This window comes from Aquila chrysaetos, chromosome 14 (assembly GCF_900496995.4).
Source record: "Aquila chrysaetos chrysaetos chromosome 14, bAquChr1.4, whole genome shotgun sequence".
Lineage (NCBI taxonomy): Eukaryota > Metazoa > Chordata > Aves > Accipitriformes > Accipitridae > Aquila > Aquila chrysaetos.
Window position 1 is genome coordinate 19,397,038 of NC_044017.1, and position 72,089 is coordinate 19,469,126.

Sequence of the window (72,089 nt, forward strand, 5' to 3'; positions counted from 1 at the left end):
TTTTTCTTTCTTTCTTTTTTTTTTTTTCCTCTCCCCTCAAAAAGCCCATTGTTACCTTATGTGTACTTTGCTGGTCCCCAAACCAGAACATATACGATTTTCTCTTTCCAGAGTCACTGGAGGGGAGAGATCCTGCCAAAACATTGTATAAGAAAAAGGTTTTTTTTTTGATTAAGGGTAGAATTCAGGTTTCCTGCATGTAGAGGTAGCCTTTAAGGTCAAGTTTAATACCTAAATACAGGATTCTCTGTCATGTAGGCCTTTTCTTTAGAAGCCTATAAAGCTTTTAGGCAATCAAGAGGATTTGGGACTTCTGTTACAGTCAATGGAAATCTAATCAGTATGGTCAACAGGACATGAATCAGTTGCTCATACACAGATGTTTAGTGCCTTTTGAGATAGCCTGGGATATTCTGGACTTCAGCTGCCATTTCAGATGGACACAGATCTCCCATAGGTACTGCATCATATCTGCCAGCCTAGGATATATGTCTCATTGTCCTGGTTTTGGCTGGGATAGAGCTAATTTTCTTTCTAGTACCTGGTATAGTGTTATGTTTTGGGTTCAGTATGAGAAGAATGTTGATAACACACTGATGTTTTCAGTTGTTGCTAAGCAGTGTTTCTACCAAGTCAAGGATTTTTCAGCTTCTCAAGCCCAGCCAGCAAGAAGGCTGGGGGGCACAAGAAGTTGGGAGGGGACACAGCCAGGGCAGCTGACCCCAACTGGCCAAAGGGGTATTCCATAACATGTGACATCATGCCCAGTATATAAACTGGGGGGAGTTGGCCTGGGGGGGGATCGCTGCTCAGGAACTAACTGGGCATTGGTTGGCGAGTGGTGAGCAATTGCATTGCACATCATTTGTTTTGTATATTCCAATCCTTTTATTATTATTGTCATTTTGTTATTGTTATTATTATTTTTAGTTTCTTCCTTTCTGTCCTATTAAACTGTTCTTATCTCAATCCACGAGTTTTACCTTTTTTCTTCCTGATTCTCTCCCCCATCCCACTGGGTGAGGGTGAAGTGAGTGAGCGGCTGCGTGGTGCTTAGTTGCTGGCTGGGGTTAAACCACGACACTCATATACCACAGAGTGTCTTAAATGTTATTAGAAGTTAATAGCAGGCAAGATTCTGGCCCTCAGAATATATTGAAAATAATTTCTGAACACACGGACGGTAAAGCACAAAACCCATAGCTGTTCTAACACTGCTCTAGAAAGCAAAGTCCACTTGTTGAGAAAGTCACATCACATTCCAGAATGACCAAAGACTTCTGTATTGCTGGTGAATTTTAATGGAGACTGTGGGTGTTGTGAGGCTGGTGTCTATAAAATCCCCCAAATAATGAAGTGGGTCATGTGCTTTTAAAATTATTATTCCTTGTGCCTCTCAAACTTTGCCTTAACCAAAACTTAATCCATTTTAAAATTACAAATGTGATTTACCTTCTTTTTAGGCTTTTTAGGCTTTTTTACATATCAAGACAGCACCTGTTGATTGATATACAGCAGTTTCTTTGGGAAGGAGAACACGACAAACAATTTAAACTAAAAGCCAGGTGCTGTAGTTCGGCTATCTATGCTCCTCACCTATGGCTTTGTCCATATTTTTGGGTTCCAGAATCCCACAAGGGACTGCTGATGATAGAGTATTTCCAAAAGATGTAAAGATTATTGGTTAAGCCTGGCTGATGACCCAAAACTGCTATTGCACAATACTGTCTTTGAAAAGTGGTAACTCTGAAAAAAGGTTAAAAAGAAGCCATCTTTGTTCATACCAGCTAGCAACTGGACCAGCCAGTGAGTTCAGTCTCTGGCCATTTTTAATAGTCCATTGTTAAAGCAATGAAAGTATGTATGAAGTTACATAACTTTGGTGAAATTTTAATGTGGACATTTTGCATTAATGTCTTTTCCTTTAACAATAACAAAAATGAGAAGAGAAAAAAGAAAGAAAAGAAAAGAGAAAAGGTGGCCCCCAAATAAATGAAACTCAATTTCACGGCACATTATCTCTCTCAATTCTTTCCTCTCAGCTTTCATTTTCATTAAAATCACAGACAACCATAAATTAATAATTACTTCAGGTTGACTAAATGCAGGCCACACTATTTAGCTCTCGTTTTCCTACAGTGGCCCTTCTTGTTCATGCTGGAAAAATGTTAATTTAGATAATGTGGCTTGCCCCTTGTCATATAATTCTGTTTTGCAGTTTCACTGATCTATAATGGTCTGTTCTTATTAGGTAGTATTAACTTTATCTTTTGTTCAATCAAGCTTCACAGTTTCCTCCGACAAGATAACTATTGTGAAATATCAGATGAAATGTTCTATTATCCGAATTTCTGTTATATTTTGATTCATCTCTATGTTGTAACAGTGTTCAGCAACATTCGTAATTTCTTCCAGTAATAAATTTATTGTCCATTAGCCCAAGCCATATGTGAGACTTTTTTTGGCAGGAACTACAGAATATATACCTCAATCTTACTACTTTACAGTTTATGCACATTTCAAATTAGAAGTTTTATCAACCGACTTTTCAATTAAGAATGGGTGAATAGGTTCAAATAAAATAAAACCTGAACTTTCACCCGGAGCTTGAACCCAATTGGTTTCTGAGGTTTGAAACAATTTAGTGTAGTTCAGTTATCTATAATTTTTTTTTTTTTTGGCAGAGTATTCTAATAGTGAATGAAGGAAACTGAGACATACAACAGCATTTATTTCTAATTCATCATTGACTTGTTGCTACTGTCATTTTGATTAAACCATTTAACTTCTCCATGCCCCAGTTTACCCATTCTTAGAACATATTCAGTTGAACTCAGATGGCTATGTAGAAGTCTTCAGGGGAAAACTATGGATATGTCCTCCTCTAAAACTCCTTATTTCAATATACGTGTATATTTTGAAAAGTATTTATAAAAACTAACACATGAAACAAAATTAAACTTTTAAATTCCACTGACAAGATGACATAACCTACATTTTTTTATTCGGAAGCGGGGGACACCTGAAAGCTTCTAAGCACTTACATAATTTGTATTTTCACGACCGGTTACAACAGCTGTCAGCTCTTTGCTCTTTTCAGGAACCCTTTAGCAATAAGAATCTGTTTCTTCTAGAGTAAAGATGATTTTTTTTTCATGCAATAACTTGTGCAACATAATTAGATGAGTATCAGTAGTGTTCCCATATGTGCCGGGATTTCCTAGATGTGTAGTACCTTTTGCACCCACACCTATCTAAACTAAGTAAATCATTGTATTAATTATACCTGCAAATATGAGTGGGCAAATATGATTGTGAATTTCTTATGGATTATAGGCCCCACTTTTAATGAATGGTCACAGAATGTAATATAATCAGTAAAATTTATTTAGGTAAGTTCTCATTTATTTAACACCCAAATAATTCTTCTTAAAACAAGACATAGGAATTTACCTAATATGATGTCAAACACCATTGGTAACCATTTGAAAGTGATATGTAGCTTTTTTCCAAGTGTCAGGGTTCTAATTCCCATGGCATATGTTTTATAATAAGATATAGGTCCTCACAGTTTGAAATAAATGCATTTTTGCGAGTGAATGGCATATTTTCTTCCACCCTTGAAAATTGCTTATATAAACATTCTGGTAACAGGCTACTGACATATGGCCTAAGCTAATTCCTTGGCTTTTTTGTTTGTTTGTTTTTAGGGAAATAATCGAAAGTCATTGGTGGAAGTTAGAAGATGAAGAATTGGCCTGCAGAATTGTTTTTGTGATATAAAAATTGTTTTATATCTCTCTGGACAGTACTGATATATCTGAATCTGTTATGATCTGCAGTAGATTATCAGCCAATTTAAGAAAATATTTCAAAGTTTAAAGTAGATTCTGTTTGGCCAATCACATAATAAATGAATGTTTCTTTCCCAAACTAATAAACATTTATCAGCTACCACAGCAATATACTTAAATGGACCAAAGCAGCTTCTATCATCCAAGTGATGTAACTCAACAATGATACACCTGTTTCATAGGCTTCATTTTTGGCAATCTCTAGGGATGCACCCCGAAGAGAAGAGATGTAATCTAGTTTACAGGGTAATACATGAGAAAACAAGATCTGTCTCTCTATGTCTGTTGTATTAGTAATCATAGTATTGGTGTCACTGGCAAGTCAGTTCCCCTCTGAAGTCCTTTATAGTTATGTCTTCTTTGAAAAAGAAAGATGAACTGACTTGCCCAATGACAAGTAGGTCCCCTTTCTGCAGCCTGCGATACAGCATATCAACATCTAAGGTAGGATTATTCTTCAGAAAATACAGATGTCTAGAGCATAAATGTCTTCATTTCAGCTTGTCATTTAGATTCCCCATATAGTCAATGGAGAGGAACAAGAACTTCATATCATTCATCTTACCCTAATGCAGCTATTAAATATAGGTCAGAGGAACAGTACTTTAGTAGTGCCTGTTTCTGAACACTGCCTCTTAACAAAATTTAGACAAGTACCTCATATATAGATGTCTACATCACAGACAGCTGAAGTTGGGTGAACATGTCCCTAAAATCCTTGCTTCGCATACCCTCAAGCCACAGTGATTACCAGATGCTAATAAAAATGCCTTTATGCATTTCGCTGATAGCAACAAGACTTTCCTTAGGAGAGGGAAAGGTAGGCAGGTAGTGTATTTGAGAAGCCTCCTGCCCATGCAGTATACAAAATATAATAACCGGTATTTCTTGAAAAATTTTCTTTTGAACAAGGAAGGCATAGCACCAAAACAAAAGTTGTCTGAGTGATATCGCACAGTAATTTTAGGGAAGAAAAGACAAATTAAATTGTCACAGAATTAAAGTTTTCTAAAATACTTCCAGGGAAATTATTTTAATTAGTGTTTCTTTAAATAAAAACCAGGATAGCATTTTCTTTTTCAATAATAATTCTTTTGTTCAGCCCCAATCCAAACATTGCAGCGCTGTATTAATGCAAGACAATTTGAAAAATGGAACTGACTAGTTTCCATTTGACTGAAATGAGAACAAGATCTAGCCTTAGGCAACAGGAGCATAACTAGCCAAAAACAAATGCCATTTTTAAATTTCATGAAGTGATTATTTGCTGTTAAAAAGTCAGTATTTCCCAACACATATAAGACAGTAATAGAATCTGAGCTCTCAAATGACCTTATGCTTACAAAGGAAATAGCTGTAATATATCAGCCATTCCTGAGATCACTGGAAAGAAGGCTCTATCAGATCTTGTGTGAATTAAAATAGTATAAATTAGTATAGCACTACTTCAAATTGGAGTAGTACCATAAACTTCAACAAGCCTATACTGATTCAGATCAACAGATATATGATTTACTAATTGTACAGTGATGGATCTGACTCATCAGATTTTCAATTTGACTGATGAGTCTCTTTATAACTATTCCTTTTCACATCACTCTAGTGTAATAGACCCATATAAAACTGCAAGGGAAGGGAAGGGAAGGGAAGGGAAGGAAAGGGAAGGGAAGGGAAGGGAAGGGAAGGGAAGGGAAGGGAAGGGAAGGGAAGGGAAGGGAAGGGAAGGGAAGGGAAGGGAAGGGAAGGGAAGGGAAGGGAAGGGAAGGGAAGGGAAGGGAAGGGAAGGAGAAAATGCAGATTTTAGGTGCCAGCAAACACTAGCCACTGAATGTCAAATAATAAAAAATGGTTCTATCATACAATGGTGTTCTTTCCTATAATAGCTGTGAGAGTCTGTAGAGAAAACCTGACTGTTACAGCTACTGAGCAGCTTGTTGTTCAGTTAGAGAGAGAGAGAAAAAATGTTTCCTTTTCAGACTTACCTAGTGACAGCTGTTACTAAAGTTCCAGTGTAACAACTGGAGACAATGAAGATTCATGTAAAAAGCTAGAACCCAATGAGGATGAATTATCTATAGAAAATAACCAACCCATGAAGGTGTGTTTGTTCTTGCGCCGGGTGACCCAGCAAATGTGCTTTCAATTAAAACATAGTTAAAGAGAGCACAGTGTAAATCTTCAGAATCCCTTATTTTCACACTAGGAAATACAACTGTTTTTATGAACTATGACTCTGTTGTGACACTCACATGAACTCCTGGCCTACAGTTAAACCACTGAATTACAGGAGCCATACTAAAATTTCCTCCAGTGTGGGGAAACGAGTGCCTGCCTTAGAGCAAGTATAACCAGCCACATCCCAGAATTTTCTCTGCTTTCTTTTGTATATCCCTCTGTGGCAATGTCATGTCTTTGTAATGACTCCTCAGGACTGATTCTACATGGACTTGAGGCTAAACTGTGCACCAGCATTTTTTTTTGGTGATTTCCCAAATTTGCTTTCCAATTGTTTGTTCAGCATGACCCAATAAAAGGACTGGTCCACTCACAGATGTTTCTTGGACATTGTCATAGTCACAGCATCTGTGGGCATATAGGACTGCATTCATCCTGTATAGCTTTATAGTATTTAAGACCATCAGTTTCAAATCGACTACCTTAGATTTATTCTATAACTGGCAGCAAAGGACAGTCACTTCAGAGTACATTCAGGTGGCCTAGGATCTGATCAGTTAAGGACCTGAAAGACTATCACCCAGATAATAATCCAAGTCACAATCATGTGTATGCTATTATTATACATAGAAACACATATATTTATTTAAAAAGGAGGTATTGATTACATGTTTTCCACATGCAGAAGGATGGCAAAGCAAGCCATTTTTTGAAGGTAATTTTTAAAAATCCTTGAATCGTGTGGTAAAAGATGTGCATTAAATATTTTTTGTTCTAATCCTTTCCATGTACATATATTAATGCCTTCCTATAGCTGTATACGTAGGTATATAGTCAGTTAAGTAGAAAAAATAGTTAACTATAGTCATATAGTTGTCCAGTTAGTTAACTATATACTACAGGTTTTAATACATTTTTCAGATAGAAAAGAAATAAAAAGATATCAATATATAAGTAAAACAGACTAATCATATCTAGACTTTAAGCAAGAACAAAATGCTGAGTATGCTTTTTTATGTTAGGATCATGGTTTTGAAAAAAAAAAAAAAAACACCCCACCAAACCAAACCAAAACCAAAACCCAAATATTTCTTTTTACATGTTTCTAGCTGTTGCGTTACGCTGTGACATGATAGTGTCCTGCTGAGTTTCCTGGTTCATACTGAGTATATCCACAGTGCAATGTTACCTGCAGGGAAGTATTGCTGGGATTGAGATAGAGTATCAAAGAATTCACAATTGTGCAGAGTGTATGTCATTTATGTACTTCATGCCATACTCTTGTCACACTGAAAGACTTGGTTCTGAAAAAAACCAAATAGCAAGAGCTCTAACATTTTATCATGTACAGTTAAATACTGCAATTATGTACTTCAATTCTTTACATCTCAATGGATCTATATGAACTAACATTCATTCTTTGAAGGCTTCGGCTGCTTGGGAACACTGCCATGGATTGTGATGCATTATTTTCTGTAAAGACATACCTTGCAATGAAATGTTTCAATTACCTGAAAATTTACAGGACTAATATTGTTAATATGACTAGGGATGTAGTCAGTATTTTTCAGAATCCCTGCATCAGCTTGCTGGGCAATCATGCTATCTAGCTTTGAGGAATAATTTACTAGGACTTGACTTTGTATTTTGTTATCTCTGAAAAGAATGAATGTCATTGTGTAACCCACTTTTTACTGCATGTTTCGGGTCTCCTCAGCCCAATCCAATTGTGAAGGCCTGAGAGAAAATGTTTAGCCTTTCAACACAACAATGATGAGATTGTACCTCAGAAGTGCTGGCCAAGAAAATCCCCTTTGATTTCAGCTCTTGAGGGGAATACTGACACATTATTTTTTCTAATAACCTCTGCTTTAAAGTAATGGAAGGTGAAGACTAAACGTTTCTTCTATCAAAATGTCAAATCCCCACCTATACAGTAAAAGGTCTGATTTTCTGGTCACAGAAATGTTTAAATCAGGTACACGTGTGAAAATAAAAGTAAGGCACTTATCTAGTTAACTGCATGAGACAGAATGTACTTACACAGAATTAACTGTGACCAGGACAGTGGACAGCATCCTTTCAATATTCCTAACACTGAACAGTTAAAACAATTTGAAATAAAAGTTACATAACTTAGTTGTACTTCAGGAAGATGGATACACTTTGATATACACCTATACACTTAGATATACAGCTATACACTTTGCAAGGAAATGATGTTATGTTTTTCACCCACTTCTCTGGTTTTAGTTTTCTAATAGAGAAGGAAAAAATAGTACGCAAGGAAGAAAAAAAAAAAAAAGCTGAATTCTCACAGAATGGATCTTTGACTATTCTCACCTTCTACCAGTCTCACAGGCAGGAACAAGCATTTTCAAAGCATTTAGACCCACAAATATACATTGCACTCCAGCTATGCTTCTGAGTTGTTCATACATGCACTATTTTTACATCAATGCCCATTTTTTGCATAGATTAGAGACTTTGAGATGATCAGATCTAAGAGTCCCCTTTAACACTTCAAGTTTAAAGCAAAGAGTCTAGACTTTTCACTAGCTGGTAAAAAAAAAAAAAAAAGGAAAAAAAGAAAATCCTCTTATGTCTTCTATTGCATCAATCACTGCTCTTCTTTACTAGCTATTTCTTTCAGAATACTTTGAAATGAGACCTGTCTTTGGATTGTCCTACCTGCCACAGTTCAAACACCTTTCTAAAGAGTGGCAATAAAAAGCTCTAAGTGCAAACCTGGCAGAAAAAGGAGTCATTAGGCCCCTTAGATACTGTGAAGGTGGTGATTACATAAGAATCTATATAGATAGATGAAAGGTTTGGAAAACATTGTATGTTAGCAGAACTGTAGGAATTTATCCCCTGGATGCAAATAACTTTAAATTTAGAAATCTTGTGTACGCAAAGGATTCAAAGTGGGACTGCAGTCATATACAGTCAAAATTTGTCAGTGTACAAGAAATTGGGTTTTTATATGTAAATCTGACATACATCCGCATATGTTTTGCATATGTAGTTACTTAAAATGCATGTAGAACTGTTGATTTCTATCTATTCAGAGAGAGGCCTCCATGCATTTAGGTGATAAACCTTCATTCTACGATTATTCTAAATTTTAGGTAGTAGATGACATACTGTAATGACTTGGAATTAGTAGATAGCTATTTATAGCATTTTGTTTGTGAGGTGTATGAGTACTGAAGGCTTTTCAAAACTTTCTATGATTTTTAATTGGGCTTCACCTGAAGAACTTCTAGAGAATCAGACAAGTCCTGCTATTCTTAAACAGTGGAAGCAATTGCTTTTTTTCAAATATATTGACAGCATCAGACTATCTTCTCAGGTTCAGCCCCAATTTAGCAAAGATCTGCAAAGTGAATAGAGGCTTGTTATCTTGGCTTCTGTGGACTTCCAGTGGAGGGAGGAAAGTTCCCATGACTTAGCACGCTGCTTCGCCTTCTTGGCAATTTTTGTATTTCAGGGCACTTGACCAGTTCACTAGGGTGTTCCATGGATGGACTGCTGGCTGGTGATCATTTTGGAAGCATTGTCCCTTCGTTGCCCCACTGCTTTAGTTAAATTAATTTCTTAGCTTTATTTCACTGAACAGATCAGCACCTGTAATCTAGAAATACATTTTCAAGCCAATAGTTCAATACCCTACAAGCTGCTACTGGGAAATTTTGCCTGCAAAATCTTATTTGTGATACACATTTAATAACTTTTTCAGAAACATATATATATCCCCCTATAGATTACCTTCAGTTGCTGTTTTTTTCAACATCATCCTTCTTCTCACTTTTATACCCAAGTAATCTAAATTCCCACACTCAGTTCCCTGTCCCCAAGCTCCTTCTGCCTCTTGGGTTTAGAAATGTTCTGGGGTGAAACTAACACAGCAAAGCCTGCAAAATCTGTAAACACAGTATTAAATTCCTTACTCATTATACACCAAAGTGGGTTGTCCTTACAACTTCCTTTTATGTTTATATGTCAGCTGCTGTTGAGGCCTTTTATTACTCTAAATCCATCAACTTGAAGGTCACACTTTTATAGACCGTTGATGTCACTGCATTTTGCATTTGGTGTAATGTCTGCTTGAAGATATAGTGAAGGCAAAAGGGCTTTTGGTTTCCTTGGAAAGTCCCATGCTATTATGACCATAACCAGCCAAATGAAGATTCACATGACATTTTCTTATAAAGTAAGATCTTTATCTGTGAGATATAGATGTGGGCTGAGCTGCATTCTGATTTAACATGCTTCTTATTTTCAGGTATTTTCATTTGTTCTGACAAATAAAAAGCTGCTTAATTTAAAAGGAAGCTAGTGCATGTGGGTGGACCTCAGAGAGGAATATTTTCTTTACAATCTAAATTAGTTCCCAGCTTGTAAATATATTTATTTTTTCAGAACAATGTTGTGATGTGCTCTGCATTTTGATGTGTGTAAAATAGTGTATTACTTCTGTTCTTATGTGTTGCTTCAGTGTTTAATTCTGAAAAAAGGGATAATTCCAGACTATAAAAAGATAAAGAAAAATCTCCCAAATCCAAGTACATATTGTTCTCTGTTTGTTGCTGATCATAGCTGTCAAGGCAACAAGAGAAATCAGTACTTTCTACAAGACATTCATTTCTCTTTTTAGATGTACAAAGATGTAAAATAGAATACTGAAAAAGAAATATTTAAAATTGAAATAACTTTATCTCATGCTAGGATGTATCTGGAGAGAGACATGGATTTGAGGACAATATTCTAGGTATAGAAAAATATATGTAAAGAGGTGGTAAGATAAATGAGAAAAGAAAAGAAAAAAGCATTGCTATTGAGATTCGGTGGAGACACCTGATCTCTTTGGAAGATACGAATTTCTTAAAATTCTTAGGTAACTAGCAAGCAGAGACCAACCTTACCAGTCTTGGGATAAAAAAACCATCTTTTCCCTTGCAAAAATTTCAAAGCTTGCATGACTGAAAGTCACAGAAAACTATATCAGCAGTTTTCAGATCTTTGTAGGTTTAACCTCTGTTTCAGACTGATCATGTTGTTTACTGCTAAATATAAGCACAGCTATTGGATTAAACTATATTTCTGTGAGGCCTGTAATTTTATTCATAGTTGGTAGCAAGAACCATACCTCCTATATTTGAGAATTACTTCTGTACATATTTGTCCCATGGGGCAGAACTAAAACTCAGTGACTGGAAGTAAAGGACCACATAACATAAGCTGATAGGATGTATCCATGAGTGCTGAGGGAGCTGGCTGATGTCATCATGAGGCCACTCTTGATTATTTTTGAAACGTCAGGATGACTGGGAGAGGTTCCTGAGGACAGGAAGAAAGCAAATGTCATTCCTATCTTCAGGAAGGGCAAGAAGGAAGATACAGGGAACTACAGTCTGGTCAACCTCACCTCAATCCCTGGGAAGGCAATGGATGAACTAATACTGGAAACCACTTCCAGGCTGTTGTGGTTTAATCCCAGCCAGCAGCTAAGCACCAGCCAGCCACTCACTCACTTCACCCTCACCCAGTGGGATGGGAGAGACAATTGGGAAAGGAAAAAAAGTAACTCATAGTTTGAGATAAGAACAGTTTAACAGGACAGAAAGGAAGAAAATAATAATGATAATTATAACAATAACAAAATTACAATAATACTAATAAAAGGATTGGAGTATACAAAACAAGTGATGCACAATGCAATTTCTCACCACTTACCAACTGATGCCCAGTTAGTTCCCGAGTGGCGATCCCCCCCTCCAGGCCAACTCCTCCCAGTTTATACACTGGGCATGATGTCACATGGTATGGAATACCCCTTTGGCCAGTTGGGGTCAGCTGCCCTGGCTGTGTCCCCTCCCAACTTCTTGTGCCCCTCCAGCCTTCTTGCTGGCTGGGCATGAGAAGCTGAAAAATCCTTGACTTGGTCTAAACACTACTGAGCAACAACTGAAAACATCAGTGTGTTATCAACATTCTTCTCACACTGAATCCAAGACATAGCACTATATCAGCTACTAGAAAGAAAACTAAATCTATCCCAGCCAAAACCAGGACACAGGCACATGAAGTTCAAGAATGTGACTAGGAGGAGTCAACATGGATTTGTGAAGGGGAAATCAACCTGACAGTCTTCCACAATGAGGTGACTAGCTTAGTGAATGAGGGAAGAGGGCCGAGGGTTGTTGTTTACATTGACTTTAGTAAGGGTTAGGTATCCCATAACATTCTCATAAATAAGTTGACAAAGTATGGGTTAGATATGTGGACAGTGAGGTGGATTGAAAACTGGCTTAATGGCTGCGACCAGAGGGTTCTAACTGGTGGCATAAAGCCTGGCTAAAGACCAGTCACTAGCTGTGTACCCTGAGGGCTGATGTTGGGGCCAATATAGTTCAACCTCTTCATTAACGACCTGGATGACGGGGCAGAGTGCACCCTCAGCAAGTTCACAGATGAATCAAAACTGGAGGAGTGGCCGGTAGACCAGGTTGCTGTGCTGACATTCAGAGGCACCTGGACAGGCTGGAGAATGAGGTAGACAGGAATCTCATGAAGTTCGAGAAAGGGAAATGCAAAGCTTTGCACCTGTGAAGGAATAATCCATTGCACTAGCACGTGCTAGGGATCAACTAGCTGGAAAGCAGCTCTCTTTCTAGGAAAGGATCTAGAAATCCTGGTGGACCCCAAGCTGACCATGAACCATAAATGTTCAGTGATGTTGCAGCAAAGAAGACCAACAGCATCCTGGGTTGCATTAGGAAAAGCCTTCCCCATAGGTCAGGAGAGGTGATCCTTCCTCTCTACTCAGCCATGGTGAGACACGTCTGAAGTGCTGTGTCCAGTGCTGGGCTTTCCAGAGAGGTGTGGATGTATAGAATTGAGTCTAGTGAAGGGTCACAAAGGTGGTTAAGGGACTGGAGCATCTGTCGTGTGAGGAGAGGCTGAGAGAACTGGAACTGTTCAGCCTGCAGAAAAGAAGGCTTGCGGATTTTATCAATGTGTATAAATACCTCACAGGAGGGACTGAAGAAGTACCAGCCAGACTCTTCTCAGTAGTGCCCAGTGACAGGACAAGAGGCAATGGGCACAAATTAAAACACATAAAATTTCACCTGAACATAAGATTATTTTTTTTACTGTGACAGCTGTCAAACACTGGAATAGGTTGCCCAGAGATGGGGAGTCTCCATCCTTGGAGATATTCAAAACCCAACCAGACATCGTCCTCGGCAACTTGTTCTAGCTGACAGCTTGAGCAGGGGGCTTGGACTAAATGATCTCAGGAGGTCCCTTCCAACCTCAATCATTCTGTGATTCTTCTGCAGTATGGGAATTTTATTTGGCATTAATTATTCACTTTTTTTTTTTTAAATTTAAAAAATTTGCTTTAGCTTCCATAGGCAGGAAATTGTTTCTTATTTACCAGTAGGCAGATGTCTGCTCCTGTGTTCAATAAATATGATCACTGCTGTGTTTTCTAGGACAGTTAAAAAAAAATATTGCCAAGGGAGATGCTTTGCACTATAGCTACAATAGAACAATACAGCTATCCTTTAAAAAAATTCATTAAATAGAAAGTAAACTTAACACAGTGCTATAAATCTTTAAATTTAAATTGTTAAGCAATTGCTACACCTTACTCCATGATCTCCTCAAACTGTTATTTTCTTCCCTGAGCTGTTGGATCTGCAATGTGTTTATGTCACTTTGACCTTGGCTAATGATTGCAGCATTTTTTATTTTCTAGAAAATATGAAGTCATTATTCAATTCTCTAAGTAGTTTTGTTGTTGCTGTTGTTCTTTATTTTACATTATCATAATGAGTAATAACTTCACATCATAAACAAAGGTTTGGATCATCAGCCTGAGAATTGGCAAAGCTAGTGTTAAAAACTGGCTCTCACGCTCTACCACTAAGGCACAGAAAGCTTTCTCTCATAAACTATTCTCAACCATAAAATATGGTGTTACATTTGCACTTCCATGAAAAATCCCTGTGGTCCTTCCTGAATCAATTGTATCCTCCCCTGAACATGCAGTAGCAGACAAAAATGCTATTATAAGAGGATATACATCCCAAATGACAAATACATATAAATAGTACTCTGTTTAGCCATTTTATTGAGTGATTAATGAAGATTTAGTTAGATAGATAAAACCAATAATCTCTGATATTTTGTGTGGAAAACCATTTAAGATTATTAATGTTACAGTACTTTGCAATTCTTTTGTCAAATTTGAGTAAAATTTAAATTCCTATGAACAATATCGAACAGCAATGTTAGAAACAATGGCAGGTTTTGGTGAATATTGCATATGACACATAAAAGCTTTTGCCAGTCAGTAGAGAAGTTGATAACAAGATTTTAACTTAATTGAATTAACATCATGAAGGAAAACAAATATCTTTGGGCAAACTAAGTGGAATAATATCAACTCAAATTTTAACTGTGTACACATGAACGAAAGATATTGCCATACCATTTCAGATTAGCTTAATTTACAGTTCTGCATGAATCTTCTATAATGTCAGTCACTGCTACTTTTGAAGACACTGAAATAAACTTCATAAAATGCTATTGAAATAGTCTATCTGTGAGGAAAGTGTTGTTCATCATCATTTAACTAACCTCATTAGTTAAAGAAGCACTGATAATTTGTATGTTACAAAAATTTTTTTAGTTCTTAGTTATATTTCTTTTTAATTTTTGTCATAACAAGATATTGCAGATAAAATGGTAAAGACAGAGAAGATTCTGGCAAACACTGCATAAATCTCTAAAATAATTGCCACAACTAATCAGTGTTGCCAAGACTTTCATCCCCATCACGGAGGTGTCTACTTAATTTATTGTAGGTCATTTGTAAACCATAGTGATCTATGGAGACAAAGCTAGGCCTAAAAGCAGTTATTTTCATGGAAAGTGAATTTTTTCCTCGTTCCATTAATGTCAGAAGTCATTTCTTGTAACCATTTCCCCACCCTGAAAAGAAAAATACATTCTCCTCTCATGACAGGAGACAATGAACACTCCATGTTGTAGATATTACTTCCAAATTCTAACCCTCTGATCTTGACCCAGACAAACGATTCAAGTCAATAGAGACTACAGTCACCCAGTCACCTGGACGAGCTCAATAGTTGCCAGCACGGACTGGAAATCCTAAATTGACTTGGAAGTCCTAATCATCAATACTAAAGTCAAAATCACGGAACACATTCAAGATTGGGTCATATTCAGAGCTTAGAGAAAGCTGAACAAAGCACCCAAAGACAATTAAAAAGCTCCTATTGGCTTTTTTTCAGGCTTTGGATTATTTCCTAGATGAAAGTTGAAGTGAAACTAACCCTATCTATTATATAATTAATAATTACAGCAAATCATGAAAATACAATAATTAGAACCACAGAACGTGAATATGTTCATACAGATAGTGGTAATGTTTGACTGAAAAACTCAAAGGATGAATATCTCCCTACTCTGAAAGTACAGTTCCCTCCTGTAGCAGCAGGAGATGAAGGTTAGAACAAAAAGGTTAATAATTTGGATCCCATCCAGTAACAAATAATGCTTTGCACAGACATTAGTTACCTCCTTACACATTTGCAACGCTATTAGAAAAAAAAAAAAGAGAGAAAAGGAAAGCAAGAATAAAAACAAGTATCTTTCTACTTTATAGTATGAAAGCTTTTTTCTCTTATTTTTCCTCAATGTATGAAGACGATTCATTAGAAGAATGACTCTATGCAGTGATTTATCACAGCAATACATTTCATGAAACCAGTTTCCCTGCAAAAATATTTGAGCCTTAAGAATGCCCTGCTGATGCTGTGGACGAAAGAGTTCTTACATATAGAGTAGAGCTAATTTTTTTAAAAAGCAGAAAAATGCTGAAATATTGAATCCACTCAATGCCCCAGATAGAGTCCTTTTGAGATGTGTATCTATTTTCAGAAGATGATAGAAAGAGATGGAATTCAGCAGATGTCTAAATCCTGAAAAGACATCACGAATGGTACTTTTTCTTCAGCAATGCTCCAACGGTATATATCAGTTTGACAGTGAAAGGCCACTCTAATTCCCTCTGTAATAACCTAGGGAATGACACTTGCTCAGAATGTCAAGTTCTGGAAACTTGCTGTTAATTACAGTGCTTGCCATGGTATTTTCAATTCTATCGGTATTGGTAGGAGTTTTTGTCTGTTTCTCTGTCGTACAGTAACTGCTGAAAACTGACCCTCTAGTTTATGCTCTGCCCCAGCACACACAACTCACACCTTTAAAGTGACCTTTATGTTCAGTAGCAGGTGTAAGATTATATAAATTATGACTCCCAGTGTATTATCAATCAAAAAGCTACTTGTCAAGCTGCTTTTTTGCTAACAACAAAAAAATCAAATCTATCCTCAGAGGCTATAATCCTGTATAGGAGAATAAAATACCATGGGGTCTGTTCTCCTCTCAGTGCACATACGTAAATCTCATTCCTACTAACATTAATGGGGAGTTACATGCAAGCATCAAGAGAAGAATAAATCTACAACAGAGCACGCAGGAAACCATTCAGTGTGAAATGGTTTAAGGAGACAGATAGAGGAAAACACTGCATGGAAAGAGCCTATAATGCATTCATTCAGTTTTACTTACAACTCTTGATGAACTTTTTCAGACTGGATGCCGTACATTTGTGTCACATGGATTTAGAATGCTTGATAAATTATATTAGCAAGTACATATTAACTGTAGCATGATTCAGGTGGGCTTGCTGTCTCTAGGTCTTGCATTGCAGATTGATGGTGATACAATCCAAAAAGCTTTTAAAGTATTCTTGTTAAATATTTTCAGGTTTCAGTTTTAACATGTTCAATAGTATTTTAAAGCAATTAAGGTCTTACAGTCTCTCCTAAAGGTTTCTAAGTTTCAATTTAAAACAAAACCAAGAAAATTTGCTTCCTCAAATACTTATTATTCTTAACAGGGCAGTCAACATAGAACATAATTATTAGATGCTGCACTTAGTAACCTCAGGCACATACATCCTCTGCCTCCCTAAGTTAAATACATGAGCTTTGTACAGTCATATCTCATTAGGAATATTGTGAGAAGAAGATTTTGTCTGGACTCTTGTCAAATGTTAATCAGTCCTGATGGTGTTGAAAACCTTGCTGTCTATAACCACAGTGGCTGAATGGCCACTGAATCATCTAATTATCCTTGTTCCTAACAAAGAACTTAGCAGACATATGGAGAAATAACATATGTGTACATATATGTGTGTATTCATACATACATACATAGTAAAAATATATACATTTGTGAAAACCATGTCAGAAACAACCTAAGGTGTCATTTTGTTGGAAAGGTAAATGTCAAGATAAGTGTCAAAAATGCTTGACAATTGCAAGGACAGCAGGAAAATGTCCAGTGAGTGTAAATATTGTCAGAAGCAAGTTCAATTCCTTTCATTCCCCATCCAGATCCTATAGACTTTTTTTTCCCCATTAAATTCGGTGGGATTTAGGGTATTATGAAGCATAAAGTAACTGAAGAAAAAAATGCAGTTGGAAACTTTTTTTTTAAATTTAAATCAATCTGTACATTCCCACTTTATTGTTGTGGTTTTTTGTTTGGTTGGGTTTTTTTTTGTTGTTGGGGTTTTATTTTGTTTTGTTTTGGTTTGTTTTTGTTTTTTTTTTTTCATCCAAAAGAATGTAATCCTCCAGGAAAAGAATGAGTAGAAATTTCAGTTTAGAGGAGTTATTTTCACACACTGGCAGATTTATCAACCTATAATTTAAACCCTACTTACTCTGCATTAGAAGTATAGATCTAAAATATTTACTAAACCAGTTAGGACAGTGAGATAATGGAAGAGATATGGTAGCAGTCAAATAAGTAAACTGCAGTAGCATCTGCTATAGACCCTGAAGACTTGATGAGAGCAAGTATGAAAAATTCCTGGGCCAACTATCATGGAGCTTGAAATCTCAAGGTGCTGTACTCATGGGAAACTTTAACTATGCAGCCATCTGGTGGGTGACAAGTACATCCAGCCATGAATCACCAAAGACATTCTTGAGTTAGGTATGTAGACGATAGTGTCATGATTCAGACAGAAGGGTTATCTAGAAAATAGAGCCTTTGTCCTTAAGGAAGTACTGATAGAAAAGATTATGAAAATAGTACTTGTTCAGATACTTGAATGTAAAGTAAGTGGATTATGAAGTGATTTGTAAAAAACAGTAGTATAAGGACATTCAGTTTCAATAATGGAGAATTAAGAATAGTGCAGAATTAAGGAACAGTCAAAATCCTTGGCCTACTCAAATCCATTTGAGTTTTGCTGGTGATTTGAGTAAGATCAGGTTTTTATTTATACTGAGATAATGGCAATGAGAAGTAGTTGAATATGTCTGTAGAGGAGAAACTGACATATAAAAAGTACTACGATTAAATTACAAGAAAGTATTATTCTAATAACAAGGGAAGATGGAAGAAATTATAAAAGGCCAAAGCAGCTTTACAATAAAATTCTTAAAGGTTAAAAGAAGGATCCAGACAGCAATAAATGTAATAAAAAAAAAAATCAGAGTGTTACATTTTTTCAACTCTCTACAATACCTAAGATTTAGAGACCCCACAGAGATCTTTCTTCAGTCTGATTTTGATATCTTTATTCATTGTCTGGAAGGACATGATAAAAGAACAGGAAATAAAACATACAAGGGTTTGCAGAATTTGCAGATAAATTAGGCTTTACAAATAATTTTTCATAAACAGGAGATTATTCCACAAGTGTAATTAAATATATTCCTCATTTCACAGCTGAAGAACATAAAGCTCAGGAGCTGAAGTGAATTTCCTGAAAGTCCTAATGCTTCTGCCATTAGAGGTGCTCTCAGAGCATGGCTGTTGCACTAGTCCCGCTGTGGACTTCAGCTGAGGCATCCCAGTCAGCCTTGCGTGCTAGACAAGTGACTAGGTGCCATTTCTCACATGGCAAAGATCTGCATATGTCCATGTCTGGGCAAGCACTTTTAGGATTTTCAAGTCATGAAGGAGGTCATACGCTGAGTTTAAGATGATATCTGAAGTCCTCTTAGTCATGCTTTAGGTACCTCAGCCTTTTATTGACATACAGCCCCAGGAGCTCACAGCAACTTCTTGTTTGTCATACCAGTGGACTAGATGACTTAACACATATTCTCCTTTGATTTTGTAAAATTGCTTTCCTCTCAGAAATAAGTCTTATAAGCTCTTGTCAATATTGGCATATAAATGATTTCATAGTGTCAGTATTACATAGCTTAAATGATCTGTATAGGTGCAAATGTGGATGCAGAGCAGTGCAACTCCCATTCAAGTAAAGGCTAGAAATTCCAAAGTATTCCACATCCAAAAAACTTAATTTGTTTTCTTTGGTGAGATTTTCTTTAAGCAATTATGTCATATAGAGGGTCTTTGAAAATCCAATTGTTTATCTCCTTCTGTAACATGTCAGTAAGCTACTGGAAAGTTAGTCCCAAACAGGGTGAGAAAACTTTTTTTGATCTTCCAAAACAGGTTTTTTTGGTTTCTGCAAACATTTTCCTTTCTGTTGCCTAATTCAGGGAATGCTTCCACAAAAGATCTCTACCCAGTTGAATAATTTCATTTTCTTGGGATTATCCACATGAATAATATTCCTCCTGTGTGAAGATACTTAATCTCTTTATATGCTATATAATTTATGGTTTAGACTTAATACCCCAAGCTCACCCAATTCCTGCGTGAAGGTAAACCCTGATAATCCCAGAGACTATATTTTTTAATTGAGTAGACACCACTTAAAATAGAACTTTTAATTTAGATTTAATAACTCTATAAAAGATAAATCTAGTTGCCATGTAATAAACAGTAATTAATTAGTTAATATCAATTAAATACTAAAAATATTAATTTACATTTAACATCTAACTACTGTAATTTGCTATAGCTATCTTATTAAATGCTAATTAAATTCCTAAACATTCTTACAAGTTTAATGCATTAATAATAGGAACGTAAGTACACATTTACTGTATCTGCAGTTCTCAGTTCATTACATGGCAACTAGATTTATCTCTTTTACACTAATTAAATATACTAAGCAAACCTCCGTAACTTTTCTTAACACATACCATAACTGTTTTATTAATTTCAAATTAAATGCCCATTTAAGGCTTCTAATCTACAGCTGCCCTAAACAGTTTCCTGCTAACAGAGCAAAGGTTACTGTGATGTTATAACTAAACCATGACATTTCTAGATGTTGGTTATGAGACTTATATGAGAAACAAGGCTTTCCTTTCTACTCTGGTTTAGTTTAAACATAATGACTGTTTATTAATCTGCTTTTTTTCTTTCCAGCAATGTCTTGTCTTTCCTTTCTCACTCTGCCCTGTGTCAACATAATCTCATTTCCTCTCTGTAATCACAATTTCTCTTCAGTTTTTCTAGCTGTAGTTGCTGATTGTCCACCTATGTTATTGTTTCAGTAGTCTTGAAATAAAAGGAAAATGCTTTCCATATGTAGGGCTATCAGTGTTTTATTTAAAATATCCTTGGTACTTACAAAATCATATTAATCTTCAGCAAAACCACTCAACATCATGGAAGGTTTAAGCAAATGACCATATATGCATCTGTAAGCAAAGAAATTCTGGTCAGAATGCCAGTTGGATTGCTATGAATATGTCAGAGTAACATCCATAATATGATTTCTTTGGGAGACTCAGGGAGACACTACAGTCACATGTACCAAATGATTTAGAATCATAGCTCTTTTCACATATGATGGAGGCTGTCATAAAGACAGGAGGCTGCTGTGCAGCAAGAAAAGCACATTAGCTATTAACCTTCCCCCAGCCGATCAACTTTGTTTTGCAATCTTTCCTCAGAACCATTAGAATACCCTGAAGAAATAACTTTCCAATTAAAAAGGATCTCAGAGAACAAAGCCATTTTATCTCTGACTCCTGGTGTTCTTTATTCCAATAATTTAAATTGGAATTGATTTTTCAATTTAGCCGTTGACTTGCTATGGACACACAGCTGAAAAGGCCGAATGGAATTGCATGGCTGAAATATTTGTCTTTGTGATGCACTCCTCATAAATTCACAGGAGCCTGCTATTTTTTTTTTTTAATGCATTTTCTTTCTGCTGCTACTGCTTTAGACAACAGCTTTTTAGCTCAGCATGAGCAAACTGAGAAAACACGTCCAGTATGACCTCGAGGGCCTCATACTCAGTTCTTCATAGATCCATTTAATTGTTACATCTCTGAGAAAAATGAATAGATCCAGTGTAGCCAAAGTGATAGCTGTTTTTCAAAGCCTGAAAATGTGTTCTACAATTTTGTGTGTATTTCTGATTCTATTTCTTTAAAATAATAATAAAAAAAAACCCTGACAAAAACCCAAACACCTGCAGTCAGTTACTTTTACTGTGGTCAGTACAAATATGCTACTACATAAATAGCTCAGGTATATTTTCTCATTGTTCTAGTGGCAGACTCACTTAACACAGTAATTGATTTACCTGTGGAACAGTTTTGAATTAAGCACTCCAGTTATCGAGGACCCTTTTAAAAGACCAAGGTCTGGTTCTGCCTCTAGTTCAGCTCAGTGTTAGTGCACCCTAACACTTAACTGGGAAGGGAGTTGTATCTGTTTGACTGAGGACAGAGTTGGGTCCTAATACTTAGAATTTTGTAACAGCAACATCTAACTTCTCAGTGTTTCACGAGTAACTTTTTGTGGACAAACACAGCTGAACATCCGATGCTGAAAGTAGAAAGTAGAGCTGGAGAAGGAGAGGGAAGAGAGAGTGCAAACTTCTGGTGCAGTTATCTAGTTATTTTAATCTATTATGTGTGGGGGTTGTGCTCATAAAGAAGACTGAGAGGCAGTTGCTAGCTATACCTTTATCTTTGTGACCTTTCATTCTTGTCTCTTTTCTTCTTTTCTCCTGCAGTGTAGCTGGTAAACATGGCAAGATAGAAATTTCTCTGCCCCTTGATGTGGTTCAAAGTGGCACTCCATGATTTCCCCACTGGACAGGGGTGTGATGTGTTCTCTGCATTCTGATCACTCAGTGAGGAGAACTCCAACACCAAAACCCACCCAGAAATGTAGAGCTTCCACATGGAAGTACTGCAACATTTTAATCTATCTATCTATCTATCTATCCATCCATCCATCTATCCATCCACTCATCTACCTATCAAGACACAGACTATCATTTCCTTCCTAGGTGAAACTGGTCATCCAGCATTTGAAATATGCTAGCAGATTTAAGAAATGCAAGACAATGACCTAATGATAGAAAAGTGTCATAATAAAGCATCTACTTTAATTTTACCAAAAATTTGTTTGCTCATATATAGAAATAGGCTTAAACATGCACAGAATAAACTGAAGGGGGATCCAGTCGGCCTAACATATAAAATGTCTTGAGCACCATGGACATAAGCTGCTCTGCATCTCTTTGCCTAAGGGCCAAGGATCACTTCTTGAAGTGCCTGCATTAAGCAGAAAAGCTGTAGCCACAGCTGAAATTGCCAAGTTAATTTACTTTCTGCTTTACTCCAGGGCCCTGATCCCTCCTCCCTACATGTTAATTTGCTCACCAGCTGCATTCTGGAGCAAACAGGAAACTCTGTTAGTGAGGAAAACCAGAATGTAACAGATGATGGTTTATTCTAGGGTCCATACCCTACAAGAAGCAGAAGTACCTCTTTGTGGATATAAATTTCACTTAAATTAAAGGTGTTTCTTAAAATGGTCCTAAATTAAATGCCTGCATCTTCTTCATGAAAAGTTATTCTGTCTGCCTAAGTTTAGGCACATAAAGTAGGCTTGTTTATGGACTATATAACAACTCCGCAGATTTAAGAATAGTCTAATTACGTTTGAATGTGTGGATATGCTGTTGCAGTTAATGAAATGGTTAGAAATGATCATAGAATACAAGAATAGATTTGAAGAGCTAGACTTTTAGGAAAAAAAGTCTAGTGTTTGTGGACACTAACAGTATTTAGGATATGTATCATCCAGCATAGAGAAGGATAGCTCTATTCATGTCTATGATGTTATGCTAGTTTATGCCATTTAGTTCATTATGATTTTTAGCTAATTTAACAAACGTCAAGAAAAAAGTAATTAACCTAGACTTCCTCACAGAATAGCTGCTTCTACCACAATACTAATTTTTCAAGATGAATATTCTTTCAAAAGTGAGTGTTGCAAAAAAAGCATCAAACATACCAGTATTTGAAAGCAGCTGGTCGAAATGTTATTCTCGGACACTTCTCTGCTGCAGTGATTTTAGTGCTTTAGATGGGAAATTAGCTACAGGGAGTTTACTACTGGTAAACTATGCAGAGGAAAACACAGTGAAGGAGAAAGAGTATAATTTTCCCTTTTTCATGGAGAAGGTCAGTGAAAAAATGGGAAAAAAAGATGTTTTGATATTGCTAAAATTTTAGAGTCAGTCTGTCTAAACCTCTGTCCAACCAGTTCAATACTTTGTAAAAACCAACTTCTGTTAATTTTAGAAAAATCTTAGAGAGACATGTTTCCACATTATGTGTCTCATTGTCTTTGGTGCATTTATGCTACTAAATGAAAGAAGACTGTAATATCTCCCTCAACCTGCTTTGGACTGCTCCAGTTAGGTTTCTTTTAGATACACCCACTCTAGAGAGGATTAGATAAAGCAGTGTGTACACGAGCAAGTGGGTGTTGCTGGGATCTGAGTCAGGGATTGGTGCCTGACCCTTTTTTGTTTGGCATTTTGGCAATAACCTGTCCATTTATGACAGGATGTCTTTACGTGATGTTGAAAATACTTGTTCAAACTGGAATGGCCACAAGAACACAAATAAACTTGTGAAGGAAATTATGTAGAAACTGAAACGACTATGTTATCCTGTTAGAGTGAAGGTTAAACTGGCATTAGATTACTCTCCTACAAATATATGAAGTTGTGAAGATGAGAGAAGGAGAAAAAATATTTAAGTGAATGAACAATGCTGGGTCAAAAGCCTGTAATTATCAAACTATCAACAAATAGCTAAGTAACAAAATTAAGCTGGGGTTTTAGTGATGTTTTTAATCAGCAGAGGTAAAAGACATCTTGCTTGTCTTCCAATATGAAAAACAGATAAGTATTTTAATTATTTTAAAAACAGGTTTTGATAAGTTTATAAATTCAGTTGTGTATCACAGTCTCTTGCAATCACATTACATTGGATCCAAAAGTCTATTCTAGTCCTGTATCACCTATTTCTGCTTTTTTTTTAAATTATGGGTCATTGGAATATATGACTGTTTCCTGGTTCCTTGATCCAGTTGTATTCCAAATACATGTTGGGATGAGATCCAGGCACACACTAGATTTTCCCCATCCTCCTCATTTTTTTGCTTTCCATGAAAAGCAACCCCAGACTCATAAACCAGACTGAAACAAAAGGACAGTCGTATTGGTCTGGTTGACTAACAGGATGACCGGTACTTCAAATGCTTTGCAGCTTGCATCAATCAGCAAAAGTGAGCGCAGATACAACAGTCTTTCAAAAGAAGCTTGAATGTCAAGAATGACATCCAAGTTTCCTCAGTTACTGGAAAAGCTAAAAACTTAAATGGACTTCCACATACATACATACATACACACACACATAAACACACTGAAGTATGTGTGTATATATATGTGTATGTATATAAACTTCTTTAGATTTTAAAATACTTCATTTCTGTGTTGCCTGATGCAGGTCATCTGTATAACAAACTGACAAAAAAAAAGACAAGAAGCTATTTTGGAGACATTGTATCAATATCTAAGGGCAAAAGATTGTCATGGTGCCCAACTAGGCTATTGATAACATGTTCAACTGCTGAACAATGGTCTTCCTGAAGTATATTTGAAACTGATTTCTGGCCCTTACATACAGATGAGGGAACAGACTGTTTCAAGACAAAGAAATGCCTTTTTTTTTTTAAAATGAGAAAAAAATGAATTAAATACTCAGCTGCTCATTCCCCAAAAGACTGAAGTTCAATTCTCCCTTCAGAAACACAGAAGTGCATTGCCATTTATTGTATGTTGTATTCAAAGCAGTCAATGTACTGGCAAAATCAGTATTTCCATGTCTAAGACACTGGAATTATTCTAGATTTTATACTATACTAGTTTGAGAACAGATTTGATCCTTTAATTTTAGGGTCTTTTCAAATCCTCTGTTAATTTTGTTAATGTTATTCATTTATTACAAAGGAAGTGATTTAGAATGTTAATAAAAATCTTGAGCTCATTTTTACTTCTTTGTCTTAGGATGGCATTGCCTGAGAGAACATCATCGGTCACCCAGTTCCAGGAGCACATTTTCTTCCTTCCTTGTTATAGTCATCATCTGCAAGTTTTATCTTCTTCTAAAAAGTGCGCTAAGATTCTGAGAACCTGCAACTGATATGCTTGGTCAGGAACATTTCTTTCTTTTTCCCCTTTTGTCCTCCCTATTTCTCCTCCATCATTACTACTTTCTCTTTGATTTCCTAAAGACACTTAGAAATGTTTCACTTTTTACTTTTAAGAAAATCGATATTATAGTGGGGTTTATTATAAATTTATAGTTATCATACACTTTTAGAGACTTGAATCTACCCCAGCATTATGACAGGAGTAGCAATAACTGAGAAACTCAGAACAGAGTATAAAACAACATTGAAAAAGAATGTTCTAAGTGTTTAATTGCAACCGAGGAGGACAAAAACATTTATTTGTTATTGAACAGTATCCAAAAGTGTTCTCAACATATGCAGGTAAAATATACTATTGACTATCTAAGTGCATATATGGAGCTCAATGTCACATACATCAGATTCCAGACTGACACATTATTTTAGACAAATGAAGTTTCATTGGTTGAATACATGAACTAAGCCTTTGACATTGTACACACTCCTGAAAATGATCTTTTCTAAGTGACTTCTTTTATGGATGTCAGAGACTTAGTGACTTTCATTTCCAAGTATGCCAACTATAATGAGTAACTGATGCAACAGGTCCCAGATTTATATAGTGGATTTTGTTCTCTGACATCAATAAAAACAGCCTAATCTACAAATCCTTGCATTTCTATTAATTGCTATTATCAGATTTCTGCAGGAAAAAATCCCAAAACAAAACAAGAAAAAACAACAACAAAAAACCCCAACACCCCCCCACCCTGCCCTCTCTCCATTAAAAAATGAATGCTCTATAATAAATCCTGTAAAAGAGAACTTTCTCTTGGAATCTAAAAAAATACCCCTTCAATAGCAATTGGTTGTGCAGTATCTAGTCAAGGTGTCAACATCAGAACAAAATGACAGCTAAAGGACCAGTTGGCATAAAGCTCTTAAAGAACCTGAGAAGCAAAGACACTTACTGAATTTCTTATGCTATCTCTTGAGATTACCAGCACTTCTTGAACGCTGTCTGCATTCAAGTGATGATGACAGTCCATAAAAAGTTCAGCCATGGACAAGGATTTCACTGCAAAAAAAAAAAAAAATTAAAATAATAATAATAAAAATATTCAGAATGCAGTCTCCCCATCAGCTTACAGTCTAAAAGCTGGAGCCAAATTCAGATTGTTGAACTGTAAGCAAAGATCTACTTTAGATACTTGGTCTCAGCAAGGTAATTAATAACACCCTCTGTCTCCCCTGTAGTCAATGGACAGGGAGCTAAAGCATCACGAGAGAAGAAATTCAGGGCACACAAGTTTTTCTGTCTCTTTACATACAGTGTGAGATCTGTTGGTGCCTTTAACCGTATCCCTTAAGGAACGCTCCTGTATAAGGAACAAGTAGAACCAGCTTATAAAAAAGCAGAGCACAGAGCATAGGGACTTCTGTTCATTCAGAATTCAGGACTGAATCCACTCCTGAGGCAAAGTGCCTGAGCAAATTCTGCTGGGTTTTTTTGTTGTTTTGTTTTATTTTGTTTTTTAAATCTTAACCAGGGTAGGAGGAGAACAGAAAGTGGGGCATCTAGCTTGTGGGAACTGCTCCCTTTGAGTGGTTTAGAAAGAGTCAAGGAGGGTGAGATTCAGTTATGTGAACTTAAGTATCTAGGGCTATTTTAGATGCCTTAGGAGCCCTTCTGCCTTTCAAAAGTTTACAGATCTCAGTAGGTATTGTGTCATTCCATACAAATAACTTGGATACACTCGCACACCTCAAATGTCACCTCTCTTTAGCTAGCTGAATTAAAGCCATTCTAACTTGAAATATAGTCAGAACAATTACACATCTCTGTATTTGTCTATTTAATTCTTTATCAGAGGTAGCCCTAAGTAGAAAGTACAAGACACAAATAGATAGCTGTAAGCAAGTGAGTGAACATCAGGAAACATACTGGACAAATCTGACTGGAATGATACACTAGTACTGAACACACTAGGATCCTAACCCCGATCAAGACTTTAGCAGCATTTTATCTGGTTGGGAACTTTAGACTTGGATTTAGTCTGTCCTAGTTTTTTTCTGGAGCTTCATTGATTAAAATGGCAATAGTCTTTTGTGGAATTGTCATTTGATATGTGAAATTTCACTGAACTTAGATTTCAAATGTATTCTTACGTTTTTGTTATACATGTTGAACAGTAAGGTCAGTGGCATAACATTCACTGTGGTATGAACGAGAAGAAAATGTTACTGTGTTTATTACATTAGTTAAGATTAAGGAAACACTTTTGCTGTCAGAGTGACCGAGCCCTGGCACAGGGTGCCCAGGGAGGCTGTGGAGTCTCCATCCTCGGAGATATTCAGAAGCCATCTGGACATAGTCCTGGACAACGGGGTCTTTCTAGGTGGCCCTGCTTAAGCAGAGGGGTTGGCCCAGATGACCTCCAGAGGTCCCCTTCAAACTCAACCATTCTGTGATTCTGTGATTCCTTCTTTACACATAGCCTGAGACTAAGTGTACACGTGTTTATATGTGCTCCAGAAAATGCAATCTGTTGTGCAGTTCAAATTCTTAGTAAGAGATTATAGTACGTAATAATATCTATAATTGAGTTTAGCAGAAACTTTCTGAATTCTTTGTGTACACGGCGAATGAATTATTATTTTTTGCCCTCCAAGCTTTTTATAGTTACTACTCTATAGGCTAGTACATTTATTCATTCATTTAAAATGCTTTCTCTAATGCTTAGATATATTTATTTATAAAATATTTCTGAAAGTGAAAGTTAAAAATCTAATCTTCTAATATATTTGCTATGGCAAATCACTTAGTAGTCCAGGTGATTTTTATTCCCTAAAAGGATTACTTTTTTATATCTGTGTGGCAGGGTTCTTTTGCAGTGCCTAATTGGATCACAGTAAGGGTGTTTTACTAAAATTTTCACTACAGAACATTTTTAGTGGATCAAAAAAGTGTGTGTGTGTATGTGGGTGTGAGTGTGTGGGCAGAAGGGCTTCAAAACTGTATTATCTGAAACGAATGACTAATTGCCTGCATAAAGCATAGAAATGTTTTCAGTTCAGTGTTTTTAACATACAATCATTGCTCAAAATGTATTTATTTGGGGACCAGTTATTAAAACAAAATTAATTGCTTCATTAAGTTAGCCTGTGTCAAAAAAAAAAAGACGACAAAGAGAAAATGAAAAATTAAAATAAAGATAATTTCATCAGCAGGTTTAAAAATTACAACCTCTCATTGTATAGGAATGTCAGAGGTGACCTGGTCTTAAAGTTGCTGAGGTTTCTTGAGTGTATGTAATCTGTTGAAAGGGGACAAGGGAGAGAGCAGTTAGCATCTGATTAACTACTTAACTATTCTCCTTGTCACTATTTTGGACATGCCATCTAGACATGTTACAGATGGGAACAGTTTTAAGCAGTATGGGTGCAAGCCAGTCTGTACCACATGGTCCTGTAGTCAGTGATCACCCTCTTTTATTCAGCAATGTGAATGAATTTAGCTCATCTCTTTATATAAAGAGAAGCAATATAATTTTATTTTCTAGATTAAAAGTAGCCAAACATTCCATCAGGAGTTGGTACTTATCAAGCCTGAGTTTATTCTTCGGAGATGTAAAGGTGACATCTATGCTACCATATAAAACATGATAGAGATTATTCTTGATTGCCAGAGATGTCACATGTTTTTGTTGATACTTGTGTGCCCCAACATCATTTATACCACGGAACAGGAAATCTGAGTCCTAACTGGCTACATTTCTAGACTCTAACAATTAAACCATATCTGAATCAAAGCTAGAACATTCGTGCTGAAACTTTGCTGGGGAGAATGGTAACGATAAAACAGTATGAATAATCATGGGTCAAAACTAGAGATCCTTTATTTTTCCTGTTTTATTTACTAGCATATACATAACCAGAGGAATTACGAAGGTTGAAGACCCTCCCTCTGCCACCCCAATTATTTATTTTTTAGACTATAGACTGGTCAGAAGGCAAAGAATGTAGGAAGGCTGAGTGAAGGTGACGAGAGGACATATTTCCTGAAATGAAAGCCTAGTTAGAAATGGGCGATCTCCAAAAGGGAGCTACTGAAAAAATTGTCTAGCACATTGTCCAATTTGGTGGATCAGAATGAATGAAAGCAGTAATGGACCTTCCCACTGGACTGAGAAAAAACAAGCTGCATAATGGTTTTAAAATAGTTTTAGAATACACTCTCATAATAAGACAAGTTTATTTTCTTTTTATCACACAATGTGTTCAAAGCACTGGGGTTATCGTTAGTAAAGGAATATTGTTTGAACATATTATATGTTAACAAGACATGAGCTTTCAGAGAAGTGCAAGAAGTAATCCGTTGATAGCCGTAGCATCATATTATTATACTGGGGTTAACATGGTAGAATACCATGGGATAGAGTCCTGGAGGGAAGAGGGGCCCAAGAAAGCTGGTTAATATTCAAGGATCACCTCCTCCAAGCTCAGGAGCAATGCATCCCAACAAAGAGGAAGTCAGGCAAGTGTATTTGCTTGCACGAGTAATGATAGTGCTATGTCATTCTGTTGTTCAACAAAACGCATTATAAAGTACAGACTAGAACACTGTACTGTAATGTTTGTGTGGAAGAGAAAAACTACTTTCATATGTAGTTTGCGGGGGAAAATGATTAGTTTTCTGATGCTGATAGAAAAATGTAAGAAATACTGTAGTTATGTCTGGCACATCTAAAGTCATAACATCTATTTGCTTTGCTTTGTCAAAACATATGAAAAATCATTAAAGTGTTTTAATAAATGTCTGGTTTTCTTGCTCATTCATCTTATAAATATTAATTAGCCATGGATCAGGCAATTAAAGTTTAATCAATTTGCACTAATTAGCACCACATACTTGCATAAAAAGATAAAACCAGCTCCTGCATCTGGCTGTTATTTGCAGTTTTTGTCAAGTGCTGATGAGTTTCATCTTGAAGAGAAGATTAAGAAGAAAAGAGGAATATAAGAAAGTAGTGTTAATTTTATTAAATCTTCAATCAAACCCTCTGTTCATAAGCTTTATGGGACAATACCAGGTAACATTTCACTTTACGTAGAAGTAGACATGATTGGGCAAAAATTTAACGCTTTTTTGTGACCACGCCCTTTCTAATTATAATTTGTAGGAAAAAAATATCTCTAGTATGCAAAAGTACAGGTTCTATCTTATAACAAGACATTTTTATAAACATATACCTGGAGCTGGATGCCCCAAATTTTCGTAAAGAAAGTAAAAGCAAATTTTAATCTAAAAATGTTTTCAGTTGTTTGACATATGTGAGTGGAAAAAAGACCCCAAAGTTTAATCTGAAATTCACCTAGAATTTTGATATTTTTGAAAAAGAGTTTCAATATTGAAATTATTCCCCTTTCCAATGTAATGATAGAACTTCACAGGTCACCTTCCAGTATTCTGCCACAGGCTGGACCATAGGATGGGGAATTTAGACTAGCTCCAATAGCATTGAAATTAGTTGATAGGTACGTTACTGGAAATGTGTCAGGTATCTGTAGTGAAAAAGGGTGTTAGGTACTTCCTGCCCACAAGGAAAGATAATTATTTAGTAGTACTTCTCTCAGTTAATCATGTTTGGTGTTTGTGTTACAATGATTATCACCTGAATTATCTATTCAGCAAAACTAGCAAAAGAAACAAACAAACTAAACAAAATCAAAACTTGCACACACAACCCCCCCCAACGTTTCTTTTCATTCAAGAGTTCTAGTTTCCAGGTGTTTCACCTTTACTGGGAAACAGTAGGGTAAATCTCATTCTAGAAAGCCCTAACCTACATTAGGGAATTGTACAAGTATTGGTCCTGGTTAAGAAGCTTATGGTGTCCTTTAGTATTACACCGTCACTTATTTAAAAAAAAAATGCACTCTGGCTATGCAGGCCAAATCTCTTACATGGTGGTCCATGAACAGAGAATAATTCAGATCTTCCACATGTCAGTTCATTGTTGCTAGCTTGAAATCCAAAGTAGAACTGTTTGCTCAAATGGATAGCTGGAGGACAGTTATCTAAGTGCTGTTAAATAAAATTGCAAACTGCACATTTAGCTCATCACAGAATTGTCTGAGTCACTGGTCTGTGCTCCTGTTGGTCATGGCTTAACATAATTAAACTTATGGGTGTCTACTAAGGAAACACCTGAAAATCAGCATTCTGTGTCTCTGTATATTTTTTTTACATAGTTGAATGTTGTGAAGTAACAGTCAAGGCTTTTATAATACAATTCTGTTTCTGAATTTAATTGAATTAGACTACCAATCTACCAAACAGATATTATTGAGTACTTCAATATGACTATTTTGAGTTTTAATAACAAGGGGAAATAGCGTTCCCTGCAGCCTATTTATGTAACTGAAAAAGATTGTAGGGAATGAAACATGTATTTAATCACTGATTGAAATTTACCTTAAGCTTGGCAGGTAAAGCCACACTTTTAAAAGTGATTTAACACTGAAAAAAAAAAAAAAAAACCAAACCCAAACCCCCACTAACAAACCCATAGTATGAATCATAAAGAAGTTATGCACCATTTACATAGGGATTTTCATGTAGTTTATGCAAGAAGAGACTTGTGAATGGTTATTGATATTTTTCAAATAAAGTATGTATGAACCATTAAACTCCTCATTCCCTAGTGTACAAGCCATTGCTCTGTTAAACACACCTTCACTAGACAGGCTATAAAAGGAGCAAAGACACTTGAAAAGGTGTCATCTTTCAATGTTTGTTTAAAGATCTGATACATTTGGCACACAAAATCACCTGGTAGCTGAACCTCCAAATTGCTGATTGTTGTTACAGAATCTTTATAATAGGATATTACACAGAAGATGTGTTGGTTTAGAGTATACAAAGACTGGGTTTGACATGGTTTCTCTCCTGAGGACTTTTACATCATATCTGTAACTGAGGAAAATCTCCCTGTTCAATAAATGATATTTAAAAATATGTTTAATATAAATGAATGTAACGTAAGCACTTTCCTAATTTGGGGACTGAAGTAAAATATCATTACTAGGACAAATTCTTGCAGATGAAGCATTTTGTCTGAGAGATTTCACTTATGATGTACCATATATATACATTTAACAATGCCTTCCACTGAAACAAGAAAACTAAGCTTGTTGGAGTAGGCTACAGTAAAATTCAGTGGGCTTGGGAAGAAGCCAAAAGCTATTGTGTATTTGCAAATAATACATGCACCTGTGAGCAGTATAGATATATTTCCTAAGATATTAGAGATCGCAAGTGTGTATTAAAGCTCAGTGTCCAAGGAGTAACCTGCAGCCCCTAATTAAGAGTAGAGATAAACATACATAGGTCCTTGTTTTACTGTCTTGACACAGAAGGCATTCAAGGCTTTGTGAGTAAATCTGCAGAGGCACTGAAGCAAACATCTGAAACCATCCTCGGCTTGTACTGTCTGTTATTGTTACACTCTCGAAAGCCTTTTGCACTCTGGCAAGACCAAGATCTCCTTTATATTATCTTTTTATGGTCTGGTTGGAGGGGACATAGGGAGAGGTGAGCACATTGAAACTCAACTCATTAACAAATATTCCAAACCTGACTCTTCATAAACAGTTAGGACTTTATGTAACACTCGCAAGGAAACCCCCTAAAACTGTGCTTAAAATTGGTAAGTGGTCTGCTTTTTCATAAGCTTTGGAGACCTGTCTTTGTTTTCATATTTTTGCCTCCTGAACTGTTGCTGTGCAGGGCCAAGACTCTCATATGAATAATACATAAAATAAAATAAAAAAAAAAATCACTTCCAGGTGGAGCAATCCTTAAATACCTATTGCTTTCATACCTTTTGCAACAAAGGCTTGAACTCATTTAATGAAATTTGATCCTGTTGGTGGAGCTGCTTAAAAAAATTAGCAGATTTTTAAAGATTGCAGTATTAGTTTCTCTACTCGCATAGCACTGACAGACATCATTATGAGTTCTGAGTTTCAGTTGACCACGAGGGAGTAGAATTCTAAGAGAGAAACTAAATTACTCTTAAGATGTCTGTGATGAAATGGCATGAGTGGGGAACCCAGCATTTCAAGGTGGTGTTAGGAATGAATGGTACTTCCTCTACTTTATATAGCTCTATACAGCTAGTCCTTACTTCCAAGGCAAGGGAAGGATTGTCATCCCTAGCAATAATTGAACCACCTCTCCAAATACCACTGCTGTGGCATGTCCATGGACAATGGGACCTGAAATCTGCTGTCATGTTTTTGTTTTTTCACAAATATGTTGGAAACATAAATTTATATAATTCTGACTTTCTTTTGTCAGGAATATTGGTTTAGGTCCTCTGTGCTGCAGACCGCTTGTGTAGGTAAGACAGCACATACCTGAAGATCCTTGAGTCTTGTCTGTTGAACACATTTTTCTGTAGCTTGAATCTATTTGATCTTGTAGCATATTGTTCAATTTTTTTGTGAAGAGATTGTGGGAAGAACTAGAATAGCACTTGTGGAAGGTGTTTATGGTTGACTAACTGTTAATGGAGGATTTTATTTTTTTTAAAGAAGAGGGTCATTTTCAGAAGTGTTTTACTGGATAGATCTGCTAAGCTACTGTGTTGTTTAACTCGTACCAAGAAGATTAGTGAGAAATTATAGAGTGTCCTTTTAGGGTTTTGAAAACCAAAGCTGGAGCAAATCATGAACAATATGCATGTTTTGCATGAACTATATAATTAATGTATTTCATATCTGACAGTTTTAATCAAGTCCTATTGGATCTCTACTGTCACAGTAATGTAAAATCTGTGCCAACTTTTTCCTCTCCTATCTTCTTCACACAGTCCCTGAAAAATATATAATTATTATAACATGTCATAGTCACAGCCCTCACCTACATCCAGGGACTTCTATGTTTCAGTGGGTTTCTTTTAAGATGGCTGTTTCTTTGAAAATCTCTACATTTTGCCTGAACTACCTTTTGTTGAGGTAACAAAGTACCTTGCAACTTGACTCGGGTAGTCTTGCAAACAACTTACATTGGGGACTACGGGACCATGCTAGAAGTTATTCACTAAATGTCAGATTATGAATCTCTTGCTGTCATTGGTGGTGTTACTCACATGAGTAATTTCATTGACTTCAGTGTGAGTAACTGCTCCTCACCATTGTGAAGTCAGCAATTGCTATCTGATACTACAGGAGAAACACTATAGACGATGTGAAGATAGGTACCCATCCAGTTTCTCTACCTTTGATCAAGATCAAAGTATGTTTTTTGAGGTTGGTGCTGTGTTAGATTATGCTGCGTATTTTACTATTCCAATTTGCTATTCTGTTTTTCTTTTGAGTGTATAAAAATTGAGTTGCTTTTGTATTGACAGGCATTGCACTAAGAATATCAATTTGGAATTTTGTTGTCATTTTAAGTCTGTGTTCATTCTTTGTAAAAGCACATAAAGATACAGTGATTTCCCACTTAATCTTGATATGTGCCTGGAGAAAGTGAAATGAGCACTCAGACAAATGAGTTCACTCTTGGAAGCCTTACTTGACTATCTGGGAGACGACTAAGAATTGTGTCGCCTATTTTGAGTTTATGCACAGTAGGCAGTAAATATCCTAAGTCTCATCTGTTTTGCAACAACAATGGATGCTTGGAATGGAAGGAAAAGAAAGTGGTGCACAGCATCTTTCAGCCACTTGCAGGAATGTGACTTCTAGAATCAATAACAGCCTTTGTCTGATGATATATTGTGAGGTGAAGTACTTTGTACTGTAGAAACTGAAGAGAGATGTGGAAGATTCATTCAAACTGCCTGTGATAGCACAGATAATCATGCACACCATCATTTCCACAGATATTAGATGAACTTATTTATTAAGTTCTGTTCTAACTTCTACAAACTTTAAATGTAACAATGCTTGTGGTGCTTTAAGTGTAAATTTTTATCAGAAATCGGTGCTCAATGACTAATGAATACTTTGCTCCAAAGGACTTGCATTCTATGGACAACAGATGGCTCAGCACAAAACAAAGAGGACGGTACAGAAAACAGCTAGTGGGTGCTCATTGTACTTGGAATGTATTCATCCATTCTGGAATTGTGGGAGGGAAGTTTGCATGAAGGAAAGATACGAAGGAAGCTGCTAAGAGTGATACTGGGTTGAACAGATGGAGAAGAATAAAGTGTAGAGAGAGAGTTTGGAGCCAAAGACTTATCATTATGACTGAATGAGAGTTGTAGTCAACTTTAGTCTACATATCACAGGAGCTAAAAATGAGTTTTCTCAACTATTTTATCTGAGCTTGCTTAAGTGTCATAACACTTTCATCTTTTGACTTTCATATAGTCCCCTCCCTCTAATTAATTCCTCCTGCCACTTACCCAGTGCAAAAGTATTCCTCTAGGCACAGAGGTGCTTTCATTGACAAAATCCAGAAATCCTCCTGTGATGAAGCAGTCAGTAAAATTATCTTGCTCAAAAATCAGAATATGAAAGGAAAAAAAAGCACGCTAGTTTAGTATTGTTGTAGAGTTACAACTTGAATTAGATCACTACTCAACATTTACAGATCGGAACACAAAGTTCACTTTTTAGACAGAACCCTAATCCCTCAGGTATTGATGGGGATTTATTATACTTACTAAAGTTAATGCTGTCCCATCCCTGCCTCCTTACAGGAGGTACTGAAGCAATGGCTGTATTTGCATGTGACAAGAAAAGAGCCTGTCACAAGGAACACAGTTTACCAAAACTGAACTACTATTCTAGAAACGCTAGCACTGATGCAGCGTGAAGCTCAAACACAGAATAACTTCAAATGTGTACTCAATCTGCTTAAACCTTGTTGGACTTTGAATTTCAGTAGTACAGGAAGGAGGATGCTGAAATGCCAAGGTCAAGAAAATACCTTTGTAGATAAAGTAAGAATAATTAATAAGATTTCATTTTCTTACTAACATCATATTTTTTGCCTTTAAATATCTATTACTAAGGAGCACTCCACAGGTGGAATTAATGTCTAATGTGGAAGTTGCACAAGGCATTGTATGTAACACCAATGGATTATCCAGAGAAGTTTGGGTTTTTTTTTTCCAGATCTATCTTCCTGATACTATTGCAAAATACCATCTGAGAAAAACAGATGGTCATGCCTCTTCAATCTTGCATTTCTATATATGAGTTTATAAAAATAAGAACTATAGACAAATTAGCTAGAAATGTTTCCTATTTTATCTTGACCAGTGGATAAAATAAAGTCACTAGAGTAAAACTCGTAACGATAACCTAGGATTCCCTGTACTAAACTGAACGTGCTAACTAGAAGACAGCTCTTCTTTCTCTTCTTTCCCCTCTCCCTCTCCCTCCCCCATCCCATGATATCTTGAAATCTTTTCTGCATAGTGACACAGCTTCAACAAGAGGGGTGGAATACATTTCCTTCCCTCCCACCTGCCCTCTCTCCCAAATGATTAGAGCACTTTTCAACAAAGTGGGAGATGTGGGTGTCCCTCCCTACCTTATATACACTGAGAATACATTAAGTATGAAATTGCCTCCCAGGGGAAGTGATGGAAATGCCACTTGCTCATTTTTAAACTGGATTTGTAAAAGGTTTTATAGAAAAAAAATCTGCTGTAGCGAGGGAGAGATTACATGACCTTCTTGAGAAAGATTTTATTTTCTCATTTCTAGTATCTCTGATACCGTGGTTTACTCCCTTCCAGTCTGTCAATTTTTCCATAGCATTGTGTTTTAGAAGATTTATTCAAAATGTGTGTGAGAAAACTAACTGAAGATCTTCAAAGCAGACAGAATATAGCTTGGTTTCATCAGCTGTTTGAACCTGAATTACTGTAATGACTGTAGTGGAATTATTTTCTTTTAAATGAGCAAATCTGACACGGACTTCAAAGGCGAAGTAAATACATGTAATAAAGAGGCCATTTTTCTTTTTCTTTTCCTAAATGATTTATTTTATCCCCAGAAACACCAACAAATGTTCAAAGTTCTAGATATTTAAATAGGTACCAAGATGTCTGAAGCTGTAATCCTTGCTCTGCCAGTTCATTGAAAAATTGCTGACCTTATAAAAGCCTATGTTCCTTTTCACTTTGATAACAGCTTTTGCTTCATCAGTCCACAATATGTATTACAGCAGCGAATCCATGCAGGATCAACTAATTGCTTGTACATGCATTTAAATATAAGTACCCCAGAATTCTTATCACATAACCATACATACACATTTTTATTTTAAGCAGGAATTAAAAAGTTTTTGTTCTCTTAAATTATTTTGTGTTATGGACCTTGTTCTAACAATTACATTTTACCAGTTAGTGCTTTATGAAGCATGATGGAATCTAACCAGCAACTAATATAAGAGCTCCAGTTTGCCCTCAGTACACAATCTTAAAGCCCATTAACATTTGTGGGAATTATATGTGCAACGTGCAGGGAGAATATAACCTTAAGCAAGTGAAAACTGAAGATACTGTATATGTTTGATCCGACTAATGCAGTTTAGATTTTTCACAGCAGTGTGTTATATCAACTGAAGTTTGTTAGACAGCAGGGAGACTAATAAAAAGAGGGATAGTATAAATAAGCTGAAACAAAGAAATGAACAAAGACCTTCTGCATTAACTAGGACATAATCTACAGATGTTTCTCAGCTGGTAGAAAACAGATTTCCACACAGCAGTTGCATACAATACAAATGTTTGCACAGAATCCAGCTGGACTAATATATAAAGCCGTCTCTCAAGTTTAGAAGCTTTGTAAAAGAGTCGCTAGCTGACTGGAAAGAAGACGGGTGACTGAAGTTGCTGTCCAAATCTCCTAAGCAATAGATCATTCTAAATTGGCAGTTTCAGGTGGGATAGCAGAAGAAATTCCTTTAGCTGCACCATCCCTGCCTATTTCTAACATTTGGTTCAGGAATTTGGAAAAGATAGCAATCTAATGAAAAATTGTAGGCTGTTGTGAAGTTCTGAGCTTGATTTCCAGACCAAAAAAGTTCATGTGCGGATGTATTAACCTTCACATATGTAACCTTTTTTTCCTCAGCATGCCTTCCAGCTTCCAGTTATCTCAGGACTTGACCAAACTAATTTTAACTTTGACAACATAGACAACTGGTTGAAACATAATGGTCAGCAGGGGAAATATGAATACTAAAACTAAAGAGATCTATTTTGGATGAGTGAATGTGAGTGAAAATGAAAGAATGAACACCAAAATCTTTTCAGTTTTATGCTTTCCCTAGTGTTTTCCAGCAAGTTTCTTTATCTGAAAAAGTATTTTGTAGCAATACCCTCCTTTTTTTTTTATTTTGGTTTTTTTTTTTTTTTTTGTAATGACTAGTTCTGTATGCTAAACAGTCAGAATAAACAAAATTTGCAATGCTGGTTTTCTGTTAGATTCCCCTACACAATAGTTCTGGTGAAAGATAGCATCTTCTGTTTTGAAATCATTTCCAAATGAAATGAAACAAATTAAATTCTGGATCTTTCAGCATGACGTGCCCTGCTTTTATATTCTTATCATTGGTCAAACAAAACTATGAGAGATTTTCCAGATGCAGGCACCATGAGAATCATCTTGCTGAAGTTTGCTGTATAAAATATATACATCTTGCCTAACCTGGTTATCTTGGTCTCTGTCTATGTTCCCTAGGGAACCACCTCTAGAAAGTAATGAATTTTGTCTGTTTTAGGTACCCATCTTCAGGGAGGGTAATTTACCTTCCAAAGGGGCCTGTCCTTTTACTTTTAACATAGAGGGATCCCGTGTAGCTTGCTTAAAATTGACAACTAACGCTTTGATGGATACAGTTTGAGAAGAAGAATCCACTGTCAGCATTCTGCACTAAATGCACTGAGAGTTTATCATGGTGTCAAGATGAGGAGAGTTAATCCACCTTGGAGCACTTCTGAAATCCCACATTTCTTTTGGAACCTTTTTAAAACATGCTATAATAATACAGTGGCCAATAGCACCATGCTGAGTTAGCAACATTCAGGGAACTGTTTTTATTTGATGACAGTTATGAAGTTTGAAAGAAGATGAGGTCAGTGTTATGTATGTCATATCAAAACACTTCCTGACTACATCTTTCTATTTTGAAATAATAGATGTTCTCTTATCATAACCATAACAATTTTGGTCCTTATTGTGTTCTTATTTTTCATTAGCAAGAATATTTCAAAATAGAGGAAAAGAATCTGGTTTTGTCCTTGTAAGAGCTGTCAGCATCTCTACTCAGATTTTCTAGGTTACTTAATTTTCTGTTTCACTACTGTTGTATCTTGCATAATTACACCCTGGCTTCTGTGTACCTCTTTTCCAAGTTATATTTATACTTGCTTAAAGGTTGGACAGGGCTTGAACAGTGTGTGACTTGCCTGCATTATTTTCCATTATTGTACACTGTTCAAAAATTCCTTGATGGCAATAATCATAATCATTCAGCTCCTGTGTTGTGTTCTGCATGAGCTTCTTTGTCTGTCTTTTAAGATTTTCTTCCTTCTCTAGCAATTAAACTGACTTTACAGCAGTGTTGTTTACAATTAGCCTCTTGTTCATGTATGTTTATCAGCTCAGAAAATCTCCTCACTTTATGTTGATTTGTGCAATTCATTTTTGACATCCTGTAAAAAACTTTTTCTTTGATTTCCTTCTTTTTGCTGTTTTCTTCTTTCTTATTAAAGGACAGAAGGCAGTAATTATTACTACCTTTAAAAATTCAGCTTGTAAAATAATTTAACTTCCTTGAACTTCCTTGAAATTCCTTATTTTTATGTGTTATTGCCAAACATATTTTAAAAGATCTGTCCGTAAAGTAGCTTGAGGCCAGTGTTTTAATGCTAATTGAACTGCAGGTAGTAGTGTGTGATTGCCTTTTTGTGTGTGTGAATGTGTGTCAAATGTGTATCCACCTGAGTGCCTGGTAGCAAGAACGCCTGTACCAATGAACAGCATCTGCTATTAATATAGCAGATGCTGCATTATTTTTTTCCACTACAGATATATCGTTTTCATACTGCCAAGTGACAATATATATGCGTGCTAATGGTTCTAATGGGGAATGCTTGATGTTGCTGTCCTGTGCCCTTATCATACGTTGAATATCTAGCTAATCAGCAGTTACTCTATAACTCAAGCGTTTTAAGAGTGGTTGCTTAATTTATGCAGATGGCAAAACTTCCATAATTTGTATACTGCCAACATGTATCATGGTGAATAATGTATATGATATGTTAATCAACATGCTTTACATTTTAGGAAAATCTTTAAAGTTTTCCACAATTTAAAATGTGTGAAAGGTCTCTGCAGTGGATGTCAAAAGGTAATAAATTTGGTCTAGTGGCCCAACTGGTAGGATCAGACATGACTACTCGTTTTAAATCCAACTGCTTCTAGCTAACCGCCATTTTAGCTAACCCTTATTGCAGAAGTGTCATATGAAGACAGAGTGAATGAAAGCCAACTGATTTACAGGTTTGTTTGTGGGCACCCCACAGTTCCTCAACTTTGGCTCTTTGCTGCACGACTCTGCATACTAGACATAGCGCATCATGTGTTCACAGGTCTGGAGGGGCACTGCAGTGCTCCATCGTACAAATGCTCCTTCATTCCTGCAGAAGGTCATAATGCTCAAGGCATTATATTTGACAGGTCTGCAGTTTTGGTGCTTGTAAATTAGCTGTAACCTCCGAACCTTAGCAGATTGTTGATGCTCTGGGCTCTGATACAAACATTGCTTGAGCTGGTGGCCACACTTTGAATTAAGTTCAGTTTCTGTGTTATGCCATTAAAAGGCATCACAGCCTTCCTTTCTGAGTGGAGGTTACTCTTTTGTGACTGGTGTCAATCAAAGATCCATAGGAAATTTCCTGTGATCCAGGTAGGGACCAGTCAGTACTCCATCTCTGAATTTTTGAGGCCATACCAGGAAACGAAAACAGCCAAGGTTTGGGCTTGAGCAGGTGATTATCCATGCTGTTTCACTGTTCACTGTGTCTTCCCTGATGTGGTTTTGCCCCACCCCAACTAGCAGTCTCTTGGATAGGCACAGCTAGATGATAACATGGCAGAGTGTCTGCTCCAGTTGTGTATTCTGGAAAAACAACAGTAACCTGGAATAGGGTGCACCAGGAGGCACCCAGAAAGAACAGACTAGTTTAGATAAAAAGACTCTACCATGGAGTCCCCTGACTAGAGGAACTTTGGTTTTCTGCTCTACTGTAAGGGACTTCTTGGAAGTGAAACAAGACATAGAGCTCTAGCTGAGGAATTTATCATGCAGGGCTCATGCTACTGGAAAAGTGCAAGAAAATTGCAGCTTTCTGAAAAACAGAAAACTCCTAGATGCAGTTCTCTGAGACAGATTTCTCATTCCCATTATTTCACACATTGATGGAGGCCTTGAAACCACTGGTTTCAATATCTGCTTCTGATTCTGATATTCTGGCAATAAAATGGTACTTTCTGAGAAAAATATCATCCATTACGTTGTACTGGCAAATACCTCATTCTAAGAGGGCAGAGTTGCTCAATGATGACAGCTGCTGCTTTTCCTGAGCTGCCTCAATGTAATGCCTTCTCAGGGTGTCAAGTCCTTGCTACAAAATGGATCCTGTAGTCCACCAGGAAGGTTCAAATTATAACTGGAGTTCAGAAAACAAAATGATGTTGCTACATTTACACAAATGCATCTTCCAAATCATTGCAACAACTATATTTGCTTTACTGGTCCATTCTCAGTGGGAAAAAATGGGTAATTGTAGTAAACTATTACAGATGTCTCACCTCATGTAAGTAGAAAAAGTGCTGTACTTCATTGAGATCGTTTTGCAGTACCAACAGCCAGAAGCAGCAAATCTTGCAAGATTCTCTAAAAAGAAGCTTGTGTGATATTCTGCCTATTCTATTCCTTTATTCAAGGGTGCTAATAATCTTTGTAGGCACCCTGAATTAGTTTTGTTCAGCTACAGTATTACCAGCTCAGTTCCTCCTTAAAAAATTACACAAGCCTTTCTTATGTTCATTTGACTGTATCTGCTTTCCATGTCATTCTACAAGAAACTAAAGCTAACATCTGAAATGTGTGAGAAAGAAATTCTAAGAAAATCTAGGCAAGCTAAACATACATTCCTGACCTCAGCTTATCCAAGCAAGGATGCCAGTGCTAAGGGGATTAATGTCCCATATACACAAAAACCTCACACAGTCAAGAAATATTAATCTGACAGTGCAGTGTACAGACTGGAAGATAATACTAAAAGAAACTCACATACAGAATGTATCTAGAATAACAGAAGCCATTTACATCTGTTAGTCCTAGACTGCACTAAGTCAGTGGAAGAAGGAATGACTTAGTTACCTTGCTGTTAGTTCTAAGAAATAGATGAACACAGAAAAGGACATGGCTTTGGTGCATGTAGAAGAGATTCAACGCTGGGACCCTTTTGGCTAAAATGGGCTAAATTACAGATAAATGTTAGTTGGATGTTTATCCACAAAGGTACATTTTCAAAGAATGAACAGTAAATATACATTGAGGTCTAATACTGTTGGACCTGATCTGTACTTGGGAAGGGAAACTTGAAAATAATGGTACTGGAATAGGTTGTGTAAATGACTCTACATGGGTCCTGTTATTAAAGAAATATTGCTTCCATACGTAGGTAGGGGACATTGTGGATGAATGTGTGATTTCCATTCAATATATTGTCAATGGCATCACACTTCTTGCAAGAATTGGTAGAAAATTCTGGGAATTTTGGTTTTGGATTGTCAACCTAGACTACTTTAAGCATGACTGGATAAGGTTTCTTTTTTCCCCTTAAAAGCTTAGTAATGTTTGTTTTCTCCATTATAATAGCTATTTAGCTTGCCACAAATACACACGCCCAAGTATATCTCTCCTATCTACTTCTAAGCAAGAGAAGAACAAAACCCTTGGTTTTGGGAGACAGCAGGTATTTTCCTCCAGCTGTTGCTGGAGGTACCTTTTCATCCCTTTGTATTTCTACCTTTAGAAAAGCAATGAAACTTGTTTGCATTCTGGTACTCCAAAGCCCAAAGTGGGAACTTCTTTGAAAGAAAGTACATGCCATGTCTTCCTAAGGGGCTTAAAAAAGAAGCGTGCACCACAGCCCTGCCAGTGTAAAGGACACTACTCATTGTATCACAACACTGGTGTTCCATCACCCTCCTGATTACTGCTAATGTATGTGAAATGTCTTGGTAAAAGAAAGCATTTCATGTTGCATTTAAGGCAGCCTAAAAGTAGTGGCATGATTTCCTCCTGTAGCTCAGGTGAAGGATTATGTGTCACTGAGCACCAGTTACTTTCTCATTTGGCTCACATAATGGTATCTTTAGAGCTACACTTTTCATACAATTCCATCCTTAATGATATTAACAACATAAATGTGTTCCTAAGAGCAATAGAAGCACTTGCTGAACTTTTAAAGCAGGAAAGCTTTACATTCCCAAAATTTTGGGAAGAAATCACAGGGGATGCTTGAGATAAGAGTGAGAAAATATTGCAGATATTCCCCCACATATGGCCCCCAAAGTACATCCACTTGGAGGGGTACGAAGTGTTCTATCCTACACTGGCCCTTCAATAGCAAGTTGATACTAGACTGGGGGTATATGTTTCACATTGCAGAGAAAAAAAGCTTTAATAACAAAAGTCATATATTTATCAAGCATCTAATGATGTCTAATCCTTAAACAACTTGATGAGTAACTTGATTATCAGCAGAACAAACAATCTGAAATTCATTGCCCCCAGTCAGATAACAAAAGCCAACAAAAGCAGCTTTCTGTGAATTTACGCTCAGACAATTAGCAGATAAATGCACTATCTTGCTATGATCTCTCTTCAAAACATTTTGTCTTTGATTAACCTTTAATTGTTTAAATTTCAGCTGGAGTTAAAAACAATGACAAGGAGCTGTGCTGAACACGGTTTTAGAACATATACTATTACAATTACTTTTTGTAAAAATAATCACACTCACTGTGCAAAGAAACTTAAGAGATAAAGTGTTTTTCCTCCTGAACTTTCTTCGGGCGGGGAAAAAAAAGGAAGAAAATCTACTCTATACGGTTGAAATAATCTCTTTAATATTGGTACCAAAATAGCAAAATGCAGTAATTACATCATTATTTTGTCAGTCTCTGTCAATCCGTTGTAAGAAAATATTCTCTCTCTCACCCTTTATCCAGGTCTTAAAACCTTCATACTGTTGTTGTCTCTATTGTCTTAGAGCGCATGCTTTTCAAGTCAGAGATATGTCTTCTACTTGTTTGTAAAGTGCCTACATATTTACTGGATTGTATTAGTAAATCAATAAAAAAGTAGTAATTTGGTATCTTTTGTAGTTCTTAGTGCCCATAATTAAGCATTTATTTTGGCAGAGCAGGCTACTTGGATTACACATAGTTTTCATATCTACTTCAGATAGTGAACATTTTTTTTGACCCCTATTAAATACAAATCGCACTCAAAGCTCACCCACCAAAAGAGCAAAAGGTTATCTTTCCTGTGCAGCAGTACTACTGGACAGCAATCTGTCTAGTTTCTACTCATAAGTCTTTTGGCCTGCATGTATATTAGTAAATTGAACAGGGCCAGAGAACTTTTTCTGGACGCTGGAATGCAGTTGCTATACTGTCAAGTTATAATACTCCCTTGTGTGGTTTTTGGTTTGTTGCAAAAAGCACTCACAAATAGCTCCCAATGACAGTTTCAGAAAGGGACAATTCCCCAAAGACAATATGGATATAGCTTCTGGTTTTGGAGGGTATGCGTTTATTAGTATGGATGCAGTACTAATAATGAATGCCAAAGAATGATCCCATTGGTTTGTTCATGAGTATAGACACAGCCTTAGATTGTGATCAAAATGCCAGGTAATTTCTATGGATGAAAATCTAAGTCTTTATTCTAAAAGCTTCAAAAAGCCTTGGAGCTGGTAAAGATTCAGTAGTCTTCCTTTGGGTTCTGTACTTCATAGCCATGTGATGGTGATTTCTCACAAAGTCACACTTTTTTCTCCCCAGGAAAAATCTATGAGAAGAAAATCACAAATATTAAGCGTTTGTTACAACCTATTCTTCATTATCTACTAATAGATATAGTAACAAACAAAATTTATATTAAAAGTTGTATTCTGCATAATACCACAAAAATCTTCAGAAATAGAAGAGTGACCATGACCGTGTGCCCTATAGTACATCTAAATATAATCATTCTTCATCTTTAAATACAGTGGAAAACCTAAGGATATTTAGCTAGTGTGTTATTAGGTAATCCAAGACACATAGTTAATTCCAGGATCACAGTTTAAATTGTCATATGTCTTCCAAGTCTGCAGTTCATCCTAATGAATTACCCAGATCATGAATCTTTGAACATGGATTCATCTGTCTGCAAATTTAGAAAGACTGTCTCATGTTCAGGAGTTCTGCACAGGCTGGTCTCACACTTATTTTGTTTCGGGTTTTTTTAAGATCAACAACCAAAGAATAAGATGTGAGAAATATATCTAGAAATACAAGAAATCTAGAGAGGAATTTATACCTTTTTAGTGACTAGTAATTTTTCTGGTATAGATTTCAAATGGCTCTACTTACTGCAGGAAGGTTGTTTGTGTGCAATTGTATGTATTATGCATTTGTATGTATTATGTAGGAAACTGAGAAGATGTGAGTAGTTTAACTAACTGACTTAATTTCTTTACTTTACATTAATATGAGACTCTGGATATTGAAATACCTGTACAAACTACCCACTAAATAGAAACGTAGTCAGATTTAAATAGAATAATATTAGCAAAGATATTTAAAATTATTCAGTGTGTATAGATAAATTTCAAGAGGTCTTCTCTTTTAACATTGCACTTTTGCATAACTGTACCTGCAGGTATTTTGCAACAGAAGTATATTAAAGTAAACGGAGAAATTCAGATACATAATATCTAGAGCTCTATGATTCCCACTGCAGAAATCTCCATAATTATAGAGATTACAGAGATTGCACACTAATACTAATTCTGCACTAAAACTGATGCAATTAAAAGATAGTAGTAGCTCTAAATTAAAACCTCAAATTTGCATTTGAAAGATAACAATTAGATTAGTCAATAAAACTTTGTGAAGTAAAAGTGTAATCTTTATTTTTGTCCCACAAAAAAACAAAGGAAATAACAAGAAAAAGACTGAAGGAAGAATATAATTATTTACAGCATAGCTTTATTCTCCTATGCACTGCAACATTTCAATTCTGGATTTTGGGAACATCTGTTCACACATGTAATATGTATATCTACACTGCCATGAAAGATAGATGATAAGTTAGGCTTCCAAACTGCTGCTGCTTGTTCTGTTGAGTTTGTCATTTTAGTGTCTTCTGGGTATGCATCAGCCAACAGTGATGGAGGGAGAAGGGGGAAATGGCAAAGCCGACCTTTCAGCACTGTGCAGTATTGGGATCAAAGTTCACTTTGAATTCCCTCTATAGGTGCCAATATTGATTTTCTGAAGTGGTGGAGAGCAAAGTTATGAAAATCTTTGTGAGAAAGAATTCAACATTAAAAAAAGGTTTGAACCACCACTAGGTTTAAAAAATATGTGAGAGAAAAACTTGCAGGAGAAGCTTTGGCAGACTTCATAGGCTGTAAAAGCTAGAGCTGTGTTTTTGTAAATGAAGCATGGAAGGTCAGGAATTTGATGCATGTGTTTGTTCTCCAAGCAACAGGGATATTTTAGCATTTGTGGCCTAATGTCTAATCCAAGAAAATGGATTGTAACTTTATTTAGTTATCACCTGCTGTGTAGAGACCTCGTTACAAATGCAAGGATCATAGGGGGTGTTGTGGGTATATGTATTTTTTCCCCTCGTCGCTTCAAACGTAGAGGAAATAGCTCTCTCCTTAAACCTTAATGAGTCAAGGTGAATTCAAACCAGATGTTTTCTGGTTTTATTCCTACTTACAAATTGCAGCTCCACTTGCTGCATAGAATGCCCTAGATGTAATGACCAGCTAGTGCTCCCTCTTTTAGGCGTGAACATTCATGGGTCAAGCTCCAAGCGAAATGTTTATTTTTCTAACTGTTTTATAGTAGAGTTTGGTTAAAAGACTTGGCACAGTGTACTTCAGTTTAATTTTAAGCTTGACAGCAGTGCTGGCCTCAGAGTGTGTATGTGTGTAATTTAGTTGCTGTGCTACTGGAAGTCTATGGAAGATTAATGAATGGTAAAGCTCTGTGGCAGTTGTGAAGAGATACAGGATAGAGCAAACCAGTTACCATCTGTTCAAAATGTCTCTTACAGCTCTTTTAAGGAAAACCATTATCAGCAGGAGATAAAGGCATACAATAGTTTTAAATATTAATATTTTTCTGATGTCAGTGGGAAGTTCTGTTTCTGTACTTACCTTGTTGGGGCATTAAGTATCTTGTATACACATATATACACATGCATACATTTGTGTTTATGTGATGTATGTTTAACTCTGCTTTTAATATGGTTTTTTAAAAAACACAGAAAAAAAAATAACACAACACAAAACACTAGACTCTTAATAGTTCAAGTCATCAAAAAAGCTACCATAAATTTTATTTTCCCCAAAGTAAAAGGCAGATATTTACTTCTATATAAACTACTATAAGTATAGTGCATATTCGTTGAAATAAAAGTTGGATGGGTGTATCTAAAATTCAAAGTTATGTGATTTTATATAACCTCACCATGGGACATCCCCATTTTTCAGATGGATTCACTAGGTTTAGTAGAGACTTCATAGCAAAATTTCAAGTTAGAGATATATGTTGCCAGACCATAAAATGCTTATAATTTGATTAACCAACATTTCTCTGTATCTTGCTTTTCAGAGAAATAATATCATCAATGGGAATCATAGTTTTGCAGAGTGTCTGAATCTGATTGAGTTGCCAATGTCCCTCAGAAGATAAATCTAGATGCAGCTTCAAAAACTCTCCAAGCCTGTGAATGTTTTAACACTTCCTACCATGTAAATATTTGATGCTCTGTATTTTTTAGAGGGTAATTCTGTTGTTACTGGCTTCATCAATAACAGGCAAGATGGAATTTCTGTCACTTAACTTCAGGGAAGGGATCCTGCTCATCCTAACTTCTTTGAGTGCTATCAACTTTCAGAATAAGACACTTAAATTTAAGTGTTCACACAAAAGACTCTACCTCTAAGCAGAGCATCTAAGCTTCCCTTCCAACCAATACAGTTCTAGACAGCATAGTGACTGAAATCTGGAGAGCTATTCAGGTGATCAAATGTAGATGATTACTGTAGGATGAGACAAAGCACTCTTCTGCACCTCATGGACTGCAGTAATGAGAGAAACAATTAAGCTGGTGACAAAAACATCCAGTGCAATTTTATATGCCATGAGGTTATTCCACCTGGCTTTTAACTGCTGCTTCAGAGGGGTTCAAGTCTCCTCCAAGTCTTGTTGGATGTCAGTCAAGCTTCATGTTATTGCATCAGAGAGCTTAGGGCATGTCAAACAGAACGAGATACCTGTGTGTGGTTAGTTGAATCCCACATGCTATTTCCATTGAGTCCAATAGGAGTTTAAGTCATCCAGATGACATGTAGTTGTAGATGTCTAAATGTAGATGAATTGATTCCAGTTCAAATCAACTAAGACTTAGTTGATCATCTTGAGCTTGACTTGTATGAGAATTTAGTACTACTTAAAATCTCCAAGAATATCTGCCAAGGCTATAGCAGATGTTACTGGACTCTTGGGAGAGATGTCTGGAGCTGTTGATGGAGGTTGGAAGTAGAGTCCAGGACATCACAAAAGAAATGTGTGGACAGCTGAACTGAGCTCTTTTCCTCCCTTTATATATGGTGGAGGGAAATAGACAATCTGGAAGATGTTGGTTTGCAAATCATTTTAGATAAATGTAAAAGAAACAGAATAGCAAACTAGAGATTGAAAGCTTTTCCACTGTGTTTAACTTAGATAATTCCTGAAACAGCTAAATGAACTTAGAAGTAAAAGTTATGCAAACCAGTAGTAAAGAAATAGTATCACAGTTGGTTCTAGGATGGTGTTCTACACACCACCACCAAATCAGGACTCTGTCTTAGGAAGGGATGAACTGTCCTTCAGAGATGTCTATTTCTCTTTATTGGTTATAGCAAGAACACAGAAAAATCAACTTAAATGTAAACTATCTTTTTCACATACCTCAAAAACCAGGTGAGACTAATCACATCTGCATTTTATAAACTTTCCTGATCTTTCCCTGTTATTGTCCAGCTATCTTTGTTTACTCTGAAAAAAAAAAAAGTACGTAAAAAGTAAGGATCTTTCCTTTTTGTTTTCATGAGGATAACCTTCTTTTGCCTTCACATGGCAATCCATCAACTACCATAGAGAGTGGAGAGATAATATAAAGGAATTTTTTGAAAATTTTCAACCTTTAAAATAAGCCTTCAGAATTAGTGGTGCTGTAGAAATGCATATTAGGCATGTACACAGATCTGTAAGAGGCCAAAGCATGCACAATGTGATAAATACACTTACATTTTCTTTCCTTCACTTTTTGTATAAAATTATTGCATACCTTGATATGTTTTGAGAATCTCGGAGCAGAAAAACTACACAGTTTGTATTTGTCTTTTGTACTGACTAGGCTTGAAGCAGATATTACATGATCTCACTCAGTCCACCAAACATTTAATATTGTAAAATAAACCAATATTAGTTTTTCTAATTAGAAAAAAAAAAAAGTTTATTTTCTGTAACATGTAGAATTTCAGGTTTTTTTAATCCTTCACACAAAGTGCGTTATCACATTTGAGCAGAAAACTGTATTTTTCAATTAGAACACTGTACACAGAAAATTCTAATAATTTATTATTCTGGATGAATGGTAAAATAGTCTTTTGACATTAACTAGTCTATTCATTTTTTTCTTTGAGAATGATTCGAAGACACCAAGGCAAAGCATCTTTGGTTGAAAAAATTAGACTTTTTATGTGTTAATCTTAAATTGTGTAGTTGTTTTTAACAGTTTAGCATATGTACAAAGTCTACTCTTTTCTAAGAAGCCAAAATTCCATCTCTAACAGAATATTTACTTTTAATTAAATCTTTATATTCTTTTCTAACAATTACAGTGTCTATAAAACTGAGAGATCTAGTGATCTATTCCTCTTTCATAGAATCATAGTATGGTTTGTATTGGAAGGGACCTTAAAGACCATCTAGTTCTAATCCCCCTGCCATGGGTAGGGACACCTTCCACTTTCCTTAGACCAAATGATACACAGGACACTAAAAGCCAGCCTGAAGACATTAGTCCCAGTTCAAGATCCAGACTGTCATCTGTCATGAAATGAGATACACTGCAGGCATCAGAGACATGTGATAAAGTAGCCATTCATAGAGTGACTATTAAATTAGCCTGAATCTTTTGATCTTCATGCAGACAGGAGCTATTTTTACTAAATATTGGAGCACAGAGAGTTGCATCTCCTTAAAGCCCTGTTTTCTGAAACCTGTGAAGATCTAGCATGATCAAGGGTCTTTGTTGTGGGAGTCTGAATTAGCCAGAGTCTTCTAGAGGATCTATTGCATGTTTCCTTTGAAATTAATACTTCAGAAGAGACCAAAAGACTTAGCTGAATAAAATCTAGTCTGCTGCATAGGAAAGATACACCTTTCCCTTTCAACTTGCTTTTAACTCAGCACCTACAGGCTGTTATCAATACTAGAACGACTCCTCTGGTTACATTGCAAAGTCTCCTCCTTTCTACCACTGTGGCTTGAGTCTGCTGCCTAATATATCCTCTGTTCTTTTCAGGAGTTTCCCAGGGTCTTCTCCTGGCTTCAGTCTCAGCCATCTGCCCACTAGAGGCATCTCCCCACCGTGCATAATTAGCGGCTCAGAGGAAAGGAGAACCTTATTAGTAAAAGATTCTGTTCCCATCCCACCTATGCAAAAAGTGTTAGGGTTTGGTTCATAAAAAGTCTTCTAATTTCAACTATAAGAACAGCCATATAGGACAAGTTCCAGACTGCTTGTTTCCAGAGCCAATTTAATTATTCCGACACTTAACAGAAAGTGACAACTGCAAGATAAATTTATTCAGATTTTATAAAATGAAGGATCATGTTCTCTATGCAATCACTCTGAAGAAGTAAGTGTTTCTGAGGCTGAATAGGGTGTAGTCAATAAGACAAAACACTATAAAATCATACGTACAGACAGACATTTGCCTTTCTGCCCTCTGCAGGTTAGCAATCTGGAAAAGGTTGTGCCTGTATCATGATGCAATTAAGTTCTTGATCCTAAGTTTAATCAGAGCAGACCTGCTAACACACCAAATTTATGTCCATGTTTGGTATGTTAACATACACTAAGCCTGTCTACACATAGTCAGTTATGGAGTCTAAGCTAGGAGTTGGAATCTAATAGCGGAAAGGCATCAAGGAACAGCTTCTTAAATTACTTTTAGTTCTGAAAGGCTCTGTGAGCAATTTTAGTTAGTTTAAACAACAACAACAAAAATTAGAAAGAAAGCAAGCAAGAAAGAAAAAAGATTGTAAAGCTCACAACCAAAAATTTAACTTTTAAAAAATGAACTGGGGGATTCATCCCATCAGTTTCAGTTTCTTAGATGGGAGTGGTAGCTAACCAAGTAAAAAACCAGCTTCCTAAACACCACTCAGCTGGATGTCTTTGAACTACACATCTATCACAGTCCTTTATCCCTGCAGCAGGAAGGGTGGATTTAGTTTCTGATTCTGAGTGCTATCAGTTTACCTGCAGTGCTATGCTTACTTTCAGAGAAGCTCCAAATTACACCATATTACATTTTATTAGGTTGATGGTTCAGATGGTAAGCCTCAAAGGGAAGATTTAGGGCCTTAATGAAATAACTACATAAACATGTCTTTAGAGCTGTTTCCTCCTTCTGGGAATCCAGATCTTGGGGTTCTCATGTGAAGGCATGTGATTAAATAAACAGACTTTTTTTTTTGTGTCAGAAGACAAGAAGAAGATAATGTAGTAGTGCCCACCTTTTGCACAACAACTATGGAACTGAAGTGGTGGATTCAAAGCTCCTACTAGCAGAAACTAGGGGATTCGAAGAGGCTAAGGGACACCTTCCATCTCTTCTGTTGAAGCTGGATCATGGTGAAGTCAGGAGGCAAAAAGAAGGGGATGAAGAGAAGAGAAAGCAACTGGAAAGTAGGCATAGCTCAGAAGTTAGTGTACTACTCTAAGAAAGAATAGTTGTGAGTTCTTCTGTTGATTCTTCTTCACTTTTATTCAGCAACTGTCTAATATTAAAATGAATATACATTTCAGGGAGCAATGCTTTCTGTATCTAATCCATTCTGAATTTAAATGTATTATACATATATACAATTATATTTATATATAGATAAAAAATTGTGTGTGTAATATTTTAGGTTGGGTAGAATGCAACTGTGATCTGAGGAATGGTTTACCACAGCTGATCTTGCTGCCGAGTATTGATGAGTAACCAATTCACATAATGCATCTGCTCACTTTTAGGCCTCACGAAGTAAATTTAGCAATGTGAACCTTTAGGCCTTGAATCACTGGCTTCAGCTAGCTTACTTCAAATGTTTAAATGTATGTGCCTAAGTGGCCTTGGTGGTAATAAAATTACAAAGGAGTATAAAGACAGGGATAATAGGTCAGTGTGACCCAGGATTTTCTCCCAGGTTGCTAGGGAAAGAGTCCAGGAACAAGGAAACTACTTTCCTGTTTTGCTTTCTCAACTTACATGAATGAATAGCTTTGGGAATTCTCAAACTTGAGTATGAAGTCAGGCATGACATTTTTAATAGTCCCAGTTGGATTTATCTTCCATGAACTTGTCAAATTCCTTTTTGAACTCATTTAGACATCTGGCCTTCAGAACATCCTGTGGCATTGCGTTCCCTAGTTTAATTATGCATTGTGTGGAAAGAACTTTTGAGAATTTGTATGTCTTTTCCCAAATGGAAATCCCTTCTAAAAGAGGAAATTTCATAGGAAGGGGTAATATCTTTCATTAGATCATTAACCTAGCTGGAAAAATAAGACTTCTGTGTGTCTGAAGCCCTGTCTTTTTGTTTGTTTGTTTACTTCTTGCCAAATATATTATCTGGTTTAATTACCTTTTCCATAAACCTTACCTTGCATTTTCACTTAGACCATTGATTACATTTAACAGCAATGCAGCTGTGACTCTTAGCAAGAGATACTTGAAAATACTTTATTTCTGTCTGATGTTTGTGTCCTGAGATTTCAACAGATTAATAGAATTTGGTCTCCTATTCCCTGGAGACTCCCAACTTTAAATTGGCTTCATCAGCTGTCATTGGTTATATGAGGTTAAAAAAAATATATGTTTCAAAATAGCACTTTTTTATTACTAAGATGCATTTAATTTTAACTCTTCTTTGTAATTTTATAAATCAGGGTCTATTTTTTGTCTTGATCCTGGGCCTCCATTGTCTCTCAGAAAACAATCCCCATCACAACATTATCGTTAAAGGCCACGTGGTGTTTTGTAACCAACTTCACTTCACAGCTATTTACTCACTTATAAGTAGGCTGGGTTTAGCCCTGATCTTTGAAAAGGTACGAGAAGTGTAAACAAATACATTTTGTAAACATCAGATGTTTAATCCAGTTCTGCATATTCTGGCCAGAAGATTTTGCTAATAAGGAAACCTTGCTTAGAGACTAAAATTGGAAAGCACAGATCAGAAAACCAACGGCAGCACAGTTCAACCACACAGTCCATTATCTACTAAAGGGAAGGATTTTTAATGAGATTTCCTTGACACTGGTGTTCTTCTACCACAGCCAGGACTGCTAATGTACCAATCAGACTGAAGCAATGCTGCTGCCAGCAGTCTTCCTTAAAGAATGCATTTTTTTGTTATGCCCCGTTAAGTATTTAACATTGTACACAAGTCTTTACAACACAGTTTAGTTTTTCATAAGAAATAAATCAGCCTTCAGATATCAAATGTGGCTCATTTCAATGAACATGCATTTTTTTCTTCCAAATGTAAATATTAATGGGGATAGAGGTGAATGGGTGGCTCTAATAGTTTTCCTTTGCTGCCCTTTAGGAAAAAGCTCTTAGCTATGGAGTAATACAACATAACACCTTACTTTCTCCAGGTTATAATCCTCTCAGCCTAGGCAATTAGGGTAGCTAGCACAGATGAATGTAGCACATAGAATGTTGCTTATACAAACCCACTTTTAGTTGTTGTGTGGGCAATTAGGAGTTGTGGCATGTTTAATTTATTTAGTTATCTACAGAATTTAAGCTTTTCTGTTGTTGCTAGTTCTGAAATTGAACACAGAGAATATTGTACTGGGCATGTAACAATGAGAACTCATGCAGAACTGTCTTGAGGAAAAGAAATATTTTAATTTTGTGTAATAATGTAATTCTAGATGTGGCATAAATTTTATTCTGAAGTCCATTTTAACAGAGTTTATGAAATATTTCCACTTAATTAGGTGAGTTCAATTTAATTTCAGGAATATTATAGAGGCAACATGGTCTGATGGTTAAAGAATTACAGTAGTATGAGGTGTTACCAAATGCTGTTCTTCTATCCCTTCATGCTAGGGTCTTTGAAAATACTGAGACTCATTAGAGGAGTTATGTAGAGTTTGGGTACCTAATTTACATTAAACGTGTAGCAAACAAAATGTAGTCTTAGGAACAGTAACCGAGGCTTTCTTTTCCCCCTGTGGGTGCCATAGAATATAAAGACAAAACCAAAACCAAAATAAATAAAAGAAACCCCAACAACAGTGGTGACTTGTTTTCTACCTCTGCTCCTCTTCCAGAAACTCTGCATCTCTTTGCTGCATAGCTTATCTACCTTACTGAAAGAAGTGAAAATGTCTCTGTCTGTTATAGCACAGTAGTAAATTCATTTTCACAGAAGCAAGAAGATTTAATTTTGAACACTAGGAGAAGATTAGGACATTAAAGTCATGGCTCCACCTTATCAGGAAGGCTCTTACCTTATATTCCTTCTAGAACTGTGTGCTGTATAACTGTGATCCCCAAGAGTAAAAGTTCAAGAAGGTAGCTAAGGCCTTGAAAATACAGGTACAAGACAATACGTAAGGCCACAAAGGTATAAACACAGATCAAATATGGTCATATACAAATGAAACTTTAAGAGCTAGGTAGAACTCACTTTAGAGTATAACAAGGAGAAAAAACCCCCACGCATCTAACATATGTAATGAATCTCTCATATCGTGAAGCATGAAGGAGATAATATATACACATTGAAGTCTGACACAGCTTCTACCGACATGGGAAAAAGGGAAGAAGAGAAAGAGAAGAATTGTTGAAATATTGTTTCTCTCAGTTAAGGACACTATGCCTGATCTGTACCACTGCTTACCTGCAGCAGGTCCTTGCTCCTCCTCAGCAGAAAGTACTGCTCTTTCAATTGCTGTTTGTTACGTTTTGCCTAAACATCAGAGATGATCAAGGGTCAGTGTTAAAACATGTGCTTTTACCTTGTTTTATTTAATAGTATCTTGTGTCTACTTTCTCTAACTCTGAAGTGAATAGTATGTATTTCTCTTATAGCTTTTCTCCTCTGACTAGGCTGACAAATAGTATTTAGGATTTTGAGATACTTTTCAAACAGCTTGTATTTTCCTGAAATCCTCAGCTCCCAAGTTAAGTATCTGACTATAAAATTTTCCATTCTGGAATTAGATTTGAAGAAAGCATTCTGAGTAATGTCAATATTTAAGTAAATTCTCCTCTTAGGTGGTTAGTTTCCTGACTTTGACTACCAGACAGCTTTCCTTCCTTAGAAGATTCATTTATTTTCCACTTTCTTCTGGGAATAGGCATTGAAGCCCTTTTTTTGAGAATTTGGCATTTCAGACCACTCTTAAAAAAAGGAAGGGTAGGTGGCAATTCCCTCCCCCCACTTTTTTCTAGTAACCAGTGGTTAGGACATTTACTTGGAAAGATTGAATTTTTTGCTTCAGTGAGTCTTACGTGATGCATAGCAGAGCAAATTGCACAAGCGGGAATGAGAAATGCCTGCCCCAGAAATACTTGTAGCCTGTTTTTTATTGTGTTCACCTGGGATATGGTCTTACATCCCATCTTGTAGAGGAGACACTTAGGCCTAGGTTGCCATTTTGGGAAAGTGTCCCAAGCTTATATAGGGAAGAAGAGTATTTGGGAATGACCTGCCCCTAGTGTTTCCTTGGGGCTGGGGGACAGTCATAATTCTGAGCATGTCCGTCTGTTCAGATTTGGTGCTTGAGTTTGTGAGCAATGGTAAAATATAACCATGAAGTTGAGCATTCAGGTTTGTCAGGACATAGCTGATGATGAAAATAGCTAGGAGCAGGCACTTATGGGGTTACATCAATAAATATCAGTATGTTTATCAGCTAAATAAAAGGGTACTAGTCTTGCAACCTAAGAACAAATAACTTATGAATTTGCATCTGCTCTACTAGGAGCTATGTCTCTCTGTAACAGAGAAATCCGTTTGGAACAGACCAAACCAGAGACAAGGTAAAATCAAAGAATTAAGCACTGTGGGTGATCAGCGTCCCTTGTGGAAGTTTTCCCTGTGTGCCTTTTTTTCATACTGTACCTGTAGACATACATGCTGCCCTTACAGAGTTATGACTGTGGAGCAAATGTATTCAATTTAGCTATCTATCTGCACTCCTTTTGTGATTTTTTTCTTACACAATGTCAAATACCCAGATACTAATGTGATGGTAATTCAGAGCAGCTGTGGCAAAAGAGAAAACACAATGGCTCTGTGGTTAAGAGAGCTGACCACTAACACTGTGGGCAAGCTGCCTCTCCTGTTTTAGGCAGATATCTCTTCACAGGTGTTTATAGTGGGCTATTCTTCATTTTCTTGGTGGCAGGCTTTTTTTTTTTCCAAAGTGCTTTTTGACTCTGAAGTCAATGGGAGATGTTCTTTGAATATTTAAGTTGGGACTTTTTGATTCTGTGATTCACCCCCACTAACTTAAGATGTCTAATTTCAAGCCATTTTGGTGTCTAACCTAAAGTAGATTTCATTTACTCCATTAAATCCTAAGTGCTCTGACAATTAGGTCCGTGGTATCTCCATTTAGGCAGCCAAAATAAACATATTCCTTGGCCTTAATCTTTGCCTGTTAGAGTTGCTCAATTGTAAAATGAAGACAGTAACACCCCTCCATTCCACTGGGGAAAGTTGAAAAGTATTTCTGGCATCTCTCAACTTTTAAGTGCCTTTCTGTGTAACCTTAACATTCTCCCAACATGGTGTTGTAATAACAGGGATAAAATGTAGCTTTTGCTACCGTAACAAGGACCTTGGAGTCAAACTTCTGCTTCTTGATCTCTGTCTCCTAGAGATTTGTTTGTAATTTCAAACTGCCTACAGTTCATCTCATAAGCTCAAAGTAAAAAACAGAGAAAAAAGAAATAAAAAATTGCAGAGACTTATCACAGACTTGAATCTTTGTTCCGTGTATGTATCTCCCCAGATAATACTTCCTGGATTTTTGAACCTGTTTTGAGCTGCTATAAGCTTCTACTCATTATGACATTAAAAAATATTTTTTTTCAGAGCTTAGAGGTAAAGCTTCGGTTTTTCTTTTTGTTTCAGATATTTGTTTCTGCATTTTGGCTTAAAGTTTTTTAATTACCTGAAGGAATAACCTTGCTCTGACATAATACCTGTTACATATAGTTTTCATCTATTCACATGTATGCCTCAGTCTCCTCTTTTTGTGGCAATGTATGCTGAAATGTACTACTGATATTGTTAGGGGGAATCCATTGTCTGATGTTGTATCTTTTTCATATTTTGAGAGCATGGGGAATATTAAGAGGCTACACATTCAATGCAGCAGCAATAATGGCCCTGCTGAATATGATAATATTTTGTGATTGTTACATGTTAGACAGGTACTTGAACACATGCGACCTATTCATACCAAAAAGCCCCCCTATCTACTATAATGCTACAGCTTTTCACACTCCCCCTGCTGAGTTTCTAATGCAAACTATCACAGTGTGTGGTCCTCACTACTGTAAACATGAATTCCTTTCTCATTGTGACTTTATATCTTCTACACTGATTATAACGATTCTCTGTCAGCTCAAAGCTGTCAACATGCTCCTGAAAGGAGTGCTAGTGGCAGCAAGGAAAAAAAAAAAAAAGAAAAAAAAAAAAAGGTCTTGGATAGCTAAACAAAATAAAGTGTGACCAGAATCAGGAAAACTTTAAACATCTTTTAATACTCAGTTTCATGTAAAAGCGTGTATAATTATATATGCTACTTCCTTTGGTTTTCTCTTCTTTTTTTTTTAATTAATCTGAATAATTTAACAAAGGGAGTGGTCTCTTCCCCTCCATTTCATATATTTTAGAGACATAAAGATGCGTACATCACACAGTCCACACATTTCATCAGCTTCTCTCCTTGCCAACGTCAGTTTGCATTCATTATATTCACCCAGCCCAGTGTAATGTCAGAAGTGAAGCAGGTCTGCTTCCTTCTTTTAGAAAACTTATCCATAATTAGTATCACTTAATCGTATGTGTCATTTAACAACGGCAAAGTACTGGCGAGATTGCCACATTCTTTTGCACAGAAGAGGACACTTTATTACAAGAAAGAAAATAATAATGTCACTGAAGTTACTGTGTATCTCCTTCATCAGCCACAGCAGGAAGCAATACTGCATGTGGTAGTTTAAATCTTCTTCAGTGATTTGACAGCTTCCAACTGAGTAAAAGAATCCAGGTTTAGATGGATTTAGAGGACTTGGAGCACAGCCTTCCACTTCAAGAACTTGGAGCTGTGGCACAAGCACATGATCTCACGTGTCTTGCACACAAACCCCGTTATATCATTGAGTTGTGTTATAACCATGTTTCATGAGAAAGAAGCAACCATGTTTTTTATGAGACAGCAGCAGTGTTGTCATTATCTAAAATACAAGGAATTCCACAGAATCCAAGCATGGCCAATCTTTTTCTCAAAAATAGTAATTTCTCTACTGAAGTTAAGGAGAAAATGTAAGCAGTAACGGTGTTTCTACTACAAACCTGTATCATTCAGCTGTGAAAAGTCCTTAATCTCCTGGCCACTCCAGGACCAAACCTGGCCATTTGCTAACATATCTCATGCTTCAGAACAAGAAGTACAGGAGGTAAAGAAACAGTTGTGTTAATCTAGCAACAGTTAATGTCTACTTTCATTTATTACAGCAGGGACAGGAAGCAGACAGCTTATCCACTATTAACTGAAATAAATAAGTGATCAATATGACTGTTAATTGCACAAATAGCAACAAATACCCTGGATGCCCTCCCATAAGGTACCAGCTGAAGAGAATTTTTGTACTGTTGCTTTCTTCACACCAGTCATACTCATAGGCAAAGCAAGCATAGGACTGATGTTCAATAGACTAAATTTAATGCTGCTCAGTGATAATAAGGACCTTCAGATACAATACTAATAGTAATGTCAAGCACTATTATATTTTCAGATTTATGTGAAATGATTGAAATGCTATTTGCTATCATTTTTGTACAAGGTTCATCCAGTTGTTTATGCAGTATGTCGATATTGATTCTACATAGTAAAGAGCTTACAGCAGAGGCCCAGTGGTTAGTACATCTAACATCTCCAGTGCCAGCAGCAAGTGAGTTATGCCAAGTGTTAGTGGCAGCATGCCAAGCCATCCAGTACACAGTTCGTCTTTGCTATGCTAGCTTGCTTTGTATTGTTGGGTTTGGGGTTTTTTAATCATGTATGTTTCTCCTGAATATTTTTTCCCTTTACCTAACACAGCATGCAAGAAGAACAGAGGCAAGCAAAAGTCTTTTTGAAGGCTCTTTCTCAATGAGGAAAAGATACATCTAGTAAAGATACCACTCTAGAGTCATTAGATGCTGTTATATGTGATCGGTGCTGTGTCATTTAGCAAAGTGTTGCTCAGTGGGTGCAGCAGCTGGTATATATGATTTTGTATACCACCTGCAAAAATATCTCATACCATATAATCAACCACCTGGATAAAAAAGAAGGGTAGCAAAACAGTGTTTATTATGTAGCAGCACCCATATTTTCCCTAAACTTGTGAGTACATAAACAGACTTTGATAGTACAAACATGTGTACAGGATAAGGTTTGTTAAAGCTTTTCTGTTCAATAAAGCATATACTGCCTGCTGTTCAGATAGTATTGAACAGATTTGCCTTATTTCTAATGAAGGTGTTTGGACAATTTTCTGGCACAAATGAAGTAAAATTATGTACTTAAAATGTTAATTTAAAAAAAAAAAAAAAGCATTCAACCAGCCACCACCATTTTCCTGTAACAGACTGTAAACTACAAAACATACAAACAGAACCTCAGTGATAAATTGGTATCATTAGTACTGTCGGGATTACTCATTTGCTTAGAAAGATCCTGTCCAGTGGCAACATTTCAAACAACTGTTTTAACAACTTCTGATTAACAAGCTGCCCTCTAACATTCACAAGAGACATCTCAGATTATCATTGCTCGGGCAGCTCCCTCTTCACTGTTCCCACTGCTATTACATTTGTTGTGGCCACTGTGATTCATTTCCATGAAACTATAGCAGTTTAGTCCTGCTGAAAATCTGTCACTTGGTCTTCAGCATCAAATCCAACACACCTATTCACTGCCTAAGTAATAGTACTCTTCGTGTGGGCATCCACCTCTTCAGTCTATTATATCAGGATTTAACAGATGCAGGGAAAGATTTAGAAATTGGAGCTACCCCTTTTGCCCTGATTAATTTCATTTCTATTCTGGCAAATGTGGTACTACCTAATCTTTAAAGCAGTGAAAGAAATCTAAAATTTCATACATAACAGCAAGTGACATAAGTAAATGTTGCAGTCCAATCAATGCACAGACTAATCAGCTGAGGCAGAGAAGGAATATCCTAAAAGACCATGGATTACTATGGATTTTGTAACATTTTGGCATTGTGGTTAAATTCTTAATCTGTAATTTATTTCTACAAGCAGAACTTGGTAAGACCTGCATTAACTAGATTTACATAAAACAGAATGGAAAAATTAAAGGTCTTATATGAGAAACTAAAATCTTTTCTCAGGTAATATCTTTCAGTTCAAGCATTGTGCGGACAAGCATTGTGCCTCTCCTATGAAGACAGGCTGAGAGAGTTGGAGTTCTTCAGCCTGGAGAAGAGAAGGCTCCGGGGTGACCTCATAGCAGCCTTCCAGTACCTAAAGGGGGCCTACAAGAAAGCTGGAGAGAGACTTTTTACAAGTGATAGGACAAGGGGTAATGGCTTTAAACTGAAGGAGGGTAGATTCAGATTAGATGCAAGGAAGAAGTTCTTCACTGTGAGGGTGGTGAGGCACTGGAACAGGTTGCCCAGGGAAGTTGTGGATGGCCCGTCCCTGGAGGTGTTCAAGGCCAGGTTGGATGGGGCTTTGAGCAACCTGGTCTAGTGGAAGGTGTCCCTGTCCATGGCAGGGGGATTGGAACTAGATGGTCTTTAAGGTCCCTTCCAACCCAAACCATTCTGTGATTCTATGACTTGTTTAGGTATCTGAGTTAGCCAGAAGAAATCTTCCTGAAGGCTTTGAAAGATACCTAATCTGACTGCATGAGGATTTTGTGCATTTACACTAAATGACTGATTCATTAGGAACCCAAATTTTAGTCATACATTACTGTCCAGATGAGGCTAAGGGGACCACACTGGAAGTGTTTGGGTGATGTTACTCATCTGCTGCAAACTTTTGCAAATGTCTTGTTGCTTTTGTTTACTTTTTTATGTCCAAGTTCTCAGCATCCTTCACAATTGATGTTTTGGAGGCAATATCATTTACTGAACCACTAAAATAATGTAGTATCTTTGTAAGTAAACTAATTTTTCTTTCACTTTTACTACTGTGATAGTTACATTTAGTTTTCATTTGCAAAAATTGTTTTTCTGTTAAATAAATGAATTTAAATAGAAGAACTAAATGACAAATTGATAGTGTAGAAGGATATGGAGTATTTCACCTTCAGGTCACTAGTTCATATCTGACCAAATAATAAGTAACTCAGATTTTTTACCATCTGTTAGTTGTTTGAAGTCCTGCATAAAATGAGCTGACAATCTCATTCGTGGTTCTGGTGGATCAGTAAAGTCATCATATGTGACACCAACTGAGTTTTGTCTGTAAAGGCAAAGATTCTGTGAAAAAAGAGGAAAAAATGTTCTACAAAATCAGTTTGATAAGAAAAGAAAAAATATAAACTCAGAGGAAAAACAGGAATACAAAAATCATAAACTGAAATGGGGATAAATGTTTTGACGGAGATAAACAGTATTTTCAGGAATATTCATTTAGCAGTATTCCATTAGAACAATATACTTGTATGGGCTACAAACCTTCATGAACCGAAGACATGGGAAAACACTAAACATAGGATATCATGGAGAGGAAAAGCATAAAAATACCTACTGTCATCACACCCTTAGGAATAATAGCCGATTCTTTTAGAGCAGTAATGGTTTTGTGTGCTTGATTTGAGAGACCTTAAAAGGTGTGCTTTTCTGAAAGCTCTCGTTTAGCAGTCAGGGTGGAATGAAGCCCAGATATTCACACATTTAGGAACTTAGAACAAGATCTGCCACAGCACATCAACAAATGAAAAAAACCCCAAAACAAAACCATAAGTATAAAAATACCCCTTGACCAGTAAATCTGGCTTGTTATTAGCCTTATATATACTCACCGTGAAGCTGCAAAGAGAGGTTGATTTTTCAGGGTTGTCAGCTCAATATCTTACCCCAGTGAAAAAAACTCTCTTTAGGAATTTAAAAAAATAAAAATAAAACAAAATGAATAGTGCTAAAACACTAATTAAGTCTGTTTTCCAATTATGTTAATGAAACTACAAAGAAAATGCAAATCTAGAAGTCTCCAGAAATTCTAACAGTTGTGGTGTAGCACCATGGCTGGTAGTCCCACAGCAATACCTCCGCTGCCCCTCAGGAGAATACCATATTAGTGGTTCACAAATGTGCATTAAATTAATCTGTTTGATCAGTAAGTGTTTTCTGTTTTTTGGCGAACAGGGATTTATTTTGTACTCTATTCCATGGGATTCAAAAATTGCAAAGTAACGCTGCCATTTGAGTCACAAAAGTAAAGTGAGTAAAAATCTGTCACTATTTGTAACACTAATATCATTCCTCAAGCCTCATGACATCAGCCAGCAAGATTCTCTTCATTTTAAGTAAGATATAAGTACACTTATAAGTAGTGCTATTTCAGCCCACTAGAAGTCTAAGAGGTCCCACTACAGCAGTATAACAGTCACAAGACTAGTGATGCAGCACTTTAGGAGCGCTTTGCCTGCCTAATCATATTATAAACATATTCATAGTAGTCCCATGGAAGTCCAAGACTGCTTTTGTAGTAGGGTACTTATGCAGTACAAATGAAGCTCACTTTGTCACTAAGGAGAGGCTTTTTAATGTTTTCTTTGGCACATGGGACTCCTGTTACTACAAGTTTTCCATTATGTTTTTCCATACGCAAACACCAACCATATACTTTGTCAGACTGACCTTTGTTTGATATTAATTGAACAACAAAATGAGCAAGAACAAAGGCAAGCATCCGTGAGAAAGCATGCAAGTGTGTATGTCTTTGCAATGTACTAAAACCAGGCAAAAATAAAACAGCAGCAATCTCTGAGTAGAAAGGGGACATTCTTGTCATGTAAAAATGAAGAGAGAAAAACAGATAATTTTTTATGCACATTGTAAATGTCTCAGTTGAACTCTGGTTGCATTCATTCTAATGGTTGTCTGCAGCTATGTTAAATCTGACTTATCTTTATTCATTTACTGGCTCAAAAGCTCAATTTCTCTGAGGAAATAAGTTTGTTTGGAATAGACAGAAAGACTCAACGGTCTATATATCAGGGCCAAGAGTCCTTTTCTCCTTGTGTCACTTCATCCCTTTACCCTTATAAGTAATGTAAAACTTGAGTTTAAATGGTCTTGGGTGCAAGACGTGCAGGAAGGCCTCACTGGGATACTTGAAAGTGCATCAGGATATTAAATGCTGAAATTCTGTTGGTACAGGTCTCCTTTAAACATCCAGCCTCCCAAGTACTTTTAAAAAAGCTATTAATTACTTCTTCAGACACTTGACATGATGAAAAGGGGGCTCTTAGTTTTTCAAGTGAGCTCTCTCAAACTAATTCCTGTTAAATCTACAGTGTGATTAAAGCTTCCTTGCTACCTTTTGCAGCAGTAGTGGTTAGCCCTTGGATACTTCTCATGAGTCTTTTGCTAAGTATAGGTTGCATATTGTCCATTGATTACTACCCTGCGTGTTGGTACTGGTTGCATTTACATTTCAGGACTTGTCCCATAACCCATCAAATGTTTAGGTTCTTCTAGTTTTTAAAAAAATTTTTCATATTTGTAATATATATTTCTAAGTACACATTACATATGGTATGTGAGTACTACTAAGAATGACAGAATATGTACATAGCAGTTCATAAACTGCTGTGAAAGAATGAAAGATATAACTAATATAAAAACTAATACTAGCATAAGGCATTTCTAAGGCTTATGAATTTCAAAGCATGGGTATAAATACTTGCTTAAAAAACAAGTTTCTTTAAAGTTTCTCAAGTAAGGGATATTCTGGTCATTCTTTTCTATCTTTTTGCTTTTCTTCTTTTCTGCAAGCCTTTAGAGTATGTGTTTGAATTCTGTAAAAGCAGGTATTTATTCTTCACATCATGGTGCTAAGGAAGACAACAGAGACACATTTCAATTTTATCCTCTGATTATGCTTTTAATTTCCCATTCAAGTTACCAAGCCTGGGCCATTGGTTTTTAACATATACTCCAGCATGAAAACCACCGTAGTTTTCAAATTCAGTAATCCAAGTGGGAAAATGGACATCTCTTCACATGGGAGTAATTGCAGATTCTTCACAGTACCTCCTACACTGGAGGTATAAAAGTCAATGCTATTTTTTTAAAATAAACATGTAATGAGTCCTTTTATGGTGTCTATCTACCACAGCATTCTTTTCTAGCAGTACGATGATTTCTTCCTAGGTGCTAGAAATCTGAAGATGGAATAGGAAGGTAGGAGTTAGAATGATTTAGTTTTATGAGTGCTTTTTCAATGGCTTCTCTGATATGCATATATCACTGTAAAATGTTTTTGGAATACTTATTGGTTGTTGTCACATAATGATTCTTTTGAATATGCAGTAATGTGAAGTTATCCTAGCGTGCGTCCTTTCAGTACTTGAAAGTATTCTTGTGGGAGTGTCACATTGTGACTGGATAAAGGTTGAAAGAATCATAGAAGTTGCAAAAAGAAAAGACATATTGCTGACTCCCCCCTTCCCTCACAGACTTTATGTAGACAGTCCAGCTGGATTTCCTCTCTCCTCCACATAGATTCTATATTAACATTTTTTCCATTCCCCAAAAAGGATCACTGAAGTCCCTTATCTTTCTAATATTGCCTTTAAATCCCTCTGAATTAAAGGTCAAAAATGTAACTGATGTAATGCATCAGAATTAATGTCCATGCAAGCAAGATCATGGTTCAGAAAGTGGATGCTTAGGGAAAGAGTGTGGGAAAGAAGCTATCTATTCAGTGATTTTTCCTTAATGTACCACCACAGCTTTTGGAAGTCATCAGTTAGGGGCTCCCTGAACAGAAGATAGCAGTGATGCAGAACCACGAAAGATCGAATCCCTATGATTTTGTCCAGTTTCTTTCTGAACTAGGTATCCTTTTTGCTTCTCATTTAGCCAGTGGTTCACACTTAGCCACGCACTTGTTAACTCACTCATTAACTATGCTATAGAATCATAGAATATCTCAGGTTGGAATGTATCCATAAGGATCATTGAGTCCAACTCCCTGCTCCTCTGCTATGTCAGAAGCAGAAGTGTAACTGATCAGAAAGTTGATTTTAAACCATATCTTTATGAGTCATGACCTAAGACATGCCTGAAAAGCATGAGAAGTATTTGAAAGTGCAAGTTCTATTCAGACAGCATCGAAGGACTATTTCAGATGCTGTGAGACAAGCCCTGTACAGTTTTTGACATACTGCGTATAGTATTTCCTGAAGTGCTCTCAGAACCTCATTCAGTTTTGCTTTGGAAGGAACTAGTTTGTTCATTACAAAAGGGAGAGCCTATAATAAAGTAACATGCATGCAAAGTAGAAGATAACGGGTTCAGTATGCTGTAATGAAAAAGGGGTCTAAATTATTTGGCTACATAGATGCATCTCATTCTGTGTATCACTGTATCCTTCTCAAAGCAGGCTAATAAGAGAATTGTGCATTATGCAAGAGGAATATGTACCATGCCTTTATACAGTAGCATAATGGCATTTTCTATTTTTATCAGTATTCTTTTTTTCTCATAGTTAATAAAATTCTGTTTGCCTCACCATCGTGCTAATGGAGCAACAGGTGTCTGTTCACAGGGGGTGCCAAAATTTATTTCCTGAGTGCAGTAATACCTAATCTGAGTCCATTAGTTTGTTTGCACAGCCAGGATTCCATTGCACTTACCAATGTAGTGTATCTCCTGCGATTTTGTTGCCCATTCATTTTTTACTTGTGCTTTAGCAGAAATAGTTCTGGAAAACATTGTTTATTCTGTAAATTTGTCACCTCACTATTCACATACTTTTCCATTGGTGACCTTTGTGAAAATCAACCACCTATTTCTACCTTTTAATCATATAATAATCCAAGACATGATTACTGACCTGTCACTTTAGTTTCTTCAAGAGTCTTTGGTGAGGAGCCTTTTCAAAAACTTTTGGAAATTCAAGTCTATTATATTAACTGAAGTATACTTAGACACATGATGATTCACTGGCTCTTGTAGTTCAAAAGTCTTAGGTTAAGTGATAAAGACTATCTATCTGCTCCACAGAGGAGCTCCAAGAGACAATGTCAGTATGGGTAGCCCAAATAATACCCTTGCTGAGCTGATCCCAGGCCCGTTACAGAAGCCATCAGACCATCAAAGGCCCATCTCCACAAACTCAGAGGAGCATAGGGCAGGCGGGATCCAAATTATAGACCTCCAAGGAGCAAACATCTTGTCCGGGCCCCTCTCAGAGCTGTCTCAGCAGAGCCATAAGCGCCATGGTCCAGGCATAAAACCCATCAAGACGAGTCATCTGGAACAACTCTCCAGATCACCTTTCAGACTAATTGCTGCCTAGGGGTGGAACACATTATGGGATGCAGGGGAAGAGCAGTTTGGGATTATGCAGGATTTATTACAGAATGCTTAAGGGAGAAACCAAAGGTAGGAAAAAGGAAGGGCTTAGATGAGGTGAACTGGGGAGGAACAAGTGTGGGAAAATAGAGGACTAAAGGGATAGAAAGGGCCATTTGTGTGTAAATAGTTTGTTAGTCACTACACTTGTCTGGCTATGCCCTGCACCTGACCAGCACAATCTGTTTTGTCATCTTATTAAATTCCTTTTTAACTCTTTCCTGGGTTAGTGGGGCTCTCTGTTCTGTGTGCATGTGTGTGTATGGGAGTGTGAGTGCAGCGACTGGAATCAGACCACAGGTTGGAGGGCTTGTGTGTCTATGGTGCCGGCAACTGTATATATGTATATATGTAGCGTATATGTGTGTTGTGTGTGCATGCGCCTGCTGGGAATACATAGTCAGCCTCGCTACTGGTTGCATCTGGGAGCACAGAGTAGCAGCAGGCTTGCTTCTCTTGTGGTGTTGGATCCAGCATGATATATTTTCCTATAAAGAAAAATAGTATAATACTTTTTTTGCAGCTTACTAGCGAAAGAAAGGAAAAGTAAAACAAAACAAAAGCTTTGTCAATGCTAGATTTCGTCCTGAATCGCCACTGCTTTTTCCTACTGCAGTCATTTAGTCCTCTGCAAAATAAAATGCTATCACATAGAGCTAGTGGCATTGCTATCTTCTTTTCATAATCACAAATGACTACTTAAGGTTCACCACAAATAGACTTTCAAGAACATTCACTAAATGTGTGAGTTGAATGAGACTTTGTTTAGCTAAATAGGGTGAATTTCCCTACCCATTCTTTGGACTACGCCTGGATTAATCCTTTCAGAGCGGCACAGTTTCTGTAGCAAAGCTAGAGCAGAGCATTAATTTAAAGAACTAATATTCTGCAGGAACACTCTGATTCAGAGTTCTTTACTTGACACATGGGACGATGCTCAGAGCCCATTGTGCTCTACACACCAGATACAGTTACTGTTGGGTCACTGAGCGTAAGCTCTTTCCTTCACTGTCTAGGGGGCTGCCTATGATAAATTTTAAACTCACAAAACATTTCTCTAATATAGTAAGGGACTAGCTACAGTGTCCTGACTAGCCATTATCTTTCTCATTAAAATAATTATTGCATCCAGTGTTGAATGTGAACTATTGTGTGTTATGACTGTGCATTTGTCTACAAAGTCATTGCGCTCTTGGAAGCTATTGTAGCTCATTTCTATAGGAAACCTTTTTATTATCTTGACTGTGAAGGGGAGTAGGGAAGAAGGGAATTCTGCCTTTCCCATATTCTGCATTTATTAAACATCACCTAAAAGAAAGCATTTTAAACACATAAAACCCTTTACATGCACTTTGCATCCAAAGGAACACATTTACTTTTTCTGTTACTTTAGGAGTATGTATATGGTGATGGTATTTTAAAAAAATAGGTCAGGACCATTTTCAGCCTTAAGGAAGACAGAACTATTTCACAGTGTGCTGGGAAAAGTATTTCCTTGTATTTTCTTGCATTTCTTAACTACAAGTAAGTGTCCATGTATTTAGAAATCTCCAAACTCCATTATTTCCTATAAATATTAGAAGTGAGTGGAGATACTTCAGATTGCTCTAATATCTATCAGTTGGGACAAAGTCAGCACCGTAAAGCCCTGTTTATCAGGTGGATTTTCTTATGCATTGTGTTACATTCATTAAATTAAATGTCCATGGCAATCATTTGCAGTCCTAAACTGATTATCTGTCTTCTGAAACATTTTCTTTTTTAATTTTTGGATGTGAATCAAAATTTTCAGGCTAAACATATGTACATATCCTTCAGTTACAGATAAAGTCAATTCTTTGTACACAATAACAAAGCCTCCAACTTTTCCTTCCTACAAATCCTCAAAATTCTAACTTGGGCTATTTTGTTTATCAGCTACTCACATGTATCTGTAATTTTTTCAGTCACCCAGAGATGCTGTTTAATGTTGTCTTACATCTGTGTATTTCATTCACTTTCTGCCTTTTGCTAGGACTGTAGCTCTCTGAGGCGAGACTTACCTTCTTGTTGTGCATTTGACACAATATAAAGCCATTATGTCTGATGACATTTTCAGAGACAGGCAAGCTGAAGAAGAACTTTCCAGGCTATTTTAGAATCATAGAATCATAGAAAAATTTGGGTTGGAAGGGACATTAAAGGTCATCTAGTCCAACTGCCCTGCAATAAGCAGGGACATCTTCAACTAGATCAGGCTGCTCAGAGCCCTGTCCAACCTGACCTGGAATGTTTCCAGGAATGGGGCATCTACCACCCCTCTGGACAACCTGAGCCAGTGTTTCATCACCCTCATCATACAAAATCTCTTCCTTGTAACTAGTCTGAATCTACCCTCTTTTAGTCTCAAACCATTACCCCTTGTCCTATCGCAACTGGCCCTGCTAAAAAGTTTGTCCCCATCTTTCTTATAAGCCACCTTTAAGTACTGAAAGGCTGCAATAAGTCTCCCTGGAGCCTTCTCTTCTCCAGACTGAACAACCACAACTCTTTCAGCCTTTCCTCACAGGAGAGGTGTTCCATCCCTCTGATCTTTTTTGCGGTGCTCCTCTGGACCCGCTCCAACAGGTCCATGTGTTTCCTGTGCTGAGGCTTCAGAGCTGAATGCAGTACTCCAGGTGAGGTCTTATGAGAGCGGAGTAGGGGAGCAGAATCACCTCCCTTGACCTGCTGGTCACGCTTCTTTTGATGCAGCTTAGGATACAATTGGCCTTCTGGGCTGCAAGTGCACATTGCTGGCTCATATGCAGCTTTTCATCCACCAGTACCCTTAAGTCCTTCTCCACAGGGCTGCTCTCAATCCCTTCATCCCCCAGCCTGTACTGATACCAGGGATTCCCCAACCCAGGTGGAGGACCTTGCACGTGGCCTTGTTGAACCTCATGAGGTTCACATGGGCCCACTTCTGGAACTTGTCCAGGTCCCTCTGGATGGCATCGTGTCCCTCAGGCATTATCAGCTGCACCACTCAGCTTGGCGTTGTTGCAAACCTGCTGAGGGTGCACTCGATCCCACTGCCTATGTTGTTGATTAAGATATTAAACAGTACTGGTCCCAGTACTGACCCCTGAGGGACACCACTTGTCGCTGTATCCATCTGGACATTGAGCCATTGACTACTACCCTCTGGATGTGACCATCCAACCAATTCCTCATCCACAAAACAGTCCATCCACCAATTCCATATCTCTCCAATTTAGAGAGAACGATGTTGTGGGGGACCATGTCAGAGGCCTTACAGACGTCCACAGAGATGACATCCGTAGCTCTTCCCTCGTGCACTGATGTAGTCACTCCATCACAGAAGGCCACTAGGTTGGTCAGGCAGGACTCGCCCTTGGTGAAGCCATGCTGGATGTCTTGAATCACCTCCCTGTCCTCCATGTGCCTTAGCATAGCTTTTAGGAGGATGTGTTCCATGATCTTCCCAGGCAGAGAGGTGAGGCTGACAGGTCAGTAGTTCCCAGGATCCTCCTTTCTACCCTTTTTAAAAATGGGTGCAGAGTTTCCCTTTTTTTCAGTCACTGGGGACTTCACCTGACTGCCATGACTTTTCAAATATGAGAGTGGCTTGGTAACTACATCAGCCAATTCCCTCAGGATTGCACTTGGCCTTGTTGAACCTCATGAGGTTCACATGGGCCACTTCTCAAACTTGTCCAGGTCCCTCTGGATGACATCCCGTCCCTCAGGCGTGTCAGCCACACCACTCAGCTTGGTGTCATCTGGAAACTTGCTGAGGGTGCACTCGAGTCCCACTGTCTATGCCATTGATGAAGACATTAAACAGTACTGGTCCCAATATGTACCTCTGAGGAACACCACTTGTCACTGATCTCCATGTGGTCATTGAGCCATTGACTACCTTCATTTTAGAATGAAGGTACCTTATTCCTCTGAATTTTTACTTCTGAATAGAGGATGGTGAGAGAAAAATCAGTGCAAAATATCCAGTTTGGGACTGAGTCTAACAGTAGTCATATTACTGTCACAGAGAAACATAGCTGGCTAATGATATTTGCATGAATGTCAGAAGGCCACA